The 60068-nt window shown below is 40.3% G+C and overlaps 2 protein-coding genes across 4 annotated transcripts in view; one reads left to right on the top strand and one right to left on the bottom strand.

Annotated features, from left to right (window-relative positions):
- Nucleotides 1-5159: 5159 nt before the first annotated feature.
- On the bottom strand, nt 5160-36078 carry LOC119724473 (centromere protein O-like). 3 transcript variants are annotated; one of them, XM_038195532.1, is made up of 7 exons: nt 35839-36078; nt 19749-19876; nt 18885-19054; nt 17337-17475; nt 6791-7053; nt 5862-6033; nt 5160-5391 (listed from the first exon to the last, which is right to left on the bottom strand). In XM_038195532.1, the coding sequence occupies exons 2-7, from the start codon at nt 19783-19785 to the stop codon at nt 5288-5290; spliced, it is 885 nt and encodes a 294-aa protein (XP_038051460.1). In that variant the 5' UTR covers nt 19786-19876; nt 35839-36078; the 3' UTR covers nt 5160-5287. The 3 variants fall into 3 exon arrangements, with proteins under 3 accessions (XP_038051460.1, XP_038051461.1, XP_038051462.1); XM_038195533.1 differs by having other exon boundaries at nt 35852-36078; XM_038195534.1 differs by lacking the exon at nt 35839-36078 and adding an exon at nt 25078-25099.
- Nucleotides 36079-46927: 10849 nt separating this feature from the next.
- The window catches only part of LOC119724472 (putative peptidyl-tRNA hydrolase PTRHD1), a 15526-nt gene continuing 2385 nt past the window's right edge, over nt 46928-60068 (top strand). The window contains exons 1-3 of the mRNA XM_038195531.1: nt 46928-47056; nt 50239-50340; nt 59178-59391. Of these exons, the coding sequence (XP_038051459.1) occupies nt 46973-47056; nt 50239-50340; nt 59178-59348 (357 nt within the window). The 5' untranslated portion in view covers nt 46928-46972 and the 3' untranslated portion in view covers nt 59349-59391. The remainder of the gene's footprint in view (nt 47057-50238; nt 50341-59177; nt 59392-60068) is intronic.

Here is a 60068-nt window from a genome sequence, read left to right as displayed (position 1 = left end):
CCCTAACCGGTTTGAAATGTGCTTGTTTAATACCGGCCAAGCACTCATTCAATCCTATTCACATTTTTCAGTGAAAAATGTCAAAAATTATAAATTTCCAACAAATTTTTTTCATGTTTTGTGAAACACCTCTCTAGCTATGTTTATGGTATGTGCCTCACCCGAGTAGTACTAAAAATCTCGTACTGCGCGGCATGGTGTTTGCACCACAAACACCATGCCGCGCAGTACAAGATTTTTAGTTTTGACAACCAGGCCTCTTTACCGGTTTTAAATGTACTCGTTTAATACCAGTCAAGCAGCGTTTTGTGTAATGCAGCGGCTGGTGCTCGTGTAATGTGAAAGTAGGACTATAAAATACAGACCCAGCAGCCAGATTGGTCACACGAACCAAAAGTAGTGACCATTTTTTACCAATCTTCCGTGACCTGCTCTGGCTTCCGCTTAAACTGAATAGTGTCATCTTCAATTGACATCACAGCAACAGCGCCCTCAGTTGTCCAGAAAAGCATGGACATTTTTTAATATTTAAAGAAATTCACTTTTCAATACAATTATCAAAAATACTGCAAGTGAGACTCATGCAATCTCCCTGGCATGCTGGCAGTTTTTCTAAAGTCAGTGTCCTTACCAAAATGGAAAATTTCTATTGTATTTGCAGTAGTGACCTTGACCTTTGACATGTCGACCTCAAAATCAATAGGCTCGATAAGACATCCGATGACCATGTGATGTCCTTTTAAGATATTGAACCTTCATACTAATGAACCTTCGGACTAATGACCCTTGGGACTAAAGAATCTTCGGCTATCGGGCTGTAACCGAATTATTTTGGGGCTGCAAATAATTTTAAACTGTAATGTATACCTAGACCAGGGTGGGTTTTCTTTTCATTTGATGTCTCATTTACGTGTAAAAGTGAAAAACTATTGTATTGCTAGAAAAAATATTAAATTAAAACATGTAGGTATTGTTCGTCACTGTACCAAACACTTTGCTTTTATATCCAGTGAGCAGTTCTATTTTGTTTTACCCATTATGTACACTTTATGGGGATACAACTCAAAAATAGCACGAATAGTACCGGTACACCTTTAACCAGGCAAGTCACGAGAAAACGTCACTAATGGGGAGAAAGTACTTGTACAGTGTTTAAATGCTGCAAGGAAAATGTCTGCCCATGGAGCTATAAATAGCTCCATGGTCTGCAAAAGGACTGTAGTGCAGGTATCCATAATTTATTTCCATTTGAGACAAAATAAGACGAAAATAATTATTTTAGTCAGGGTTAAGTCACCAACCACAAGTTCTTGCCAAAAATGTTAGATCGCCCTCTAGTGGCAGGTTGAAACATGTTTAAAATGAATTTTCAGATGATTATTGTGGCAAAGTTTATGACAATAAATAGATACGAGCCCGACAACTCTGTGTTGTAACTCAACAAACGCGAATCTCTTGTAATTATTAATATTGTGCAGACCTAAGTTAAGGTAATTAGGAGAGTGACTGGTCATGTGCGAGGGTTCAACCAATAAAAAGGTCAAAGGGACCAGATTCCATAGGAGTCCAAATTCCTTGTGACACCCTGGACACAGGGGAAAAGTGTTTAAAACCGGTTGGTGTTTTATTAAACATTTTTATTTAAAATAATCTGTGACCCTTAAATGCTCTGCAGTTTACTTTGTGAATTTTTCATTTCCCACCAATCTTGCCCCTGCTGTATGTACACAACTGTGTCATATACTGAATTTACTACAGTATCATCATACTCCATTTCCTACTTATCCTTTAGTGTATAAGTGCCAGTCCAGGCAGGCATCGATCTGTTGTGTGGTGAGACCAATCACATACATAATGGTATTGATAAGTGCTTGAGAAAAAAATGCAAATGTTTGAAGGACCATGCAATGCAACGGAAATGCACCTTTGTTTCCCATTTAACCTTATTTTAAATTTTCGGTTTGCCATTTTCATGGGTATTTTGGTGCCTTTTGGGGTTTACTTTAAATTTATGCGAATGCAATTTCCATATTCATGATCAAAAGTGTGATGTTATTTCAGGCAAAACCCTCAATGTTACAGCTATTTCAGCACTGAAAGTTGCCAGAATTTTAGATATTTTGCCAATGTAAAATAATATATTCTTTGGTGATTTGTTGTATCAGTACATGGCAGCAACCAAACGAGCAAACTTTTCCCACTGTTTTCAATGAGCAATTTTTGGGGTTCATAATTTGAACAGAAAACCCCTAAACCATGTAAACTGAATAGTCTCATCTTGAATTGACATCACAGCAACAGCACCCTCAGTTGGCCACAGAGAAAAGCATGGAATTTGTTTAATATTTAAGTGCATTTTTCAATGAAATTATTTAAAAAAGGAATAGTTTTCATACATTTAAGATAAGATATTTGCACACAATGTGTTCCTCAGAAAAATTTATTTTATGCCCCAGTTCTCTTCATTCATATGTATGCAACCTAGGACTACCAAGCTTGCGAGTGTTAGCTGGCCTGTGTTAAGGCTCTATTTCTTTTCCATGCATGTGCAATATTGTGTCCTACAGGGTGAATACAGCGAGTAATACAACAATTGTGCAAACTGCCAATGTAAATCTTAATAGTTATACAGATTGTGCTCTTCAACAAATTCAATTTCCTCAGAGAATGTATGTTCGTTAATTTAAGACCCCCCCCCCCCCCCCCCCCCCCCCCGGCCCATTATTTTGAGTTGCTTTTGCGCCTACACTGCACAAAAGATATTATGCCTTAATTATTTTGGGGCTGCAAATAATTTTAAACTGTAATGTATAACTAAATACCTCGACCTGGGTGGTTTTCTTTTCATTTGATGTCTCATTTAACAGTGAATAACTATTGTATGCTAGACAACTTGAAAATGAAATAAAAACATACATGTACTGTACGTCGCTGTACCAAACGCAGTTTTATTTTGTTTTACCCATTATGTACACTTATTTATGGGGATACAACTCAAAAATAACACATAGTACCGGTACACCTTTACCAGGCAAGCAAGTCATGAGAAAATGTCACTAATGGGGAGAAACGACTTGTACAGTGTTTAAATGCTGCAAGGAAAATGTCTGCCCCAGTGCAGGTATCCATAATTTATTTCCATATGAGACAAAATAAGACGATAGGAATTATTTTAGTCAGGGTTAAGTCACTAACCAGAAGTTCTTGCCAAAAGTTTCTCCACCATATGGTATGTGTACATATAGGTTACTCACTGGCTGGGTAAAAATCGACTGTTTCAAGTGTAATAGTAAAACTAGCCTCTTTTTGTGATCCATGGACCATTCTATAAAAAAGGTTGCTTTACGCGCATAGTCTGTTTGGCTGTGCACAGCAAGATAGCAAAAATAGTAAATACATACCATGCATGTGACTCTCTCTCGGCCAATCAAGATACAGAATCTGTGCGTGTGGGTTTTAATAATCCTGATTCTCGTATCTCTGTCTGAAAGCCTTTATTTTACAGAGTCTTTCAAGAAACTATCAAGAGACAAAATCCTCACAGCATTCATGAACTGCAGATACTTTCATGCATTTTGTATGTTCTCATGTTACATGTGCTTAACAATTCAGTATTCTGGAATTCTGGTGGAGGGTTAAACTCAACATATCCATTTTGTTCTTACTTTTTGTGTGAACCAAATACATGTATTTTGGGGGTAACAGGTATCAAATGTTTGCATATTATACCATGTACATAATTACGGCCTAAAGGGATTTTTGGTGTCGTAATAAAATGTCTTACTACAGATTTTGTTCCCATTCCCTTTTTCCATTGATATGACCAAGCATGATAATAAATTACATAACATGTTGTATGAAGAGCCACATAATTTTAAGTTAACATTTCCTGCAACAGAATGAGTTTTAGGAACAAAAGCAAAATCATTTTCATTGCCATGATGCTGCCTGATCAGCGCATGCAATCCCTGCATTCAATCACTTCCCCCGTGCCAAATTGTGCAAGCTCGACTACATTCAATTTACTCGAGCCTGGCCGAAGTGACCGACCAGCTGAGCCGGTTACGTATAGGTAAGTATTCCACAATACAATGGGTAACATGGCAGCTAAGTCTAACGCAGCGGCGGTGGATTCAAAAGTGTGTCAGCTTCACTTCACACTAGTGTTAGACAACGGGAGGCAAGTAAGTTTATTTTAAACATACCCGGAACTTCTTGTTCACTTTGGAAGAGCACATATAGTATGGCTCACTTTCGACGGATCAAATCCATAATTTGCAAAGTGGATTTAATTGCCACATGACCTCTTGACCAGGGCCGGTTGCTATGACTCGCCCTCGAGTAACTGTAGATGGTTCGTTTATTGCTACGGATTGCACATGTGCATCTATACCCAAGATGAAAGGTACGGGTAAGCACGAGGGAAGTAATCGAACACACTCATTGTACAATTATATTTGTATATTATGTCCTAAACAGACAGCCAGTTCAAAATTGTATAGAATTCAATCAAACTTGTTACTCCTACCCTTCCTTATCACACACAGAAATAAATCACCCCCCCCCCCCCAGTCCAAATCACCTTGGGGTAAAGGTTAATGAAAATACTTTTGTTAGTTTTTTAACCTGATGTATACTCAGTGATGACAAGCTCCACCAACTTATTTTGTGCCAGAATGGTGAATTGCCTACAATCCAGCTATATGCTCTTTATCATCCAAGGTTTACCAGTAACAATTCCACACTCTGCTTTCTTTCATTGATACACACATCAACAATAACAGAAGATAATTAGTGATATCAGATAGCGATGATTCATTACATTTTAAAACGAACCAGTCCGCTCATGCGGTGTGTGCCATCCATGGGGCTCTTGAAAGTGATCAATACTGCCCTCTCCGGTCTGTTCGCACACAGAACCCAGAAACAGAAAGCTGTCATTGGCTCAAAATTCATGCTAAAACATGCAAATGGTTCTCACTGAAAGGTGGATTATATAAAAACAGTGAAGTATGCGATCAAGCTAAATGAGTCGTTTGTTATCCCTGATCAATTTTTTTTTTTACAGATTTCAAAAGAGCACAATCTCAGCATTACTGCTGTGAAAACCGCATGCTGATACCATCTTTAGTTCAAAAATTATGGAAGTCGGAACACCAAGAGATGTGATAAAGTGATGTGATGAAGTGGCCCTATTTTGGCCTGGATCTCCAAATAAAAGTTCCTGACAAACGACTCATTTAGCTTGATCACGTCCATCACACTTGATCAGATCAGTTAGGAACCCTTAAACGTTGCCTGTTGCTGATGATATTGCCTTGGATAGCTCTCTGTGCTTCAATGAAGATTGTAGCTTCTTCAAAAGAGATGGATCACTGTTTATGCTGTCATCTGCAATCAACACATCAATATGCATTTATTGCTACTAATTTGTAGATCAATCACAGTCATATAGAGGGCATTGCAATTCGTAAAGTTGTTTCTGGATAACACTAAACTTACAAACTATGTACAATGTCAGAAAATACAGGTAAGTTTAGACGTGTATGCCACAGAAAGCAATTGCATAAACACCAGCCTCGTAAGTTACCACACTCAAGTGAACACAGAAAAAGAACCAATGGATGCATAAGTGCATGTAGCATCCATTTTGTGTCCAACCTGACAATCTTGTCCTGTTTGGGCTTGAGGATGTCGATAGCAATGTCCTCCTCCATAACTTATGGCAAATTTCATTTGACATGACTTCAATTTTCACATTACCAAGTATGATTACGATTATTCCCAAAATAGTACATAAGCAATATCTAGTACCGAGTACGAGTAAAAGAATGAATTTATTTCATTGAATATAAACTTACTGTCATTATCAGCAAGAAGAACTTTTGTTGGACGTGTAGCATGTAAGTTTCCGTAATATAGATCTACTGTCAGCGGACTGCAACTTCCATTACTGGACAGAAAGGTTATCTGTACATAGTCCAATGACTGACTATGACGAATGTCTCCAGCAATGCTAGAGGAATGGTCCAGCTGTTTTTTGGGGAAAAAGTGCCTATGTGTAAATATGAATGACTGCGCCATCTTGTATGAATATCCAGACGTCACTGCTGAATAAGATTTGAAAAGTCTATACTCTACGTCACATGAATTTGGATAAGAACAGCTGAACCAAGACTAGAACAAAAGAACTCTGGATTACCATTCCACTGCTTTACCAATTGGATTATCCAACTGTTAAAGGCAATAAACAACATTTGCTTTTGCTGTAATTTTCAGCAACGGACAGATTTAAAGTGTGTATTTTATAGCAAATATTGTTACACTGACCTGTTCAAAGTTTTGTTCATGGATGCTTAAAAAAACCACGAAAAAAATGTTGTTCTTGTAGTCTGGTTCCCTCACTCTACTTTTGACGAAATGGAGCAAGTCATGGACATCACAGAATTGTAAGGTCAGAGAACCAGACTCGGTGGCGGATCCATGGGGGTGCAGAAGGGACCCCCCCCCCCCCATGACAGAAAAATTGTAAAAAAGGCCATTTTTCACTTGAGAGAGACCTTAGCCCTGGAATCACTAATATACCCATTTCAAACAATTTAGGCTTTTACCACTACTTGATACTAACCACAACCAGTCCAAATTGTTGATGACCAGGCAGTATAATGAAGAAATTATGCTTTTGTATGACTTGTAAATGACTAGTTCACAGTGACTGAACTTTCATGCATCTAACATGACTGTGATTTAAGATGTCTGTTATGATACTGTGAATACATGTATGCCGTACCTTCAGCTGTGCAACTTGCTGCCTTCTGGACACATATGCATTCAATAAATCACCAATCTCATCCACAAAGTAGGTCAGCTCTTCATTCAAATGTTCATCAACAATGTTTGTCAGTTGTAGAAAGTGTGGTAATGTGTGTCGATACACCTGCAGTTGACCTTTAAATTCCAGCTCCATATAGTATGGTTCATAGTACTCGCCCTGGTAGAATGTGTCCCACCGTAGCCGCACATATCTATCACTTACACTTGTCACAGTTGCACCTGTCACATAAAACATACAAAAGGTATACACATAAATTGTTATTCTAGGGTCGTTGTTATGTACACAAATTCTTTAAGGGTTTATAATGGCCAACCATTTCATCTATAACACATCCAGGTTTAGGTACACATCAAGTTACAACCAAATCGGACCTATAGTTCTGTAGATATAGGCCATAGATAAATGCACCTTTAATGTGATGTCACATGACATGTGATGACGTCACTTCAATTTGCATCTATAACACATCCCGGTCAAAATACATACCAAGTTTCAACCCAATCGGAACCCAAAATATGCACCTTTAATGTGATGTCACGTGACACGTGAAGTGACGTCATGATGACGTTAACATTTGTTGCACATCTGGAGGTGCTGATTTATGTGTGAGCCTAGTATAAAGGCAATCAGATTGATTAAAGTGCCCAAAATGCCATGCACAATGAAAATGTGTACAAATGCTATGGCAGGAGTCTGAAATAGAAGAAAAAAGGGGAAAAAATCTTAATGAAAACAAAGGCTGTTTCAGCAAGAACAGCCAAATATGTACAAAGGATATTTCATCACTAGTGAACATGAGCATAGAGTTCAATGATTCAATGAAAATGAGCAACAACATCTGTATGTCCCACACTGACACAAATGATCCTCCTTCCTGATCAGCATATCGCTTTACAAGTTGCTGAGTCCCCACACTCACAGTATAGATTGTGGTTGAATACACAGCACTGCACAGAAATCTCACAAAATTTGTTATGGCAACAAACTGGGCCCCATGGCATAAGTTTAATCCCACTTGACAAACATTTTCATGCGATCTGATTTGAAATTTGACCTACTAGATGTATGTGAAATATTCTTAGATGAGATAAATATAGTTTTTTGCTGAAATTTATGCGATGATGCCATGAGCATGCATCCAAAAAGTTTGAGAAAATTCATGATAATATGCAAGACAGGTGTGTATTACAAAAATACCTAGTAGGGGGCCGCTTCAAGAACAAAAGCTATCAGTCTGGGCCAGTACCTCAAAAATTCAAAAATTTGCTGAACAAAAGTAGGAAAATCCCTGCGCAAGGCTCAACGTGTCCGGACTTGCCACGCGAGTGACCTTGAAAAATTTGCTCAACAAAGAAGGGAAATCCCCTTTTACGCTCGACGCAGTTAGTCACGCGGCTCGCTATTGTTGTTTTGTGACCTCAAAAAAAATGAAACAAAACAATATTTTCTAGATATATAATAAATGGAGAGCTGTACCAGCAGACCGTTGGCTAGAGGATATCACAGATGGCACAAAGGAACGTTAAAGGATAACGTCGAACGATATAATATTCCATTCAATCGAAATGTGAATCTTTCTAGTAAAGTCTACATCGAGGTTATAAAAGATTACGAGAGTCAATTTAAAAACTTGGCGAAAAATAAAATCACCTAACTGAACTGAGACTTAAACTTTTTAACAAAGATTTAGTCAAGTTTTTTTATACTCACACGGAACAGATAGTAAATAAAATCAAGTCGGAATTGAAAGAGTTGAAGGGTTTACAATTCGAGATAGCACCCAAAGTAAGATACTTTAAAATCAATCCGGACGAAATTCTCGAAACGCTATAGAAGCTAAACATTGCAGCAAGCAGAGAGTAGTTTTAAATCACAGTCAAGTAAAACAGAGATTAATACAAGAAATCGACGAGATATTTAAAAAGGATGAAAAATATAGGGATCGGGTTGGGTTTTACTTGACAAGATACTCGCGCTTTACGTCAATACTAATCAATACAACCACTCAGAGGTAGTTCTTACATCGAGTTACCCATGAAAATCAAAATGAAACACTTGATTGTCAACGTTAAACACACAGACGATGAGTGAGTGAGGTGAAGCTTGAGAGCGGCCTTGGGGTTGTACACAGACAAAGTCAAAAAGCAAATCGAAAACAATCACAAGATTGATCAACAAACATAGACTGAGGATCTCTACACTACAGACGACGGGTTAAACTTTAAAGGCGTAGACTTTCCCACACCGGTTGATCAGATACCCAGGATAGAAAGACAAAATAATTTATAGATAAACGTATACAGTTACACGGACGATGATAACATATTTCCATTATATGTGTCTAAAAACGAAGGTACCCCGGTAGACTTGCGTTTTCCCAAGGCGCTAATTTTCACTACTGTTGGATGAAACACTTTTCGAGATTATTTGCCAGCAACATGAAAGACCAACACAAGAAATATTTTTGTCATCAATGTCTATGTCATTTTACCACTCAAGCTAATTTAGACAGTCACGTCGTCGATTGTAAGGGTGTAGATGCACATCCGTCTAAGATTATATTTCCTACCAGTAAACAAAAATACTAAAACAGTCAGCCCGTACTCAATGAAAATGATGAGCCAGTATTGAACACACCGATACTAGAATTTAAAACTACAGGAAAAACAATAGGCACCATTTGTCATTTACGACGATCTTGAATCTATGCTAGAAATAACAATCCCCTTGCCCGAGTGTGCAACACACACTCGCAAGACTCACGTTCAAAGAGCTAGTGGCTATTTGTTGGTCGTCGTCAGATGCGACGGCGAACATGTGTATCAAGAGACTTACAGGGGTGAGGACTCTACAGTCAAGTTTGTACGCGAACTGTTAGAATTAGAACAAGACATCAAAAAAGTATTTAAATCTCCAGTACCCATGATATTTACCAAGCGAGACAAAATTGATTACGATAACTCGGACACGTGTTGGATTTGCGAAAAATGAATTTATGCCAAGTTTTTAACCGACTGTCAGTGCGATAAACCCGAGAAACCCAAGACGAAAAAAAAAGAAAAAACAAATACTAGTATCAAAACAAAACGGGATACCGCGAGTCTAAATGCGTCAACTGCGAAAAGAAAACAAACAAATTTAAAAAGGTAAGAGACCACTGTCACATCACGGGTAAATTCAGAGGAGCGGCGCATGCCTACTGCAGTCTAAAAGACCTGTCGTCATACACAATTTACAAAGTTATGACGCTCACTTAATCATGCAGGGTATTTCAGTTCACAAAAACGAAAAAGAGGTAGGAGACATCGATCGCTAAAAATTCAGAACAGTATGTGTCGTTATTGATCGGTCAACTGCGATACATACTCATTTAAATTCATGGCGTCATCGCTGGAAAAATAAGTCAATGCGTGTCCAAAAGAATCTTTTAAAACCATAGAAGTGAACTCTTTTGACAAATTTAACGAGACCGAGTTACCAGCCTGCAAACCTAGTAAAGCGTACACGTACGATCTGGTCAATTCGTTGATCTTTGTAGTTCCCGCGCTCTTAAACGAACTTGTGCGGGGTATAAAATCTAACCAAGCTGTTTTGACGACGTCATCTTGTTCAACGTCAATAACCATCCAAGGCACGTAACGGTTTGTCATCGTTGGGTAATGCTCTATCGTATTAGCCACAAAGCCGCAGTTATAAAAGATGTATTGGGTACCCAAACCGTTAGACCCCGGGTCTCTCGTCTGTTTAAAAGATTTATTTTGATTGATACCAAACAATTGACAGGTGTCGACAAATGCTCTGCGATTATAGTTGTTGTCTAGAGCGTTAAATGCGTCGTCCCCCAGTATAGGCACGGCCATGTCATACAAGATCTTGCTGACCTACAATACAGATGAAAACATATTTGTTACTCGCGTTTAAAAGATCGAGTCCAACGCCGCAACGCGTAGTGGTGCAGTATGTCGCAAAATGTAACTGATTTTGATAAAACGACATGGGATTTGATTTCCAACGATCTACCTGTTCATCGGTTACAGCGTAACCACGCTGTCGTTACAGCCTCTGGCTGCAGCTTCGCTGTCATTAAATAGTAACAGAGAAACAAAGATGTACAGACTCAAAAAGATCAAAGAGATCCAATCTCAAATCTTAACCCTAACCCCCAAAGGGCTGTTTGGGGGTCAAGTACCAAATACCACAGAATACTACATGTGCTGTGCACACTTGTATGGAAAGAAATGCATACTACAGGTTACTCCTCAGTAGTATTTTGTAGCATTGGGGGCGGTTAGTTAAAAGAGAGAGATGATCTTGAGCTCACCTACAAAATATTAAAGAGATTGATCACCACGATTATATCGGCAGCGGTCAGTATATCCCCGCTATCTTGGGGATCATCACTGCTCCCGTTGGATTCGTGTTGGACGGAACTTTTATAGCGCTATTGGTGTTGGCGTTTCGCTTAGATATGCGTCCAAGCGATGGTCCACAAAGTCAAAAAAGCAAGACCAGATCAAAATATTGGCAGACGCCAAGCTCAATACGATACTAAAAAAAATACGTGTCTCAGGGCATCAACGATGGCGACATCCCTCACCAAGAGTTTCAATTGATTACGACAGAGCTAAAAAAATTCGAAGACCTCAAAGAAAACATCAGGTCAAAGACTACCAAAAAACTGCAACAAATAAAAAACGACAGAGACTTTGAAAAAGAAGTTGTAAGGATTTCATTGATCCACCCCTATTTTGAAATGGTGCAGACCGGGATGTGTTATAGGTAAAAATTGAGGTGACATCATCGTGCGATTTTATATGCATTTTTAAAGTTTTGGACCTTTAAGCCATATCTCAGGAACGCAACATCCAAAATTCAAAATTCTTTTTGTATTTGGTTTGTTAGGTAATAGGTATATGCACAATTTTTTTTTAAATGTGTGACATCATCATGACGTCATCAAAATGCGATTTTTGAAAACACATATAAGGGAAAGTCCGATTGTCATGAAACTTAGTGGATAGCTAGATAATGGTACTAGTATGAAAAAATTCGAAAGGACGTCACCATGACGTCATCGGTTGATTTTTTTTTTGATTTTTTTTAAAAAATATTTACAATGTCATTCCGCTTCCAAAATTTAACACTTTCTTTCACCTGATTGACTTCAAACTTGGTACAAACCAAGGCTACAATGCAAAAATGTGCATTGACAAGTGTTGTCAAGACGACGTCTTCGTAGGGCATGTGACGCCATCATAAAGGGTCACTTTCAAAGTCTCATATTGAGAAAACTATCAGTCCCAATGGGTCAAAATTCCGTATGAACGTAGTCCGATACGTCTGATTTAATATGGACTTTTTTCTTTTTGACGAAAATATATCTCAAAGACGCTACATGCTAAATTAAAAAATTCTTGTACTGTATACTTTGAAACGTTGTACATGCATAGTCAGGGTTGCTTTTTGATTTAAAAAAATAATAATGCGGAAAAGCCCTGTGTTCTGTTGCAAAGAGACATAGATCTCTAGTTTAAGTACTAAATGTTTGATTTTTTTAAACAAAACAAAGATTATTTTGCCTCCTACATTTTCCACCATAAAATCCACATCTGCAGCCGATTTCACATAACAGTGCATAGCTTTCGCCATGCGTAACACTCACACAACAAATTTGTTGTGCAACTACGTACGCAATAAACTTACGATCGATTTAACAAAACTTGGCGTAGCTGCGCAATGTTTTAAATAATTTGAACATCTTGGACGAGGATAATAACAGCATTTACGATGGCTGTTTGTGTGTGAATTTGTTCGTTCACCAAACAGTCGTTGGATCTCCTCAGCCCGCCATTTTTAATATTATTTGGTCTGACTGTCTTCGGAATCGTGCGGCAACTCTAAAACTCTGTCACTAGTGAAATAGAAATTCATTTAAAGCTACAGTCCATGATTTGTAATTTGAGCATTTTGTTTGTTTGAAGCAACAAAAGAGTTCAAAATCTAATGAAGGATACTGAGCAACTAACCTGATGAAGTTTCAGCTAAGCTTCAGCTGTACATTCCGAGAAAAACAGCATTCTAAGATCTCAATTTCAAATCAAAAGTTACTGAATCATGTTTTGAATTGTTTTGAATTGCAGCTATACGCGACGTCGCGCACTGATCCGACGAATTATAACAACCGCGCGCGCGTGTGCGTCGTTCCAATACTTGTGCGCGCTGCGCTGAATAACAAAACGAACTACTAATTTAAATTTTCCTACGGTGCTTCTTAAGAATCACCGTTGGAAAGGCCTTCTTACGTTGATTACTTCAAAATGACAGTTTCCCAGAAAGAATAATTTCACAGGGAGTTTAGTTCCCTTACTATCTTTCAACCAAGTTTGTTTTTCAACAATAATTACGCCAGTTACTTTTCGGATGGCTGCAAATGATGGACTCTAGCTTTAACTTATGCCACCTAAAATGATTGTGCAAGTTAGGCCATAATTTACTGTGCAAGTCGCAGACTTGCGCACTATCAGACTTTCGTGAAATGTGTCATCAGTCAAATGTTGCGCTGCGTGAAATGTTGCGCAGCTTACGCAATAAATTGTGGCACGGGCAGAGTTGCGCCACTGCATAAAGTCTCATGAAATCGGCTGCTGGAGCGATGTGTTATCTACACTTTTCGCAGTAGTACACACCCTCAACGTCGTCGAGTATTATAAGGTGCTCGCATTTATTAAATTCATCCGTTGCTGGTGGCGTCTGAATTTTATCTGGTAGTTTACCAAATATCTCAATGTACTGCTTCGTAAAAAAATCCATCATTTTATATAGTAACTAAAATAACTAGAGATTCGCGTTTGTTGTTACAAACGCAGAGTGGTCGGGTAGACAACTTTTTTATTAAACACTGTCCAGTTAAGTTATGAATATGTTTATATAAGAACAAAGGATCATGAAATTAAATCCTTTCCAGGGCAATCAATTATTTTGTTTAAAAAATGCATCTTTAACAGTGTGATAAATTATAATAATAATAATAATAATAACAGGTTCTTATATAGCGCTTTTAACTAAGAACAAAGCACTTTACATTATTATTACCCCTAATCATTGGGCCAATTAAACATTCCATATACCATCTCAGCTCCCTGGGGAGTATACAGCTCGATGCTGCCTGTTAGGCGCAAGGAAGCTAATTCAATCACAATAACCATCACTGCCCTCATAGGTACCCATTTACTCCTGGGTGGAGAGGAGCAATGAGTGACAAAGTGCCTTGCTCAAGGGCACACGCACCATGACCCCGCCAGGACTCGAACCCATGACCTGCAGCTTTACCCACAGACCACGAATCAGTGCCCAATAACCACGAGGCCACAGCACTCCACTCAAATTGCAGTAAACGTTCTATATACACATACAAGTTAATTTCTGGCTTGATAATGTCATTAGTCAAAAGTGGGAAGAGAATACTGATTTAGTTCAGAGTGGATGTTCATTGTGAAGTTAAATAACGTATGAAAATTTGGAAAATATAAGTGTACGTATTCATAACATCGAACTTCCGGTTTGATGACGTCACAGTATTTGGAAGCAAAAAGTGAACATTGTAATGGTATCATTATTTGGGCTAAGATATACGACATGGATCAAACGAAAGAATAAAATTTAAATATAATCATTGGCAAATTCTCATGGAAGTAACTTCCGGTCTGATGACGTCATGAATTTGAAACCTTGCTAAGTTATCTGTGGTTAATCAAAGGATATCAAGGGTCGATTTGGCAAAATTTGAACCTATGGTTTTAAAAATAAAGAAAAAGGGTGCCCTAGGGGGTGCCCTTTTGGATGATGATGTCATCACCCTTTTTTTTTGTGTCTGACATTCCTCACTAAACACTTTCATAATATATGTATTAATATGCAGTAATATGCTTCTACTTTTGAGTTACATTCAGTTACATTTTGTCTCGTGCGTGTCAAATCACGTGACCCTTCCTTCCAGTCGAAACCGGAAATGCCTAACTTGCTTTAACGATGCAAGTCTCTGCCTATGTTGAACTTTACAAAACAATTATCGGTGACGTCATGAAATGTTCGAGCACCCTCTAGCGGTAGGTTCAAAATGTCAATAACTTACTTTCAGTTGATGTGTGTGGCATAATTTGCGGTAATCGCTTCAAAATTAATATATGTGATGACCTTAATGCAGACAAGACCTGTGTGCGAAAACAAATTGATTACATCATCACACCGGAAGTTGGAATAAAAAGACTTCTTTACCTTTGAAAATATCTGGAAAATCAACCCTGAGAGATTTAATCTTGATTTGTGCTTTAAATGGCAATTGAATAGTAGGTCTAAAACTTCCCCATATGTTTTGTTACATAAGTAAACTTGGAGATGCCCTGCAGCCCCCTTGAAATTTGAAGTTGACCACACCTACGCATTAAAATGTTCATTGAATGCCAAGTACATTGTACCGTATTGTATTGTATTGCGTGTGTACAGTAAATGGGGATCATTGCGTGCAAAAGGGGTTTCCCCACTAAACAGCGTGCTCACCTCTTGCGTGTCTGGTTTTACGACTGTTTTATGTTAACTATTGAGCCACATGTAATGGCTGTTTGATGTACCAATGTATTCTTAAGTGTTTACCAGTGTTTTGTACGAGTTTATATGACAACTTCTTAATGCAAGCACATTTTTGACTTTTGATGATGTCATATGAGACTCAAAAGTTGGGCACTTTTTTGTAAAAACATGCACATGGGGGCAAAGAGTGTATGGCGAGCAATATTTTGTATTACGCTAATGGTGTGCAACCTTTACTTTTAGAAATATGAGCTATTTAATGGGTTTTTGTAAAGACTGTACTTGATAAGTAAACACTACAGCAGCATAGGTGTGCATATATGTTGAGACCACCTGATTAATCTTTGAAGATCAATATAAAGTCAACTGTGAGAGATCTGATTTTGCTTTTTATGGGCATCAACTTGACTTTGACAATTCTCTGTCATTCTAGACTGTCAGTGTTTTTAGCAAACTTTTGTTAAATTTCTTGCCATCAACACAAACATGATAGCCCAACACTGTGTGGTTGTTCCCACAACCTCTAGTTTTATTCTATTATTTACACTTGATTAAAGACTAACAATAGCGAGCCGCGTCGAGCGTAAAAGGGGATTTCCCTTCTTTTGTTGAGCAAATTTTCAAGGTCACTAGCGGCAGCGAGACCGTAGCGCGGCAAGGCCGGACACGTCGCAGGGGTGGATCCAGGATTTTCCCAAAGGGGGGGGGGGGGCGTGAAATTTGTTCAAACCCGTATGTACAGGAAGTTTTGTTGTGACACATTAACTCGGCGTGGGGTTTGAGGCCCGTCTAAGGGCCCCAAAAAATGTTGAACTTTAGAAGCTCTCTGGTGCATTTTAGAGCAAATCTGGGGAGTCTCTGCAGCAGATTTTTCCTCAAAATTCAGAGGAGTTTTATAATATTGTTTAAACCAAATATTGAATAATCATTTCACAAACATTACAACTTCCTAAACTGAAAAAGTAAGTTTCAAGTTGAGAAATAAGTCGGAAGAACAAAAAAAATCTGAATCCTATCACATTCCTATTGCACCACGAAAGTTATCGAGACAGTCCATCAAAACTTTTTGATAAAAATTTGCCTTACCTAATATTATAATATATGAAAATATATTTAAGGTGGGTTATTCTTTTAAAAAATGGAAAATTTAAGTCGTCCATGCCACTATGCTTAAACAATGACAATGTTAGTTAACGTCAGCCGCCGGCCAGCACTGGCCGCACACAGCGCACTTTCGGAGTGCATATATCAGCACTGTGTATTGCGTAGCGGACCCAGAAATGAACCCATGTGCTGTGGCCGAAAAGTTTGCAGAAACACGCTTTGGTGTATCACGTACGAGCGGAACAATCTCGTTATAAATATTTAGTTTAATGGAAAATACAAATGTACATACTCAGAAAATTCTGGAAATTAATTTGAAGAAATTCTCTTTCTCCATCGATGTTCGTTTGGTATTTTCTATGATCCAAATTCAACGCAACACATGTAACCCGTATTCACTGGTTCCGGTCCTACATCATAGCTTTGATTCTGTTGGGAACGCGTAGGGAACCAGTGAATGGGGATGGCACTGCACTGCATTGCCGCATGCCGCACGGAACATCGTACAGCGGCATGGCTTCGATGTCATGAATGTGCATTTTGATGGCACATGCGTCAGAAATACAGGCTTTTCCCGTCAAGATTTAGCATGTCCAGGTGAAATTAAGAATATCGTGTGTAACGTTTTTTTTTTCTGAAGAAAAAAGGAGGGGGCGTGCGCCCCCATGCCCACCTCCCCCTGGATCCGCCCCTGCATCGAGTCCCGCGCAGGGGATTTCCCTTCTTTTGTTGAACACATTTTTGGAATTTTTGAGGTACTGGCCCAGACTGATAGCCTTTGTTCTTGAAGCGGTAGTCTCCCCCTACTTACCTGATAATCTGTAAGCTTGAAGGAATTCCAAAGTCTTGAGTCTTTTGGCGAATGCTATTGAGCTGGTAATGGCAGCATGTTGGGCCTCAGAAGTGACTTCAATATCTGCATCTTCATCTCTCAAGAGGTTACTTAGTACCTACAATCATGTGCAAACCATCAACTGTATATGTTTAACACTGTAATTCTGCCTTATAACCGCCACAACGCTTGAAACTCAAAAACAGGGTTCAACAGAATACATGTACCTGGTTAAGGCCGTTTACAGCCCATTCATGAAACAGTGTGTAGCTTCGTGTGTAGCTTTGATTTCAAGGATACTTTTTTGAAATTTTAAAGACTTGGATGATAAGGGTTCATTGATTACGGTCACAAAACAGTCCTTGAATTATATTTACATGCAGTTCAGCCTGCCATAGTTGGCTGTTTCGGCAACCAGCCTTTGTTTTCGTTAAAGTTTTTGTTTTTTTCTATTTTTCTTCTTTTTCAGCCATTCCCCATAGCATTTGTACATGTCTTCATCGTGGAAGGCACTTTCGGCACTAATCCGATTTACTTTATACTCGGCACACACTTAGACCAGCATCTAAACATGTGCGCCAAACATTGATGTCATCGTGACGTCATCAAGTGACCTGTGACGTCACAATATAAGTGCATATTTTGAAGGCCTATATCTCCATAACTACAGGTCCGATTGGGTTGAAACTTGGTATGTACCTAAACCAGGATGTGTTATAGATGAACATTTAAGTGACGTCACAATGACTTGATCACGTGACAGGTGACGTCATATTAAATGTGCATATTTAAAAGGCCAATATCTACAGAACTACGTACAGGTCTGATTGGGTTGAAACTTGGTATGTACCTAAACTGGGATGTGTTATAGATAAACATTGAAGTGACGTCACGATGACGTCATCACGTGACATGTGACGTCATATTAAAATTGCACATTTTGAAGGGCAATATCTACAGAACTACAAGTGTGATTGAGTTTAAACTAAGAACGTACCTAGACCGGAATGTGTTATAGATGTAAATTGATGTGACGTCATCATGACGTCATCATGTGACATGTGAGGTCATAATTCAAAGCCCTTTGAGAATGTAATCACATATTATATGCCACCATTTATTATAAACAGAACTCCTTCCTTGATGGAACGTTTAATTGAAACTTTACTTGCCACATGTCACAAAAAGCTACCGAAACAGCCCTATGTTTGTCCACAAACATACTTGACACAAATCTAGTTTAGTTTTGTTTCTTTGAAATCTGGTAGTAACTCTCTAAATTCGCTCACAGGTAAAAGAACATTTCATTTATAGTCTGAAAACATGTGTGAATTTCTTAAAATCATGCTTAGTCAAACTGGCCAGTATATGTACACAATAACTAGTGCCACCTAAAACAAATTCATAAGTTGTGACATTTTGGCCGTCATGTGTTTGTCTCACAGCAAACAATTTGTGCAAGCAAAGTTAGAATAGTTTCATTCAAATGTTTGATACAAAAGGTTGAAGATGAACATGTATTTGTACCTTAGAGGGACCATGTTGTAGTTTATATGTGAGTCTGTCCTGCTGTTGTACTAGTTGCTGCAGCGATTTCTGTAAGGTTGATAGTTGATGTTGTTGCTTTGCCATACTTTCCTTCTCATCAGCTGCATTATGTGTCATGTCCTCAAGTTTCTGTAGACTGTGGAGTGTACCTGCATGAACCCATAAAATATTTAAACATCTGATTTCTTATCACTAAAAACACTGTACCTTATTAAATAGTTGTTACAAAATGTACTTCTAAAATTGTTGTTTGCTTTTACAATTAGTGTGCGATCAGTAACTTTCAGTACTGGACCCGTTCGTTCGTTTTTCGATTCCCAAGTAAACCTCATTAAAAGGTTGTAGAGTAGCAATCAAACTAACACATACACTGTAAGTACCCCACTTTGAATGAGTAGATATCTGAGAGTTTGCACAGACAACTTGTGTAAACAAAGTACAATCAATTCAAAAAGACCTTGGACACGAGTCCGAGTCATTTTGAAAGTCCTTGGTTATTTTCAGTATACAATACTCGGATTCTTCTTTTTTATCAAAAGCATGAATACTCGGGCCGTGCTGGTTTGTTACCACTACCTGTATTTATTTATTTACTTATTTATTTATTTATTTATTTGTTCCATTTTGTTACCCATAGTATCCCCAAACAGTTAAATACTGGTTTCCATTGGGGCCCTGCATGCAAAACAAATTATGAAATACATGTATCTCTACTACACAAAATATAGGGTTTTCTTCCACAGATAAAGTCCATCTCAAAAGAACAATTCAGTCTCTTTCACAATTGATACTCAGTGGCCTGAGTACTAGCAGGCCCCGATCATAGAGGGTACTGCTACTCACCATGTGTCAATCGTTTAAAACCTTTTCCACCATCCATTTCGGCAAAAATTGAAGACTTGATGCACAACAGGAAGTTATCTTTTGATATCAGGTTCCGAGTATTGGCGTCTTCAAGGCTTTGTAACAATCTGTAAAACATCAATTCAAACATGACAAAACCAACTTTTAATTCACACCTTCTGATGCAGCCTTATCTCTTCTATCCTTTTACAGAGCTAATCCCCTACTGTTATAAACAATAAGAAACAACCCCGGCTATCCACAATTCCACACATCTTGTTGAGCATGTATAATGAATGTGCCTCACTTCTCTTAAGTTACACGAAGACACTATGGGTTTGTATCAATTTCATAATAAAATGAGTCATGCGTACTTCATGCAATACACATGTGAACCAGTACTAGGCCTCTGCCAAATGTATGATCGAATATTCAACAATAGCATTTTTCCAATTCAATTCTTCACAAATGTGACCAGTCTCGAGAAGATGAAGAGAAATGCCTGTGATGTCATTTTAATCGTGTAAGTTTCCATCTTTTCTTTAAAAACTTTCAAGTATTAGCTACTAAGTCAGCTATTAAGTATATAAAAGAAATCTTAGTACGTTCGTAAGATCATTGCATGCAAATCCTGATGTGCGGATCATTTAATTCCCCCTCTGATGCACACAATAAGGTGTTTCATATGCGCCATCTTGCCGACGGGGCAATTTTACATGCGTTGCTGTGTATGCATCGTCAATGGAAAACTTTAGTGCTTCCAAGTCATCATGCGTTCATTCCAAAATGCGCCCGCGTCTAGCACGCATGTTCTTTTTGCCCCGTGAACAAGATGGCGCATATTACCGTGAAACACCTTATTTCAACCAGAGAAGCACATGCTCTTCCCATGCCTTTCCTGACTGGCATTGCAACTTCCGACTGCCACACGATGGAGTATGACAATGAAAAGTCGAGTACTTTGCGTCTCGATTACAAGTACCATGAATTCGAGTCCGAGTACTTTGATATTCGAGGGCGAGTACGAGTAATCTCAAGAAGTACTCGAGTAAATGGTCGAGCCAAATGTAGAGTTGACCTGCTGAGGTAACCTCACGATTAGCGCACGCGAAACACACACACACACACACCCAGACTTGTTTCACATACCTAGTGTGGACTTTCCTTTCTTTTCGTGTAGTTAAGGAACACCAGTGGAAAAACTCATTTTTCTCAAACTGTGAAAACTCTTACAACCCAATTTTTTTTCAATGATTCCCTTTAGTGTTTCTCTTCATTCTGCTACAGATAAACCTAACCCAAAAATGCCTCTAAACCTGTTTTCCAGAAATGGGGAAACACTGTGTGGACGTGGGCAAGTCCACACTTCGTCGCTGCTACCTACATTATGTGGACGTCTTTTGTTCGGAAGTCCACACTGCGTATGTAAGACAAGCTCACCCACTTGTGTAAATGCCGGCAATCATGGACGCCCCATTGTCCCTAATCCTCTTTCCTTTTTTTGTACTCTAACTTTTTAGCGACGGCTCTCATTGGTTTTGTACACGATTTGAGATCGTGGACATTCGGTCAATCGTGGACGTATTGTTTGCGCCCCAATTCTTTTGTCCTACGTCCACGATTGCCGGTGTTTACACATGCATGCACACACACATGAAGTGTATTCGTCGGATTGGAAATGAGAGGCTGGTGAGTAAAAACTCAGATTTTTCCAAAAAAATTGTCCCATGATCCAAACACTAATGGTTCTGGATTTTTAGAGAGTTATGGATCAACCAGGGCAACTTTTTGGGTTGATTTGTGTTTCAGAAAGTGGAATTCCTGACACAGGTATTTCGTCAATCAAACTGAATTTCAAATTGCCATAGCGCATTGACCATCCGAAAAGAACGAGATAGCCACATTCTGTGGCAACATTTAACCATTTGGAAAGAATTCCATACATGGCCTCCACTCAGACCTCCTGCACAATGTCTATGGGCCATGACAGCACGAAGTATTATCACAGAATTTTTGCACTCCTAAAATAGTGTTTCTTCATCATATTAACAACTTTTGGTACTTTTTGAGGTCATATTAAGGATTATGAGTGGAAGCCGTGTATGGAATTCTTTCTGTCAGTCATTGCAAAAATGATGATAAGACATGAATCTGGGACTGAGAAACATTTCCAATTTTCTTGACTCTCCATAGACTTTGTACACAACCGCTGAAGTAGCATCAGGTTGCAACATTCTGTCCATAAAGAGGCCTTAATTAAAACAGTTTAATACTGAACAGAGTCTTGGACTCCCTCCGTAAAGGAGCATGCTACGACACTAGCCCCTGACTAGTGTGGCAACGTACATGTACGTATTGCTGCGCTACGACACTATAGACCTTTCTACGCGTGGTTGGCAAACTGCACATTTTTGCCAACCACAGGTTGCAAAACTATGGAAGGCCCAACACTGGAAAAATGAAGAAGAGTTATTACAGATAACCAAAATATTATTTGATTGTTGGAAATACTTGACATTGGCAACAAAGCTTCAACATAATTCCTGCACATGCCTTTTTAGTACGTATTGAGGACGTTATGAGGACCTTTTTTTGGAAAAAAATGTTGCCAAACATGGCTTCAATTTATGCGCTTGTGGCAGCCCATATAAAATGGCGCCAATGTTTACAAACAATAGAAAGGTCTATTGCCTATTGACCTATTGCGGTAGAATCACGTTACACTTACACTTACACTTAGTTTGATGGGCAATTATCAGGCTTAAGCCTTTAAGACCCCAAATCCTTTTTCCTTCCAATACTTATCCAGCTGCGTCTTGAACTGGTTTGTGTTCTTAGCTTCTATGACGCTTGCAGGGAGACTATTCCACTCTGTGATCACTCTGACTGAGAAAAAATATTTTCTACAGTTCAGCCCCTTTTTGAGAGCTGGCTTATACAGCTTGTTACTGTGTCCTCTACCTCTGTCAGTGTGTGGATTGGTTGATAAGAGTTTGGACTTCTCTATACCTTCCAATCCTTTCATGATCTTGAAGGTCTCTATCAGTTCCCCTCTTGTTCTCCTAAGCTCTAGACTGTATGCCTTTATTTCTTGCAATCTTTCTGGGTAGCTCAGATGTTTGACGCCTGGGATGAGGTTTGTGGCTCTTCGTTGTACTTTTTCTAGCATGGCGATATCTTTCTTAAGGTATGGACACCAGGCTTGAACGAAATATTCCAGATGGTGACGGATGTAAGTATTGTAGAGCATTGTGAAGCATTTCTTGTCGTAGTGCTTGAAGGTGCGCTTTATGATTCTGAGTTTAGTCATGGCCTTATTTGCTGCTGCTGCACATTGTCTACTAGTCTTGCCATCTTCAGTGATTATTACTCCCAGATCTTTTTCCTCTAATGTGGGATTACCTTCTCCACCAAGATTGTATTCAGTTTCCTGATGGGTGTTTCCCATGTGCATCCTTTTACACTTAGTGGCATTGAAGCGGAGTAGCCATGTCTCGGACCACTTTTGGAGCGAGTCAAGGTCTTGCTACATTTTCAGTTGGTCGTCATCTCCCCTCATCTGTTTATACACTTTGGTATCATCCGCAAACATCTTGACTTTTGACTCCACATTCTCCGGCAGGTCATTGATATAGATGACGAACAATATGGGACCGAGACTGAGCCCTGGGGCACTCCACTGATGACATCTGTCCAGTCTGACTCTGCGTCTCCTACTTAACTTGCTGCTTTCTACCAATGAGGAAGTCACTATCCCATAAGCGTGTAGTTTTCCTATTACTCTTATGTGTGGAACTGAATCAAATGCTTTTGCATAGTCCAGGTACTAGCATCCTTGTTACATCTTCAAGAGTCTCCAGCAGGTTGGTGAGACACGATCTCTCTTTCATGAAACCATGCTGTTCCTTTGATAGTAGATCATGGGTCTCCAGATGCTCCGACATCTTCTTCCTTATGATGGATTCCAGAACCTTGCATAGCACTAACGTTAGACTCACAGGTCTGTAGTTGCCTGGTGACTTTTTAGCTCCCTTCTTTTGGTAGGCATTCTTCATCTAAGGTCTGCTAGCAGACTTATCTGATCATTTCCCGATATTCACCTCTTTCACACTCAAATCCTGGAAACACTTTTGTTAGAGATTACTCACATGAAAATCTATTGAATTTAAATCTACAACTTAATTCCAGCGATGTAGCTAATTGTGAACTTGGTAAGGTCTCTACATGGATTGAAGCAAATAAATTAACTGTCAATATAAGGAAAACAAATTTTATGATATCTGGCAAAAAGAAATACCGAATAACCCCTGACATATTTATTGACAACATTAAAATCAGCCAGACTGACTCAGTCAAGTTTTTGGGACTTCATATCGATAATAATCTCTCTTGGAAAACACATATTAACCATATTTGTTCTATTATATCTAAGAACATTGGCATTATTTGCAAATTGAGAGCTTTTTTCCATTTGACTTTTTAATGACTTTATATAATACATTAGTTTTACCTTACTTAACGTATGGCATACTTGCATGGGGTCATTGCGGTACTGGTCTGATGAATAGGATACTTAGACTTCGAAAAAAGGTTTTGAGAATAATCAACTCCACAACTTTCTAGGAGCACAGTGATCCTCTTTTTCATAAATTTAAAATGTTAAAAGTAAATGATATTTATTGTTTTCAACTTGGTACCTTCATGCATCAACTTAATAATTCTAAACTACCCAATTCTATCTGTTCAATGTTCATAAAAAATGAAATATTCATCACTATTTTACAAGGCAATGTACTGAATTCCACTGGTTTTTTTCACGAACTAAACTTGCTATAATGACAGTAAAGAATGAGGGTCCCAAATTATGGCATTCACTGGATACGTCTTTAAAAATATTTGCAGTCAATCATTATTTTAACATAAATATAATGCTCACTTGCTGAATAATTATTTATAATTACTTATAAATTAATAATGTATAACGGGTTTACTACTCGTCAGGTTACTCGTCTTCATGTTCCCTTGTAGTAAATTGTCTGGTGTATCTGTATGTGGTTTGTGTATGTGTGCAATGTAATTGTTATAACTCACATCAAATGAACAAATTAACTTAATTAATTACTAATGTGGGGTCACTACTCGTAAAGCTTTGCTTTTTAGAGACCCCCATCCACATTATTATGATCTTATGATTTTCTTGGCATATTGTTCTGTATTGTTATTAGACCCGTGAACGTGGCGTTGTATACAACGCCACGCTCTTGTGTCATTTCGAACCTAGCAAAATCGATTCGCCATCCATATTTTCGTATGCAGGTTGAGTACTTACCTAGAAATCTTTATTTGCCTTCACGCGTGTTCAGGATGTGTCATTTCGAAGAAATTTGTTGCAAATGAAGACCCATACGAACGTGTAGAAATTAGATTTTAACGTTAACTGGACAAGTACCCAGGGTCACTTGCGTGCCAAATTATTGGAGCCTTCCAACCTACCCGTCTGTTTCATGTGACGCATATGATCACGGGCGGCGTCAGACTGGCCAATCATGAGACCACGTGATAAACGCTGCTAATAATTTGGAATCGCCTTATGATCAGGACATAAGGAGTGCCCGGAGCGTCAGTGCGATACCAACCTCGTCCCCAGTGCTTACTTTATTTCCAACCTTGTTTTGCCCCCCGCCCTGCAAACAGGACGTTGGGCAGGGCTGCACGTACGTCAGTGAAATATGACACCAGTGTCAACTTGGTCTGAGCGTGCGCACATAAATTATGATAATGGCCACCCGAAATCCCGCGGGAGAACGCTGTACGCACGCGTTTGTGACGTCACTACGCAAAAACGCGCACGAACTTTCCACGCGTAAAAACGAACCTCAAAGTTCTGCTTTATCATTCCAAAAATGTTTTTTTCCAGCAAATTTGCCTTGGCTGACCTAGTAGTCCATTAATTATTGTAATTTTTCCATTTTATGAGAACTGAGCTAATATTTTTTGCACTCAACCAGAAGTTGATCTCGTTCGCGTATTTCACGCTTTTCATGAGAAGCTTGCGTGTAATTGTATAGGGAACTTACCTGCGTGCTAAAGCATAGGCAGATTCACGAGTGTTTAAGCAGTTCCGTGAATTTTTTTATTGTTGCACCTGGTAGACTGTTAAATTACAAGATAATCCATTATTTATGAAAAGTAGCAATGGTATTCAGTAGACCTATTCCTCATTTAAATTATTATAATTATTTCATTGAATTTTCTCTTTCCATCCCTTTCTTTTTGAAAGCCCTAGTTTCAATTTCAGTTTTAAACACCGACCAGTTTTAGTGTTTTGCTTTTTGTTCTTTCAACAAAATAATTTGTAAAAAAAAACACTTTTATTCGAAAATCACTAGAATGAAAAATTAAATCCTTGCTGCAATCCTAATTTCGAATCCAATATAACAGCCGATGTTACTAGACCCAAGCATTTTTGTCTTATAACCATACTGCAATTTTTGTTCACTACATGTATACTGCAATATCAATTTAATCAGGAGATATTTTGTCTAAATAAACAATTAAAGTCTCTAGTTTCGCATTGGCTTGATGATACATGTACTTGGTTGTCAGCAGAAGCCATGTAATTCTATTCTAAGACTTAGTCGGTAAACTTACTTTTGATTTCTTCTGACTACTTCTGAGTACATTTGTTAATGGTTACATTTCTGTTTAATGCATGTCTAGTCTCCATTATTAAAATAATTAAAAATCTTTAAAGTATATTAAATAAAAGGATTTTTTTAATTCAGTTCAAGTCTGGCCATAGTTTTATTCTTCACAGAGTTCTTCATCATGTCTCGTAATGTAGATTCCAAGGTCTGCATCGTCATCAGAAGGAACGACAATCAAAACATCTCCATTTACAGCTGCAAAAAAAATGGAAAAGGAAATAAAGCAAGATTAAAAAATGCAAAACGCAACATTAAAAAGTCTAAAAAATATATGACACAAAAATACATTGGAAGAAGGAATAGCCAAGTCATAATCACAAAATTTAATTTGAAATAGAACCAGTTTTCATATTTAATGCACATAACCAAATCCCTGTTTACCCGCATATTACACCCAAAACTCGACTCCAAAGCGGTGCCTGTCACAAGCGATGTTTGTGGTGGGGTTTCGAGCTCGAACTCCCGGCACGGGTGGCCGGCGATGACCGCGTGATGCCGCCGAATGGTGTCAGATTTCTTCCCACGAGCATGACGAGTGCGGGCATGCAATGCCTGCCATGTCCTTTATAACGTGGTGTGAATGGAGATCGGAGGTTTCTTGACTTCGACGAGACATAAGCAGTACAGAATCTTCGTTTTTGCTGCAAGATTCAGCATTTTGGAACTCGTTTAGCAGCTTCCCAGTGTGCATTTCTTGATGCTCAACGCGTGTCACATGCGTTTTCAAGCCGAAATGTCGCCAAAAATGTGATATTCAAGGACGAAAATTCACGAAAAAAAAAATATTAGCTCGGTTCCCACATAGAAAACAATGAAGATTACACCCTCGTTCACTACTTTTCAGAAGTTAAAATTCCGTAAAAAAAACACTTTTAGAAATATGCCCTTTTTTGATGAGATATCAAGAAAAAAGTTAAATTTTCATGCAAAATCATCCCAAAATTCAAACTTGGATAAAATTAGTTTACAAAATGATATTTTCAAAATTTAAAAAGTATTTATCATTTTGATGAAGCCTCCTTACCAACCGGGGTGCTTAGAAACCGTCAGAGGCGATGTCATCGCTGATATGGGGTGGTTTAATTGGTGAGTTTTCGCGCTGATAAATAAATGAATATTCATGAACCGATAATTAGGAGCACGTACGCGCGCGTACGCCCGCCATTTTTAAAAAAATACGCGCACGCGCAAACCGTTTTGCGCGGAATAAGATACGTGGCTGATGAATGTATATGCTCTGATTGGATAGATTGCGTGACCTGTGACCTGCAAGTCATCACCTGCAAGTCATCACGGCCACGACCCTGCAAGGTTTTGAACGGCCGTTAAGACAACCTCCGCCCCAGTGCTTACTTTATTTCCACCCTTGTTTCCAATAGTAAGCCCTGGACAGGAAACTTCCTTTCTGCATCCCGATTCGATAACGCAATTGGCTAGAAATGGATTTATATCTTGTACTTGGTGTTGTTATTCACAACGTGCAGTACGTGTTTTCGCGATTATTTGTCCTGGCTTTCTCAAAAATATTAATTTCCTTTCCAATGTTAATATTAATTTGAAATGTCATACTGCATGTTGTCTCGTTAAGATCGTAACAATTTATTTAAAATAAAATCATGTTTTCATAACTCAATGGGTCAACTCGTACCCGAGTTAACTCGTATCCGAGTCAACTCGTACCCCAAAATTTACACCCCAGTCAAGTCGTACCCGAGTCAGGTCGTACCTGAGTTGAGTCATACCCCAGTCAACTCGTACCCGAGTTAACTCGTACCCGAGTCAACTCGTACCCACAAATTTACACCCCAGTCAAGTCGTACCCGAGTCAGGTCGTACCTGAGTCGAGTCATACCCCAGTCAACTCGTACCCGAGTCAAGTCGTACCCGAGTCAACTCGTACCCGCAGCTCAAAATAGTTGCCTATTTTCGAAAAGAAAATCAGTGAAACGAACGGAAGATGAGGGATTTTGCCGGTTGTCCGTGCAGGGTGACATTGTTTTTGCCGGGCCTGTGTGCGCAGATTTTGTGGATTTTGCCGTCACGTAGTTAGTGTCGGAACCTTCGCCATTTTTCAATGGCATTAGGCCTTGGTGTACTTGTAGTTGTACATGTTTAATACGGGGCTAATTTTCAGACTTCAAATATATGTTCTACCCAAACTATGCATGCTTTTATCACTTTATTTTATTGTTATATTTTACAGATGATCCTGTGGTTTTCCGATGAACCATTTTCTGCTGCTCGAAACGATCGATTGGATGGTCTGCAGTTCATGATAAATCGAATTGGATGTCAAGTTTTGAAGACGAAACTTCTTGCAAAAAAAATTAACCCGATTAGCTCAGTTTTGTTTATGATAAAACTTTCTCTAGCACTTGAATTACAATTTGCTAATGTCAAACAATCTTTCACACCCAAGGATCAACCAAAAAATTGGTCCCCCGGAGCATCTCTGAATGGAATTGAGCCACCATTTTCTTTTATCGTTTCTGTTACCAAACTAATATTCTAGTTGAACTTATCGCAGAAACCTTATTGAGCTGCAAAAGATTTTTTAACAACATTTACTGAACTAATAAATGACCAACATATTAAAAAAATCATGATAAATTTAGTAATAACGTCTGTGTGACTCTTTTAAGTTTCCTGTAATATATTTTCTCTTCAGTTTTGATGTACTTTCAGGGCCCCCAATCTTCCCAAAGAGATTTGTGCCATGTGCAGTTATTATTCAATAAATGGTGTCAAAATTCATTTTTTAATAGCAACTTTCTTAAAAAAAAAAAATCTTGACTACTTAATTCGTAAAAAGAAAACCATGCCCTTAAAACACGTACGGCCGGAACAAAAAAAAAGAAGATGTAGCGGTTCACACAGTCACTCCGCAATCTCAGTGATCCAAGGTCTCTGAAAAAAAAAAAAATTACATCATTACTAAGAGAAAATACTACATTATCATACATTTTAAAATAACACATCTGATGATCTGGATGAAAAGTGAAAATGTATCGTTATAGGGCTCTGTCGACTCGCGAGTACAACGCGGATGCCGTTTTTGAAAATGTTCTCAGCGCGGTACCCGTCGCGATGGAGCCCTTGCCGATGAACGGTACATTTTCCCTTTTAATCCAGATTGTGAGCAATACTTGATACCACCGCCTTTAACTAAACCTTGAACTTATTTGTATTTCTGGCGAATACAGGTCAACTCGTACGCAAGCCAACTCGTACGCGACCAACTTGTACGCAGGACAACTCGTACACGGACAAACTCGTACGCGGGCCAACTCGTACGCGTGATAACTCGTACGCGGACTAACTTGTACGTGAGCCAATTCGCACGCATGTTAGACTAGCAGCTGTGGCACAAGGAATTTTACGGGCATGTAGGAAATTAGGGTCGGTCAGTTGTCCGGCACATTCTTTTTTTCTGAAGTTAAGGGGATAATTTAATGTTACTGAGTGGTCCCAATTAGTTTTTTTTTAAATCAGCTTTTTTTGCCCATAACAAGAAAGTTATGATTTGTTTTCCCGGACCACTCACACACTGTCGATGTCCGATCCTTGCTCACCCCATACGCTACTGAGAATTTAAATCGTATAATGTCCGCTGCATTTGTAGACTTCCAACAATACATTGCTATACTGGCCCCGTGCTATGTGTAAATCAAATCGTTGTATGTCTTGACAAAATTCTCCACACTAGCTGCGTGGTTGGAAGCGCATGCCGCGGCATTGCACTACACATCGGTCGCAATTAAAATGGATCATGTTTTTTCGTATCATTGAAACTTTTGAACTTGTACATCGTGGCATTTAATTTAAATTGTTGAAAATACATATGGCTACAATCACAGTCATTCAATCATACAATTGTACAGTGATAAATCATTAACTTTGGCGTGTGTTTTGGGGTAAACTTTCGGCAATCGTAAACATCGTTCATTTTAAATCTGCTAATTTCGGTCCGCGTACGAGTTAGCTGGCGTACGAGTTGGTTCGCGTACGAGTTGGCTCGCGTACGAGTTGTCTTGCATACGAGTTGGCTGGCGTACGAGTTGGCTGGCATACGAGTTGTCTCGCATACGAGTTGACCAATCCACGTATGAGTTGTCTCGCGTACGAGTTGGTTCGCGTACGAGTTGTCCTGTTTCCTTTCTGGCAACGTAACTACTATTTCTGTCGCCATTGTAGAAGGTAAAATTGGAAGTTTTTGTTAACCATCCATCCATGCTCCCCAAAAAGGAGGGGAGTGCGAGTTGACCTGGGTACGAGTTGACTCGAGTACCAGTTGACTACGGTATTAGTTAACTTGGGTACGAGTTAACTCGGGTAGGAGTTGACTCGGGTAGGAGTTGACTCGGGTAGGAGTTGACTCGGGTAGGAGTTGACTCGGGTAGGAGTTGACTCGGGTAGGAGTTGACTCGGGTAGGAGTTGACTCGGGGTAGGAGTTGACTCGGGTAGGAGTTGACTCGGGTAGGAGTTGACTCGGGTAGGAGTTGACTCGGGTAGGAGTTGACTCGGGTAGGAGTTGACTCGGGTAGGAGTTGACTCGGGGTAGGAGTTGACTCGGGTAGGAGTTGACTCGGGTAGGAGTTGACTCGGGTAGGAGTTGACTCGGGTAGGAGTTGACTCGGGTAGGAGTTGACTCGGGTAGGAGTTGACTCGGGTAGGAGTTGACTCAAGTACGAGTTGACTCGAGTACGAGTTGACTACGGTATTAGTTAACTCGGGTATGAGTTAACTCCGGTAGGAGTTGACTCGGGTAGGAGTTGACTCGGGTAGGAGTTGACTCGGGTAGGAGTTGACTCGGGAAGGAGTTGACTCGAGTACGAGTTGACTCGAGTACGAGTTGACTCGAGTACGAGTTGACTCGAGTACGAGTGGACTCGAGTACGAGTTGACTCGAGTAAGATTTGACTCGAGTAAGAGTTGACTCGAGTACGAGTTGACTCGAGTACGAGTTGACTCGAGTACGAGTTGACTCGAGTACGAGTTGACTCGAGTACGAGTTGACTCGAGTACGAGTTGACTCGAGTACGAGTTGACTCGAGTACGAGTTGACCCAAAAATCGATTTGTAGAGGGCTACCCGCCTACATAGTTAGGCCTACTCGGCGTTAGTCCCATAAATGTGACTGAAATACTGGACTACCGCCGTATTATAAGTCACAAAGCAACGTACGGCCTGTGCGCGGAGCATCCCATTGCTAGATTTCATTTACATACCTCATACATTCAGCGGAGCAACTATAGAATGCAGGGCCACGCCGGAGCAAGGGGTTTTTTTTCTGCTTGGAGGCCTGGATCAAGGCCGGCGATGTGAGGATAGGAGTTATAGGCTACAATATGATAATATGCAAACCTGCCAAAATTGTTAAGTACAGCGAATGCAGTTGTCTTCTCATCAATGATCGGAAGGGAGGGCGCGCTTGTAAATGTGTCGGGGCACGGAGCCACGGAGGCACGGAGTCGCAGAGACGCGGGGCACTGCCACTGGAGTCGCGGAGTCGCAGAGACGCGCGCCACCGATAGAGGGCGCAATTCTCGGCGCCACCGATAGAGGGCACAATTCTCAGCGGTATTTTTGTGAGAACGAAGCATCCACATCCATTTTTAATTTCCTCGCAAAGGAAGGGAGGAGGGCGACGCTGGAGTCATGGAGTCGCGGAGGCGCGGGGCACTGGAGTCGCGGAGTCACAGAGACGCGGTGCACTGCCACTTGAGTCGCGGAGTCGCAGAGACGCGCGCCGATAGAGGGCGCAATTCTCGGAGGTAGGTCGACTGCGGCTCCACGCCTCCACGCAGCCATATGGAGGCGCTGATGTAGAGTGTAGTGGCCCTGCATTCTATAGTTGTACCCATTCAGCAGTCATTTACGAAGCCTAATGATCGACTTGAAACAGACCACAAAAAAAAAATGTGAAAAATCTTGACGATTTCGGTGGCTTGTCTGTAAAATAAATGCCAGTTCCAACGGCTGTCGTCCATTTTGTTTTCTAATTATGTAAATGTATGCATCACGTGATGACATCGAAAAAAATCTGCGCGCGCGATGTATGTTGGTACCACAACACTTTCAGGCGCCGCAAGTGAGTTCAATTCTCGTTGTCTTGCTTTCCGCGACAACGCACCAGACGAAAAATTGAACTCACTTGCGGCGCCTAAAAGCGGTGTGGTACCCACATACATCGCGCATGCAGATTTTTTTCGATGTCATCACGTGATGCATACATTTACATAATTAGCAAACAAAATGGACAACAGCCGTTGGAACTGGCGTTTTTTTACGGACAAGCCACCGAAATCATCAAGATTTTTCACATTTTTTTTTGGTGGTCTGTTTCAAGTCGATCGTTAGGCTTCGAAAATTACTGCTAAATGTATGAGGTATGTAAATGACTCTGGGGTGGGATATTTACGGAAGTGTATTTAGGACATGACCAAAAAAAAATGTCCGGCCCTCTATTTTGCCCGGGCGGATTACTATTTCGCCCGGGTGGATTACTAATTCGCCCGGGCGGATTACTATTTCGCCCGGGTGGATTACTAATTCGCCCGGGCGAATTATTATTTCGCTCAGGCGGATTACTAATTCGCCTGGGCGAATTATTATTTCGCTCAGGCGGATTACTAATTCGCCTGGGCGAATTACTATGTCGCCCGGACGGATTACTAATTCGCCCTGGCGAATTAGCAATCTGCCCTGGCAAATTAGTAGTCTGCCCGGGCGAATTAGTAATCCGCTGGGCATGCCTGGCGGAATAGTAATCTGCCCGGGCGGAATAGTAATCCGCCCGGGCGAAATGTTAATCCGCCCGGGCGAAATGCTAATCCGCCCGGGCGAAATGCTTATCCGCCCGGGCGAAATGCTAATCCGCCCGGGCGAAATACTAATCCGCCCGGGCGAAATACTAATCCGCCCGGGCGAAATAGTAATCCGCCCGGGCGAAATAGTAATCCGCCCGGGCGAAATAGTAATCCGCCCGGGGGAAATAGTAATTTGCCCGGGCGAAATAGTAATCCGCCCGGGCGAAGTAGTGGGCCTAAAAAATATTTTCGGTCATGTCCTAAATACGCTTCTGTAGATATTAGAGGTGAAAATGAACAATTTTGGAGAGGCCATTTTTTTAGGGTCTCTTGCTACCACATTCTAACGAACAGGTTTTGCCTCCAGTGCTTACATGTGAATGAATATATTCATTATGAGCATGTCAGCTGGAGTTACTCAAGCTAGGAGTGACCAACTCGGAGTCAGACTAAGCAAGGACAAGGTTAGCCCCATAAATTGGCCTATTTACTGGACTGCCTCCGTAAACATAGGCCACACATCCCCATTAGCCCAGGTTGGACGAAATCTTCATTGCATTACAACTAACGTCCAGGATGAGAATTCTCTACATAAGACCACCCAAAATTTTGACCAGATTTTTGTTACGTTTTACCTCGTTACAGAAGCTAATTTCACGCCTACATTTTCTATGTGTCCTTACCTATTGGGCCGCTGGGTTCAGGAATTCCATATGTGATGCTGACCGACATTAATCAGGAAAATAAACTCTAAAGCAGCGTTAAAGGGAATGTACATCATTGGCTTATGCTTTAATTTTCAGAAATGAACTATTTGAGGGGTTAGTATAACAGATCAAATTATTGTTACACTGACATGTTTGAAGTTTTGTTTTCGAAAATGCTGGAAAAACCAAGAAAAACACAAATGTTCAAGTAGTCTGGTTGCCTGACTCCACTGAAAATGAAATGGATCAATTTACAGATGCCGGAAAATTGTACGCTAAGGGAACCAGTCTAGCTGACCTGCACCTATTCATGAACATAAAACCAATTAGCAAACAAAATTGGACTGAAAAAATGGTAAATTTGGAGCAGTAGTGAAAAATAGTTAGGTTTTTCCTACGGTGGTCGGCCGACCACCGTTGGAAATGTAAACAAAAATACAATTTTCTTGAAAATGACTTCACACCAGGTGCCATAATTTTACAGGATGCTTTAGACTGTCATTTACCAACATCCTGTAAGGTACAAAATGTATTTCGTAAAAACTTGGTAATATTATTTTTCGATGTTTGCAAATGTTGTATAATCCCTTTAAACTAGTACGTGTTTGTAGTCTCTTTTCATCAGTTTATTCCCAGAGTCGTACGTCATGTACAATGTACGTACAAAAGCGCGCACGCACGCTAGCGCCCTCATTTGTTTAGTTTTGGTTGGAACCATGACGTCACTCCAGCCAAACGATGTCACAAAAACGCTCAGCCAATGACCAAAGCCGAAACGTGTTTCTGGTAACTGGCGCGCAAACACGCTCGGTCATTGGATTAGCGACCGCGCCTTCAAGTTAGTGCGCGTGCGTATGAGTGTGGTTACTAAGCAAATCGCGCGTGCGCACTGCATATTCATGCTGCATAGTCTGGCCCCCGGACCAGACGTGATATGAGCGTCGAGAATAATTGTCCGGTCTAGGGAACCAGACTACACGCAACACACAGACGTACAACATGTACGACTCGGCGGTGAGAAACTGATGAAAAGAGTCTACAAACACGTACAAGTTTAACGTTGCTTTCAAGTTTATTTTCCAGATTAAGGTCGGTCAGCATCGCATATGGAATTTCTGAACCCAGCGGCCCAATAGATAAGGCTCCATAGAATACTACAACGTAAAAAATAGCTTCTCCAACAAGGTAAAAATATTGAAAATACTGGTCATAAATTTTTTCGCCCGGTTTTGAGCACTTTATACCCTGGACTCCCTCCGTTACGTAGGGAGGAAAGGGGGTCCACCTGGGCTAACATCCCCATGTACAAAAATGTGTCGCACTTTGCCAAATTTTGATTTTCACATTTAAGCTTAGTTTGCAGGGTTTTTTGCTTTAGAAATTAGAAGCATACTCACCCTCTTTATAGGCTAATCAGAAAGAAGTGCTGCCTTTTTCAGATGTCTAATTTTTCGTGAAATTTCCAGATTCATTTGCACACGTTTGCGTATCAAAATTTCAACATGAAATTTCACTAAAAATTAGCCATCTGAAAAAGGCAGCACTTTCTGATTAGCCTATAATTTATATATAAAGAGGGTGAGTATGCTTCTAAAGCAAAAAAAAAAAACCTGCAAACTAAGCCTAAATGTGAAAATCAAAATTTGGCAAAGTGCGACACGTTTTTGTACATGTGGATGTGTACTCCTAGAACTATGAGGCTCCTCGTGAGCCTCATAGTACTCATAGTTCTAGGAGTAGTGGATGTGTGGCCTATGTTTACGGAGTCGGAGGCAGTCTAGTAAATACTAAATAGGCCACATTTAATGATTTATGAGGCTAGGACAAGGTGGAACAAACATACAACTTGAACTTTTTACAACTTACAAGCACAGCTTACCGGAGAAAATCAAGTGAGGCCTAGATTTCGCACTAAAAGTTGGTGCATGATAACTTAGGAATGTTGCTGTATCTGTGTATCGATCTTTGCCGATATAATGAAACGTGTATCGATATAAATAATCAAAACCGCGAGAGAAAGGAGTCGCCGCGTTTATTTCGAACACAATTAGTGAAGTGCGCACTCAAGAGTTACAGGTGCGACTTGCTTAAAGATCGGACATTCCGCTGAAACAGGAAGTATTGACGGGGAAGGGCGCTCCTAGCGTCAGGTAGGTTTGCTCCATGCAACGCGCGTGATAACTTGTGCGAAGCCGCTCTAATTCTACCTCCATGGTAAAATCATGCAGTTTATTCTAATAGCACCACCACTGATCTCTATATAAAGACTGGATAGCGGATATGCATACAACATTCACACAGCAGACTTTGCATATTGACCAATTCGCCCCCGGTCTCACGAAGATGGCCGCGTATAATACGAACGTTCTACGCGTAAATACGCGCGCATTGTATCAACAGTTGACGCGCATTTTGGTCACGTACACATATTATGATGTTCTAAAAGGAACACATTTCCGTAGTGATTATTATTTCAAAAACGCCGAAAAAGTGATTTGCGGCATTATAAAAGTAACCACTACGTTAGAAAAATTGTAGTAAACCTTGGTCAGTTGGTCAGTGCTGGTAGCCAAAATATAAGTCAAGTGAGCCGCGACGTTACAAAAGAAATCAAGCTGTCTATAAAGACGGCAACTTGTCCTTTGTAGATCACCAGCCGGTCTCACCAATATGGCGTCAAATTCGTACATTGTGCAGCTCTTTATTAGCTATCCAGTCTTTATATAGAGATCAGTGAGCACCACTCATGTGCTTCACCAAATGCCTAAAAAGTGCAGTATCACATTTCATATTTATATTAACAAATTGGAAATGATATGAATATTATCGAGAAGGCGTGGACGAATCGGATCGCGAAAACATAGCTTGAGCAACTACAGCTCTAATGCCTATCTACTCATGCCAAGAACTGTCCGGTGCCAAATAGTGTGCGTTATATAACTGACATACAGATCCTAGTCATTTGATTGGTGGAACTCACATCACGTGACATTCGTTATTGCTCCCATTCACGCCGCAGCTCAAAAAGTACTATCCGCCCATGGGGAATGGAAAATACTATTCAACAGTTAGGATCATGACGCGGTATTTGTGTGCAAATGCATGCTGGTGAGCGCGTTCAGCGTTGCGCGTAGCGCGTGTTGTTCCAAAGAGCCAGCGCTACAGCGTTGGGTTCAAACATTTTCGTGAAGGGGTGGTTTGGAAGAGAGAAATACATTTTCCTCCAGTTTTGTATTGAAAAAAAAAAGTTCAAATATATTAAATGACAAGGATCTATATGTCAGTTATATAAAACAAATATTGAGTGGCTTTTAATTGTGAAATGGGAGGAATATTATCGCTCGGTAAAATCTGGACTTTTCCAGTTCACTCGGCTTCGCCTCGTGAAATGGAAAAGTCCAGATTTTACCTTGCGATAATATTCCTCCCATTCCACGCTGTGCCACTCAATATTTGTATACTATTCAACAGTTAGGATCATGACGCGGTATTTGTGTGCAAATGCATGGTGTTGTGCGCGTTCAGCGTTGCGCGTAGCGCGTATTGTTCCAAAGAGCCAGTGCTACAGCATTGGGTTCAAATAATAATAATACTAATATAGTGCTTATATAGCGCTTTATACCAAAGGTCTTAAAGCGCTTCACAATTTTTACCCCTGTTCGTCAGGCCATGAGACCAGTTTTTTCAGCAGCTCAAGATCAGCGCAATCTGGCCTCTACCTTCACAGGTACCCATTTATACTCCTGGATGGAGAGAGGCAATTGTAGTACAGTGTCTTGCCCAAGAACACAAGCACCATGTTCCCCGTCCGGGTTCGAACCCACGTACCGCGGCAAGTGAGCCGAACACCGTAACCATTGGACCACAGCGCTCCACAAACATTTTCATGAAGGGGTAGTTTGGAAGAGAGAAATACATTTTCCTCCAGTTTTGTATTGAAATAAAAGTTCAAATTTATCAAATGACAAGGATCTATATGTCATTTATATAAAACAAAATATTGAGTGCGAGTGGCTTTAAATTTTGAAATGGGAGGAATATTATCGCTCGGTAAAATCTGGACTTTTCCAGTTCACTCGGCTTCGCCTCGTGAAATGGAAAAGTCCAGATTTTACCTTGCGATAATATTCCTCCCATTCCACGCTGTGCCACTCAATATTTGTATACTAATTAGCATAATGCCATCTGATTGGTCATGCGTCTATGACGTCACATTGTTTACGGAAGCTTGCCAAATAGTGTCCGCGCTTAGCGTGCATCCCATGCGTGCCAGTTGCTGCCGAGCTGTCAAGACCGTATGGATAAGATCTCTTTTCACCTGAATTTGCTTTTTACAATCTGTTTTAACGTTTTCCTTATTATCTCTGATTATTAAGGATTGGTATAATAATTTGACTAACTTAATTTAACTCATGTAATACATGTATTTGTGCAAAATCTTTGTGTGTTTTTTCGTGTCATCGAGTACCTGTTTGAAAACACGAGCACTACGTACGTCATATACGTACTTTAGGCCTAACGTTATAGTGCGTCACAACGTTATATTAATGTGTTTGAACATATTATTGAAGAGAATACGTGCTAAAAGCTGGGAGTCTAAAGTAAAAACATTCCTGTGAAATACTGGCTGTCCCTTAATGCCTGCTCTCCGATTCCTCCTGCCAAATGCTGTCCGATTCCCCCTGCCAAATACTGTCTTATTTTTCCTGCCAAACACTGTCCGATTCCCCCTGCCAAACACTCTCCGGCGATTTTCCTGCCCGAACTGTCCGATTCCCCCTGCCATATACTATCCGATTCCCCCTGCTAAATACTGTCCTATTTTTCCTGCCAAATACATGTATTGTCCGATTCCCCCTGCCAAATACTGTCCGATTTTCCTGCCAAATACTGTCCAATTCCTCATGCCAAATACTGTCCGATTTTCCCGTCAAATTTGTCCGATTTTTACTGCCAAATAATGTCTGAATAGTCCGATTCCCCAGCGTAATATTGTCCGATTTTCCAGCCCGTACGTAGTAAGGGTCCCCTATGCGCCCCATGCTCGAGTGCGCCCGGACACTATTTGGCACGTATTACGTGCCAAATAGCGTCTGGCGCCCACTGCGCGCGCTCAGCGGACACTATTTGGCATCGGACGGTTTTTGGCACGACACCGGGTCGTAAGAATCCCGACATCCCGGACTGTATACTCCCAGAGCATTACAAAAACGGTCCATTTTCCCTCTACTATCCCGACCCAGATTTCATAATTCATACCTCATACGATGCAGCAGACATTCATGAAGCCAATAATCGACTTCACACAGAACAACGAAGACTAAAATATGAAATTTTCGATGATTTTGGTGGCGATTCTTCAGAAACCATGAGAAAACGTCGCGCGACACTATTCTGCCGTCTGCCGTTGACCCCCCAAAAAACCACATTGGCCAACAAAAACATCAGATTTACCTCAAAACGGCCTCCAAATTACTAGATACGCCACCTGAGGTACAAGGGGAGATCGATGATTAAAATCGAGGTACTAAAGTTTGCTTACGATTCGGATGAAAAGTGAAATTTCCCGTTCAATTCCGAGAGCTCCCCTCGCGTAAGAGCAAATAACTGTAGTTCAGATGAAAAATAAGTTCATACACTCAAATAATTTCTTGAAATACTTTTATAAGTAAAGTTAAAACCCGCGTCCGGGTAGTAGCCATGCACGCACTAAAAGGCTGATGATTGGTTGGAATTTTGCTACCCTTTTGGGTAGCCAAAATCGAAATTATAAAGAAACACATAAGAATTTCTCGACAAGTTAGAAAAGGCCCTCGTGGCTTCGCCTCTCGCGTGTGTGGTCTCCATCTCCAGTCGCTTCCCAATTTCGCCGCTTTGAATGCGGGCAAGTTAAGCCACGATGGCCTTGGTGAAAGGCTAGAGTTACTCAAGCTGGCGAAACGAGTACTGCACGCTGTGCATAACAACACCAAGTACACGATATAAATCCATTTCTAGCCAATTGCGGTATAGAATCAGGATGCAGAAAGGAAGTTTTCTTTCCAGGTCTTACTATTGGAAACAAGGGTGGAAATAAAGTAAGCACTGGGGCCGAGGTTGCACCTTCGCTCATACCCCCCGCCCTGCAAACAGGACGCTGCAGCGCTCGGATACTGTGATGAGCTTCACAAAATCTTGTGAAGGAAGTGGCCTATGACCTATGTATAAAAGCATCTGGCTGCAGCTAGCTGTTCAAGACCGCAGTTAGACAATGTGCCCAAATACTATCCGAAAACTTCCCATAGAAATGCGCACATTCCACACCGGATGTGATTTCTATTTCATTGCGGACCATGTGGACAAAATTTTGAGCGTCGCATAATGCAATCCGACCGTTCGTGATTTAAACGGAACCTGAAAAGAGTGACGGGAATTGTAAATTTACAACACAGATAAGTTTTACAGAATTTCCCACGTCTTTTATTACGCTTTTCAACGAGAAAAAAAAACATCTCTAAACTGGAATAAAAGAGAAATGAATCAGTCTTAACGGCCGTTTCAAACCTTGCAGAGTCATGACCTTGATGACGCGCATGTCACTGGTCACGCAAAATCCAACCAATCAGAGCGTGAATTCATCAGAGTATCCAAGCGTCCTGTTTGCAGGGCGGGGGGTACGAGCGAATTTAAAGCCTTGCAGGGTCGTGGCCGTGATGACTTGCAGGTGATGACTTGCAGGTCACAGGTCACGCAAAATCTACGAACGGTCGGATTCATTATGTGACGATCAAAATTGTGTCCACATGGTCCGCAATGAAACAGAAATTACATCCGGTATGGAATGTGCGCAATTTTATGGGAAGTTTTCGGATAGCATTTGCGCACATAGTCTAACTGCGGTCTTGAACAGCTGCAGGCAGATGCTTTATCATGGGCCACTTCCTTCACAAGATTCTGTGAAGCTCATCAGAGTATCCCAGCGTCCTGGGCCAAGTTCAGGCAAGGACCATTAGTCGACTAGTGGTTGATTTGTGACGTACCTTACGCCTGCGCACTATAGCAACGTGCGAACGTCTCTAGTCAAACGCTGGTCAAAATGTCATCGCAAAACTTCTGGATCCTGGCTCTCTGCTAGCGTTATGAATGCGCGCGGCTATTGGTTACCATCGAAGCAACCAACCCCAGTAGGCTGGTTCCAAATAGTCGACTAGTGTAGTCAACCACCTTCGACTAGACAGAGTTCGATCAAACGTTATAGTCCTTGCGCGAACTTGGCCCTGTTTGCAGGGTGGGGGTACGAGCATGGGTACGAGCGAACATACATGGTTGTTTAGCGCCCTCTGCGATACTTTTGTGATACATGCGCAGGTATATCATTCTTACTTTCCCCACAACTTATCGAGTACTGCGGTAGCTCAGTCGAAACAGGGTCGTGGGTTTGTGGGTTCGAGTTTTGGTTAGGTACTCGATATTTGTTTTTCTTTTCTAACCTGAGGTTTCAGAGGATTTTTTTTTAAAAGGGAATAAATTCCAAATTTCATAACGTTCGAAATAATTTTGTTTCTTTCTAATTTGTATTTTCTTTTCATGTTTTTAGATAAGTAAAGTCCAAAACGCCATAGCGTACACCCATATGCGGATGTCGTTTGGGAGAAAAAAAAATCGCGGGTGGGGGGGGGGGGGGAGTACGAGCGAATTGGCTTCGCCGCTTTGTCTACCGGTAATGCCGGCAAGTTAAGCCACGCTCTTGATCGATGCGGGAACCAGCGAAAATGCCTGGATGAGGGCGCGCCGGACAATATCAAAAGTAATATTGTCCACAATAAGAGCACACCCTCCATGTTTAAATTTACTGACAATATTGCTGTCATCTGGGTACGTTTTACAAAAGCTTACATAACTCTGATATTGATAAGCATTGCTAAATCTCAACATGTTACCTTCACTGAGTGACAGGTCTACTTTTATTCCCGTTTTATTAATTCATTCGTTATTTAATTATTCCTTTATTCGTCTGTTCATTTCTTCATTTTGTCATCTTTTTAAAGTTGTTTTTCTCCTTCATCAATGAAAATCCCGCTCGCATTTTACATCCGATATAACGTGTGGCGCCCCAACTATGGTATCGGTCCCAACTATAGTTGGGCCTGTCCCAACTATAGTTGGGGCGATCCCAACTTTATTTCCATAGTTTGGCTGGCCCAACTATAGTTGGGAGTCATCAAGGGGGCCCAACTATAGTTTGGAGTCATCACGGGGGCCATCTATAGTTGGGCCACTCCAATCTTTTTATTTTGCGGTGTCCCAACTGTAGTTTACATTGATGTACAACTATAAAATGTTCCCTACAGCTCTGATACACGTCTGACTGTACTGGGGACCACTGAAATTTGCTATTGACGGGGCTAATCTATAGTTGGGCCACCCCAGTCTTTTTATTTTGCGGTCCCAACTATAGTGTACGTTGTTGTACGATAAAACATTCCCTACAACTCTTATACACATCTGACTTGACTTCGGACCAATGAAATTATCTATGGGTGGGGTCCATCTATAGTTGGGCCACTGCAATATTTTTATTTTGCGGTCCCAAGTCCCAACTATAGTTTACATTGATGTACGACTATAAAACATTCCCTACAGCTCTGTCATTTCTGTTACATGTCCAACTTTATTTGGGACCTTTGACATTAGCTATGGGTGGGGCAAGAGCGGATCCAGAACACAATTTTTTTGGGGGCCCAAACAAATTTTGGTCCCCAAAAAAGTGGGTCAAAAAATTACGGCGTGGGGTTCGGGGCCCGCTTAAGGGCCCCGAATTTTTTTTTGGATTCTAGATGCTCTGTGGTGCGATCTGAGGCAATTTCTGACCACTTTAACCAATGTTGTTTGAGGAAAAGATGGTGGTGTACTCATTGCCTGCCTTTATTGCGATGTCACATAACAAAAAAAATTGGTTTCGTTTTTTTTTTTTTGGGGGGGGGGAGGGGGCATAGCCCCCTTTGGCCCCCTTTGGCCCCCCCCCCCCTGGATCCGCCTTTGGGGTGGGGCCCATCTATAGTTGGCCGGCAACGCCAATCTTGAATTTTGCAAAATGTTGCTGGACTAAAAACAAACCAGCTGGACAACTAATCCAATTTAGGCAGTGCCACGTGGCATGCCGGCCCTGTATGCAACACACATGCACGACGAATACATGGTGCCAGCACGCACCATGGAACTCCAGTATACAAATGTACAAATATTGAATGCTTCGAGTGGTGTAGTAAAACTAGCCTCCCGAGGTGATCCATGGACCATTCTATTTTCCCGAGGCGAAGCCGAGGGAAAATAGAATGGTCCATGGATCACCGAGGGAGGCTAGTTTTACTTCACCACGAGATAAAGCATTCAATATTTGTTTTATAACACTTCACCCACAGATTCTGCTTGATTTTAATATTTAAAATTATTTAAATCGAACACAGTTGAAATAAACTTCAATTTCAATACAAAATTGGTGGAAAATGTATTTCTCTCTTAAAAACTAACCCTTCACAAAATGTTTGAACCCAAGTCTGCGGCGCGCTCTCTTTGGAATAATACGCGCTACGCGCAACGCGCACACCAGCATGTATTTGCACACAAATACCGCGGCGTGGAAATAGTACTTTGGTTGCTAATGGTATAGTACTTTGGTTGCTATGCGCATAGTACTTTTGGCCGTGCACAGAAAGACAGCAAAATTAGAAAGTAACATGTGACTCGCTCTCGGCCAATCAAGACACAGAATCTGTGGGTGAGGTGTTATAATCTTAACTATAGTTGGGCCGACCGCGTATTTTTTTTTCCTAGGAGGGTTAGGGGCAATGTCATGAATAATTCAGTTTTTCCTTTGAATCATTGCAAGACTTAGGTTCTCGTTCTATTTTCCCCTTAATTTAAAATTATCTCAGTGATAAATTTGGAGAAGAAAAATAGCTGATGAAAATGAGCAGCGACGACGTGGAATCGAACCAGGGATCTTTGTATCCATAGCTCATCTCGCTATCCACTAGGCTACTGTGTGGTAGCTCGACGACAACCGTTCTTTAAAATGCTTTAATGTATTGTAACGGGAATCCGGGGCTCGAAATACCCAGGGGTACAACGAATCCCTAAAAACCCGCCGCGATTAATAACCAGGAGAAATCGGTGATGTATGGCTGAGCTAGTGCTTGACCGGGACCAGCGTTGAGGGCGCCGTCACAACCTCAGGACGTCAACCTGACCCAAGTGGAGTTCGTCTGGTAGCGTAGCTTTCTTCAAGGCTCGATGACTTTATGGATAGGGGAAGGGTAAGGGGAGGGGTTGGACTATAACTTGGCGCGCAAACGCAATAGAAAAGGGAAGGCTGGGGCGGAGGAGGCAATATAATTTGTGTCTGTCCTATAGGCCTAAAGTCTGGCTCTTAAGTCTTTCCCTATAAAGTCTGACCCTAAAGTCTTGCCTAAGAGTCTGGCCTAAAGTCTCGCCCTAAACCTTTATTCTGAGGCAGATTACTTAAAAAGACAATAACTGACATAAATCAGTCAGGCAGCAGAGACAAGTGGCTATAATTCACAACCAAACTTCTTGTTTGTTTTAATCAATCACCATCAAATAATAATAATTAAACACTTCATCAGATTGGGTCACTTTAGTTTGCATACGCAAATTTTAAGTGCTGCCGCTTAAACACAGTGCGCAAATTGGACTGATAGCAAGTCTAATTAAGCATGCTTGGTGCGCGGATATGTACACACAGTACATGGCGTATTATGCATGGGCTGTCGTTGGCCGTTGTACGTTGCTTCCTTTTCAGTGTGGACATCGGTATTATTCTTCTTCGTGCTTCGTCTCTTCTTATCTTCTTCCTCTGGCTACTTCTTCAATTCCTCTTGTTTCTTCATCTTCTTGCTTGTTCCCTCTTGCTTGTTCCTTTTTCCTCTTCTTCTTCCGTTTCCTGACATCCGTTTGGTTCTTCCCACAGGGCTTGTTCTGGAGGCGAACAGAGCGCGCTCGATTGCTGTTCCAGCTCGCCTTTTATGCACTTTTGGCAGGGCTGAATAATCTGGGTGGCAGTGAGCGCGCGCGTTCCAATAGGCTAAAAGTGCGCGTAGCGCGTATCGCGTATGCAAAACGAGTCACCAACCCTGATGATGAAATCTCTGCATTAGTCTAGTTAAGTACATCATTAACCTGTGTACAATATACAAATAACGAATGTTTGTGAGTGCGATGGTAAGAATAATTTCATGAGGTGACAGGTTGAATGTTCTATTCCACGAGGCGAAGCCGAGTGGAATAGAACATTCAATCTGTCACCGAATGAAATTATTCTTTCCATCGCACGAACGTAAAACATTCGTTATTTGTTTTATACAACACCAGAATAAATTCTCGTCTTTTGATTGGTAAATTATAAACTACAATTTATTTTGATTTTAAAGATGTTGAACTACCCCTTCACGAAAATGTTTGAACCCAACGCTGTAGCGCTGGCTCTTTGGAACAATACGCGCTACGCTGAACGCGCACACCAGCATGCATTTTGCACGCAAATACCGCGTCATGGAACAAGCGCAAAGTGAAACGGTATAACGCATGGGTATAATGCATGGTCGCACCGTGCATTATACCGAATAATAATATGTCACGTGATCTACAATTCACCAATCAGATGACGGGGATTTATTCAGGTGTCGTATAAAAGTCAATAACACACAAACAATGGGTGCATTCAATAACACTGTGCACATACGTCAAATGCCTTGAACGTTATAAAACTTGCATAAGTACCTGGAAGAAACAACAGTGTAACGCAAAGTTAATGGCTTCTTCACATCATTGTGGAATTATTCTATAAATACTACGAATATTTGGTAAGTCTAGTAGGTGAATAAAGTTGGATTTGAGGGCTGAAAATGGCCTAAAATCAACAAGTTTCATCTCCATTCTGTAGTACGAGATTCATGTTAAGGAAACCAGACTATTCTCTAGTACGGAAATATTATTTAAAGGAAAAGCTGATGTTTGTCACAGTATTGTAACTAGTTGAGTAACTAACAACAATGCTGTTGATGTCATTGTCCGTTCTCATGGATAAACATGAATTATTCATGACATTGCCCCTAACCCTCCTATAGGAATAAAAATTACGCGGGCCGACCCAACTGCCGCACTATAGTTGGGACAGTGACAGTTCCAACCATAGTTGGGACTGATGCGATAGTTGGGGCGTAACACTGCTACTACGTAGTACGGAAGCTTGAATTGCCTTCTGCGATACCGCGTTACCGTGATAATTTATCACAGAAATCCGGAATTCAAAGATAAATCCTTCCTCGATACCGCGTTACTGTGATAATTTATCGCAGAAATCCGGAATTCAAAGATACGTATTCCTCGATACCGCTTTACTGTGATAATTTATCACAGAAATCCAGAATTCAAAGATACGTATTCCTCGATACCGCGTTACTGTGATAATTTATCACAGAAATCCTGAATTCAAAGATACGTATTCCTCGATACCGCGTTACCGTGATAATTTATCTCAGAAATACTGAATTCAGAGATAATTCCTTCCTTGATACCGCGTTACTGCGATACCTTATCACAGAAATCCGGAATTCAAAGATAATTCTTAAGTTCCGCGGTACCGCGTTACTGCGATAATTTATCACAGAAATCCGGAATTCAAAGATAATTCCTTCCTTGATACCGCGTTACCGCGATAATCATCACAGAAATCCGGAATTCAAAGACAAATCTACGCGGTATCGCGGAAGGATTTATCTTTGAATTCCTGATTTCTGCGATAAATTATCGCGGTAACGCGGTATCGCGGAAGCTTGGCAATTCAAGCTTCCGTAACGTAGCCTCAAACGCGTTTACCTACCTAATGCTTGGGGCGCCCTTTCCCACAGCCCAATTTAATGACGTCATCATGTTTCACAGGTCACTGGTGCAGTGTCTTCCCACACCCGGACCCATAATACGATCTTTCCTTACGTAATAAATGACGGGATTTGTGCAGTACGTCGTTGTCCGAGGCGATCTTTTACACATTTTGAAGTGGCCCACTGGTGCCGTAATTGCACAGGTACGGGTAGGCATGTGTGGGTAATCCTTACCTTTACTTAGGACACCTCTATTTTTTACGAGTTCAGTTCAAAACTTCTTTTGCAGATGACTGTCCAGTACTAGTAGCTCTACTGAGTGGAGCGTTGAATTACGGGTTTGTATGGAGGGGTACCTGTAATTCACAAATGATGGTTGGACATGTACCAGTCTAGTCGTTAGCCTCATTTTTTAATCACTTGACTTCCCTCTCATGTGCAAAACATTGAAGAAAAGTCTCCTTAAAAATCGAGATGAGTCTTCCAACTTGGTTGGTGAAATACTGAGGACCTTTTCTTTGCCCAATGAACATTTTGGAGAAATTTGCTGGCTAAGACTTGACTAAGTAAGAAGAGTGAGTAAAGTTGGTTTAATTTAGTTTTGCATGTTTCACAACAGTCCAAGTCCCTTGCTGCGCTGTATCCTTTGCCACACAGCATGCAAACCAACCTACTGAGGAGAGCGAGTCATTTTTTGCCGCACAAAACTGCACTTACATGTATGGTTATATTCTATGATGTCTCAGCTTTTGCCCTCTGGGTTGATTAGGTTATACTTGTAACAAATTTTTCGAGAAAGTTAGCTGGTTAGGCACCTTTCTGGAGTCTATATGCACACGTAAAACATTTGTTGATGGCAGCCATTTTGAATGTAAGAAGCGATGACCCCTAAGCTGCGACATCATGTTTATGCAAATCGATCTTGTCGTTCAGGCACGCAAGTTGCAATGCGACGGCTGTTTCTGATCTCTCAACCGATTGTAGGGCGCATCCATACAGTCTGGGCGAATCTATGGAAAAGAAACAGCCGTTGCACTGCAACTTGCGCGAAATACCCCTGTAGCTGTATAATGGAATGTCCAGCTCACGAGTAAGACGTAAACAACTCCTTTTATGGAGATTGGCACGTGCGTCGCACATACTGCGCGATGTCACGCAGGAGCAACTGTGACGATTGCATTGTGAATTTAGGACCATGAAATACTGACTCACTTCTAGTATTGTGCATGCCTGTGTGAGGATTGTAAACGTTCAACCAATAAAATGATAAAAGGCACTGGATTTCATAGGAGTCCAAATTTCATGTGACACTGGAAGAGTGTTTAAGACCAGCCAGCCATGTCTTTATCATCCGTTCAAGACGCCACTTGACAGGCTCTCGACCAATGGGAATGGGTAAACTGTCTTAGGTATTTATAAATGAATAATAAACATTAAATATCGGAGCCCCTTTTTAAAGTGGATTAGTTTGGAGCCCCTTTTTAAAGTGGATTAGTTTGAAATATATTGAAGGTGACACACTTGACTGAAGCCATTCTGCTTCAGAAACATTATTAACAATCACATACGGTATGTTCAAATTTCTACCCATTGTCTAGAGTAATTTGGATACAAGTTTTCGTTTTTGAACTTCCGACCGCTGGCACATCGCTGGTCATGGCAGCCATGTTTTAGCATGGCCTTATGGGATACTTACCCAAGTAACCGGCTCAGCGGGTTGGTTACTTGGGCCAGGCTGGAGTAAGTGCGAGAAGTCATGTGAGAGTTCAATTGAACGCAGTCATGCTTGCATGAGTATTCGACACGCTCACTGTAGTCTTCATTTCCTGTGCTTGGATACAGTTTGTTACCAACCTGCTGTTGATAAAGGGTCACATCTAGTTTTCCATCAAAGTAAGCACTACTGACATTCTCCCAGTTGGATTTCTCTGTTTGTTGCTTGTACTGCCATCTGATACTACATGTAGCTTGAAGTCAGTGAATGTTGTAGTAGCAGCAGTGGCTCCAGCCTCCAGCTCTTACTTAGTCTGTAGTGATCACAAACAAGTACTGATGCATATATATGAAGGTGACTTCAAGTCGCAGAACCATTTAACATGAATTACCGAAACATCAAATTTTCTTATCCTACATTACTCGGTTGAGTTCAGGTGGTGGGCTATATATTTATTTCAAAATCTCAGATATGCCGATACTGAAACTATAATACCAAATGTGAGGTAAACCATAACAAGCAAATTTTGAAAGCTATGAACTCACCAGGTACATGTAAGCAAAGTTTGGCTCCAGTTGAGAATGGCTGTTATTATTGCCACAACTTTGGATTATTACCTGTAATATGGCAAAAAAGTAACGCAATATTAAAATAAAAATTTGCAGAAATGGTGAAAATGGCTTTAAAATCTATTGCCTTACTACAATGCTCAACAGTTGATCATGTGACCACTTTTGTTCAACAGTGAATACTGTACTTGATATGTCTTGGCAAAAACATTTATGTTTTTTTACTAGTAAATTTTTTTTTGATGATTTGTGAAAACCGAGTTTTTCAATCACTTGCCGCAGCAACCAGCAGCATCATCATTTCTGAAGTTATCTTCACTTTTTGATATCTGAATCATGAAGAAATACTATTTTGAGAGTCAAATTTGTGTTATAATCATGAATTTGCTGTCTTGAGTTTCTTTCCCCTTAAAATGTTGATATCAACACATTACATTACATTGTGCAAGCCTGGTTATCAGAAAAATGGAATTGCCAAAAGTGACCATTTTGTAAATGGCGGCCAAGATGACCTTACAGAAATGCAAGCATATAGTTTTGGGGTCAGTAGATCCAAAAGTTTCCAAAATAGTTTTGCTAATCCCCCACAAATTTCAACGAAAATTGAATTTAAATACTATACAGGGTGAGTAAAAAAATGTCCCTTTGGATAATTCCTTGTCTCCCACAAAAATGGGAAAGGTTAACGCAGGAGGACAGTGAAGATGTCAACCTTATCTGTAATTAATTTAAAAAAATTAAAGGGAGATAAGATCTGGAGATCTTGGCACCCCTTGTTCAGGTTCTTGTTTGCGCCATTAGATATCGTTAAATACCCCCTTAAAAATATTAGGAAGCATTGTGTTGGTAGTGTTTTTGGGTAGTCACAAAGAAGAGAGGCCTGTATCCTTTGCATGCATGGATGGGTGAATATCAGTGAATCTTTTACTGACTGTGGTCAATACCCAGACCGAATGTTGGCTGAAGAGAAAAGCTGGAATCTGTCCCGTTTTTGTGGGCTACAAAAACTTTTTGTAATCACCCTGTACATGTATAAAATACCTAGCAAATACCAGTATGCAACACGATTAAAAACTCTCTGAATTGATGTTTTCTTTCTCAGGCTTGCCATGCATGTACGGCTGTTTTGCACCGATTTCGAGAAGATGAAAATGTCCACTTATACACATCTAACTTGGATAACATGCACAAGGTAGTCTTAGAGGTAAGCTGCAATGTATGCAACGTTTACTGTTTCATGTGTATCTAAAAAAAATTAAGTCGGCCTGACTTTGCGATCTTAACCAGATCTTAGTCCGGTCAATTTAGAACAAAACAGGGCCTGACCTAGAACAAATTGCAATACAATATTATAATGCTATCACATTAAGGAAATATCACAGTTAACATACTAAAAATCTAATTTCATCAAAGGAGTGGAAATGTGTTTTTATTCACTTTTTTCGCTACTAATTTTTCATCATACTGTTTAAAGTTACAAAATGTACCGTATACTTCTGGGAAATGTGTGACGTTCAGGTACATTGAAAGCTCATGTACAGAACTACATTTGTTTTCTCATCAACCTCATAGACATTTTTGCTGTGTGATCAAAGTGTTTAGAGATGTTTGGTTTCATATTTTCGTGTACTAACAAAATGTACTGTGAGCATCACAACCTGAGCCCAGTATTTCCCGAGTACTTCTTAACCAAATCCAACACATCATTTTCAGGCGCTCAATCAAACTTTAAATATAGATTTTTCGCTTTACTTTTAAAACGGTCCATGCAAGCACTGTCCAATTGTTTTCCATCTGTATGATCAAAAGGATTTAGAGACATCCCTTTTTGCAAATAATCGTATCTTGTCTGTGGACTTCAAGCGCACTTTCGGCGGAAAATCTTCCACTCTATCCACAGTGCCCTGTATAAAATTATGACGTGAAACAGTCGTCAGCTGCACTCACATGTGGTTAAGAATCCTAAGCATTAGCTTGTATACATGTACACCACACGAATTGTTCGAGGACAAAATGTCCCAAAGCTTAATCTTTAAAAATGTATAACACACCCCACCACTACATAGAAACAATGTTTTTTGTGTATTTATTTGAAGTTATTTGACGCTTGAATGGTTTCTATTGCAATTTGTTCTACATGTAGGTCTTTTGGTGGTATGATTAATATTTGATAAACTTCTACCACGCACTTACCAAGGTTTCTTAATGATAAACTTGGCCTGCTTCTGCCGAGGCTTTAGAAGAAATAAAAAGTTGCCTGCTACTGCCGAGGCTTAATAATTTAATAAAAGCTTTGCTCGCAACTGCCGAGGCTAAACAAAATAAATAGAAGACTTCCTAGAAACTGCCGAGGCTTCTAGTCTAGTAGAAAATTATACAGATTTATATACCATGCATGGCTGGCCAAACTTCACACAATGTGGGCGCTGCACAAAAAAACCTTGAAACCTTTATCCGTTTCACAGATTATCCATCCCAATCAAACCTTGGTCCACGATACGTGAACTATACCTCACCAGCAATACAGCCCAGGTGTTAATCGCTTTCACCATATTCCCACCACTCCGCTTTGACTTCAGACACTTCTTTACTCTTCTGATGTACTCTTTGCTTAGCCTTTCCTTAGTCTCTTTATGCATCATACGTTTTGCCTCCAAACATGCCAAAACACCGAGATATCAGTACCCCTCATTCCATCGGCAGAAGAATGCCATCTAAATGCACTTTTTCCCCCTCTCATTGTCAAAACTGCACATTTCTCTACACCTAACCTCATCCCTATGTCTTTTACCACTGTGTATACACCTGAACCGTCTGCACCAGAGGCTCCCAGAGAATCAACCTCTATTCTTGGCAAACAACTTCCATGAAAGGTCATCCATGAAGAACAGAGCCTGTGATTGCAGTCGTCTTTCTTCATCACATAATCGCGCTGACCCTTCACTGATCCATTGACAATGGCATCAGCACCAGAACAATCAAGAGTGGTGAAAGAGAGTTCTCCTAAAAAATCCCGCATCTGATATTAACCTTGCTCAGACTCTCGTTGTTTGCATTCAAATGCACCCTCCAAATCTTCATACCATTGCCCAATAAACCACAACCCTACTAAAGGGGCCCTGTGATGAATTTTTCCCAGAAACATATTTTGTGCAACTTTCTAAATCCTCTTAAATTATAAAAACTACTTGATACCTCTTTTTGGTTAAATTTATTAAAAAGTGCACTTCTTTAAAGGGAATAAACATCATTTGCTTTTGCTGTAATTTTCAGAAATGGATGGATGGGGGGGTTGGAAATATATAGCAAATATAGTTACACCGTGACTTTTTTGAGGTTTTGGGTTCGAAAATGCTATAAAAACCAAGAAAAACAATCATTTTCCTGTAGTCTGGTTCCCTGACTCCATATAAGAAGAAACAGAGCAGTTTACATACACTGGGGAATTGTAAGGTCAGGGAACCAGTCTAGCTGGCTTGTACCCGTTCATAGGTGTGTAATCGATTGCAAACAAGTGCGATGGTCAATTGGGGCCAGTATTTGAAAAAAAGCCAGTTTTTTCCAACGCTGGTCGGCCGACCAGCGTTGGAAATTGATACAAAAATACCACTTTTCTTGAAAATGACAGTATACCAGGTGCCATGATTTTACAGGATGCTTTACACTGTCATTCACTTACATTCCAGCAAGGTATTTCAAAATGATTTGGTAGTTTTATTTTTTGATGTTTGCAAATGTTGTATTTTCCCTGTAAACATTTAAAAGTTTTCAATGCTTTCATTGGCAACTGAGGGCACTGTTGCTGTGATGGCATTTCAGGGAAGAATTGTTCAATTTAGGGTTTTTTTTGTTTAAATTGTAACCCAGACTTTGCTCATTGAAAACATGTACTTACACGGGGTCCGCTCATAAGTCCGACGCCTTATAGGTCCGACGCCTCATAGGTCCGACAGGATCGCATCCCCTATCCAAATAAAGGCTCATAAGTCTGACGCCTCATAGGTCAGACGCCTCATAGGTCAGACGCCTCATAGATCCGACAGAATTGCATCCCCTATCCAAATAAAGGCTCATAAGTCCGACGCCTCATAGGTCCGACAGAATCGCATCCCCTATCCAAATAAAGGCCCATAAGTCTGACGCCTCATAGGTCCGACGCCTCATAAGTCCGACGCCTCATAGGTCCGACGCCTCATAGGTCCGACAGAATCACATCCCCTATCCAAATAAAGGCTCATAAGTCTGACGCCTCATAGCTCCGACGCTTCGTAAGTCCGACAAATTAAACGCCTCGTTTTTCCGTTGTTGGACTTATGAGGCGTCGGACTTACGTATGAGGCGTCGAACCTATGAGGCGGAATAAATAAATTGTATGCCTCATAAGTCCGACGCCTCATAGGCGTCAGACTTATGATACGGCCCCACTTACACAACAGCGAATCACCAAATAAAAGAAAATTTATGATAGCAAAATATCCAAAATTCTTGGAAATTTTTGTGCCCAAATAGCTGTAACATTAAGGTTTCTGCTCGGAAGGACATTACAGTTTTGCTCATGAAAATGGAAATTTTCATTAGCATAAAAACAAAAAAGGCACAAAATTACCCTTCAAAATGGCAAAAACGAAAATTGAAAATAAGGTAAAATGGGGATCAAAAATATCTTCGCCAAAATATCTTCGTTATAGTTTTGTCCAACATGAAATGATCATTACAGTTTTGCTCATGAAAATGGAAATTTTGTGGACAAACACAGAGCTGTTTCTACTGTTTTAGCAACCACTGCCATGTAGGAGTTTCATCAAAGTCGAATGTACATACATAATACGTGTGTATTCTAAAAAATATTGGGCTGTGTAGAAGTGAATTTGGTGTTATAAATTAGGAAAATTTAAATGACGTCATATGACTAATGATGACGTCATCACGACGTAACTTGTTAAGAAACAACACAAGCTAAGGGTCTTGGTCTGTGCTGTTATGATCCCCAAACAAAAGAATAAACCCAACCCCGAAATGTACTCCCCAGAAAAGTAACCAAAACAAAGTAGACATGGATATTAAAGCACAGGCAAACCAGTTAACACCTTAATTAGCTGTTTCGGTGTACACACCGAAACAGCTCTTGTTTTCGTTAAGATTTTTTTTTTTCTTTTTTTTTCTTTTTTTTCTCCTTTTTCAGCCTTTTTTTCCATAGGTTTAACACACGTTTATTCTACCAGTCCACTTTGGCACTTTTTTAAAACCGATTAATTTCAGATGGTCCTAGAAGAAATTTGTGATCGTGACGTCATCAGGTGTCAGGTTACGTCACATTAAAGATGCATTTCTTCCCATATGTTTTGTACACGTTTTAAAACACTCCAGTTTGGCATCTTCGAAAATCCGATCAACTTTAAACTTAATTCGTATTTAGACCACCACCCACAAATGGTCCTAGACAAAATTCGTGATCGTGACGTCATCAGGTGTCAGGTTACGTCACATCAAAGATACATTTTTCCCCATAGGGTTTGTACACGTTTTAAAATGCTCCATTTTCGGCACTTTCGTAAATCCGATTGACGTTACACTTGGTACACACTTAGACCATCACCCACAGATGGTCCTTGAAGAAATTCGTGATCATGACGTCATCAGGTGTTAGGTTACGTCACATTAAAGATGCATTTTTCCCCATATGTTTTGTACACGTTTTAAAACACTCCAGTTTGGCATCTTCGTAAATTCGATGTACTTTAGACTTGGAAAACACTCAGACCATCACCCATAGATGGTCCTAGAAGAAATTTGTGATCAAGACGTCATCAGGTGTTGGGTAACGTCACATTAAAGATGTATTTTTCCCCATAGGGTTTGTACACGTTTTAAAACATTCTACCTTGGCACTTTCGTAAATCTGATCGACGTTAGACTTTGTACTCACTTAGACTACAACCCACAGATGGTCCTAGAAGAAATTCGTGATCGTGACATCATCAGGTGTAAGGTTACTTCGCATTAAAGATGCATTTTTCCCCGTAGGTTTTGTACACGTTTTTCTTCAATTCATAATTTGACACTAAATGTCTGATTGACTTTTCTCTTGGCAGATGACATTTGAAGTGACTTCATCAAGTGTTCATCACGTTCACAGAGTATTTCAAATATCCGAAACAGCTTGTGTTTGTCCACAAACACATTTCTAGTTAACAATTGATATTATTACTTCAACAAAATCTATACAAAACACTTAACACAAAAATTCAGTTTAAGAAAATAACAATATACCATGATAGATTACCAGAATGTGAGTAACGGGGCGAGCAGTGTGTCTAACAAAAAGTCCATAGTTCTTGTCTTGATGGGTTTCTATGATGACTCCGGTGATGAGCAGCAGGAGAAGGGGGGAAAGTGGTGTCTCTAACGGGTCCTCCCGTTAAGCAGCTAGTACGGTCAGTACGCCGTACTCGTGAGTTCACACACGTCGGATCAGTACCCCCATGAAGTGACGTCAGGGTCCGGTAACTAAGACCCAAGTCTCTTGTCCGACGAAGTCGCCAAACCCAAACCAGGCAGCACCCTAGCGGTGCAAACTCCAAACTTGCTTGAAGCTCCAATCTGCTGTCCAGTCGACGAGCGACATCCAGGAGGCTCCCGGTCTTGGTCTACAGGCGCGTGCCCGGGGAAAACTCCCCAGCTGCCGGCAGTGGGCACAGTCGTGAAACTCAAGGTCCTCTCCGTCCGATGGCATGGGATGAAAGGCACACCCCAAAGTTTGACGATCCACTTTATACAGGGCAAACATTCCAGGCACACCCGATGCATGCCGTAAATTATGACTTCTCGCTGTCCCAGTTTGACAATTGATCATTCTAATTTGCAAAGCTTAAACTGCTCGCCCCAATTGGGTTAATCTGCTCGCCCCTTGCATAGTTTTAAATGACTAAAGGGTCCAAAAATTGAATAATTCATATAAAAAATCACATGATGACGTCATCGTTACGTCATTGCAATTTCTGTCTATAACACGTCCCGGAATACCTGCATATCGAGTTTGGACCCAATCAAACTTCCAGTTCTGTAAATATAGGGATTAAAATATGCACTTTTAGGATGACGTCACGTGACACATGATGACATCATTTATGACGTCATGATTCGGCCTGAATCAGATGGCGGTTTAAAGTTTAAAGTCGATCAGAGCGTATGTTATGTATTTTTTGTATTGGGCAATTCCACGGTAACGGAAGGACGTTTTCACTCATTAAACAAAATTTCAAATGTGTGTATCACAGACACTGTTCATAGTTACAGCAAACAAATGTCACATTTGTACTGCTATAATGCTGCTTTCATTTTCCACACTTTTGGGGGGCATGAATGCCTCCCGTTTATGAATTATGAATATTAATGAGGTCGGTAACGGAAGGACGGTAAAACGGACAAGGGTTTTCCAACTTACTCTCGTTTTGCAAAAACTCTGTGAATTTTATGGGGCAATTATATTTTAAAGGTAGGAAATGGAATCCCTGAAGCTTTATCTATACTATACCACCTTTCATTTGACTTTAAGTGTTTCGGTTATATAATTACAACGTTTTAAGCAGATTATAATTTGGTAACGGAAGGACGGTAACGGAAGGACAAAAGGTTTACTCAATTATAGCATGAACAAAATGTGAATTTACACTAATTATACAAGTGAAACAAATTGCTTAAATGTGTAACTGAATGTGAAATCAACAATATGCAGACCTGGCATAAATAATTATACCCAAGAAACTATTGAGATAAAGATAGAAGCCTGCTAATTAATGATAACAAAAGAAAAACGAAAACAACCCAAAACACATAATTCACGAACACAGGACTACTACAGAAATAGACTTCAAACCCATCATCTCAATCCTTAAAAGTTTAAATACACAGTATTTGAACACTTGAGTATATTGGTTACATGTTCACCAACAACTTTTAATAATAATACCGGCAGGTTCAAAGGTTTACCTAAAGGGTGGGGGGGGGTGACCAGCCTACATGTACATTTAAGGTAAAAACATCTACCGGTAGAACTGATGGCTTCAGTTTGGTGTTGCTTTTAATTGAACTCTAAAATCAATGTTTGAAATCAAATTACAATGATTTAGAGTAGTAACAATTAATTTATAAACATCCAAACTGAAGTTGTTAACTTGGGCATAATTTGTCAAAGACTGCACCGCACATGTCTTACACATGTAAATTGAATGAAAGTGCCCCAAAGTACCGGTACTTTCTGCCATCTCATTTTGACTTAATTTGCTTCTGGAATGGCTTCACAGAATTTGTATCTTTCTCTATTGTCCATGAATGCTGATGGCAGCAACTTTATGATTTGATTTTCTGCAACAACTCCATACATGTACAAGTACTGGTACATAGGCATATATGTACATGTACATTGTACATGTTGTACATGCCTGTGCCTTCCTTTGTAATAAACACCTTGCCCTGCTTATCCCGCTTTTGTGAAGGTGGGTCACATGAATGTCCTTTCAATGCTCATTATACATGCATGTATTTGCAGTGATTTTCATTTTTCAAACATGAGCGTAAATGTCGTAACATTTGATAAAAATATGATTTGTCCTTCCGTTACCGTCCTTCCGTTACCAATTTGGTAACGGAAGGACGTGATTTAATTAATTGTAATTAAAAAACGAGAAGTACAGCAGTGTCAGTTATAATGTCATATTGAAGGCCTACCTAAACTTGCTTTGCACAATAACTTTCAATGCATTCATACTGCAAGTTTTAAAAATAAATTAAAAATATGTATTTTTTCGGTAACGGAAGGACATTTTCGAAGGCTGAAATATTAGAAATCACTGAAGCGAAACAAATTACGCAAAATGTTAAAAACAAGTTTTAGTCGGTTTTTCAAGACCAATACTTTCTCATGACAGAAACTGATGGCATTAGTACATATTTTTGTGTGTCTATTGGTAGAATACTTTCATATCACTATTAATCACATTTTTAGGATTAAAACAGGATAATTACATAATCCTAGTTTTTGGTACCGAAATGTATAAAAAATAAAATTCCGACTTCAAATCTTGAAAATATAGACTTTTAGCTTTCATTTGATGCCAAATTTGTTTAAGTCACATGTATTTGAATTTTTTGGTGTCATGTCCACTTTGGTGTGGAATAGCCCTATTTCAAACAAAATATAAAAATTCTAAAAATTAATAAAAAAATCAGATGATGATGTCATGATGACGTCACTTCAGATTTTGAATACTATTATCAATACCTACCTACCCACCAAGTTTCATAATGATCAGACATATCCTTTTATGTGCATCAAAAAATCACACTTTACAAAATTTTGTGCATCTATCTATGACCTAGCAAACCTTTTAATTTACCATGTTCCGTTTATGAAATATGAGTAAAAAGTCAAAAAATTGAATAATTTATATAAAATCACATGATGACGTCATCGTGACGTCACTGCAATTTTTGTCTATAACATGTCCCGGAATACCTGCATACCTAGTTTGAACCCGATCGGACTTCCAGTTCTGTGGGTATAGGGCCTTAAAATATGCACTCTTTCGGATGACGTCACGTGACACATGATTTGATTTGGCCTGAATCTTTAAATGGTGGTCTAAGTCCCAAAGTCCTGTGTAGAATGAAAACACGTGTTATCCTGTGGAGGGGAAAAAAAAGAAAAAAACAAAAACAAGAGCTGTTTCGGTGTGTACACCGAAACAGCTAAAAATTGTCTGGTTGTTGGGCCAAAGGTGAAAATAACTAAAACCACATTGAAACGCTATCAGCCGATCAAGAGATATGTTAACAAAGAGGCTATGCGTGAAGGGCCCTCCCCCCTCCCATTTTACCAACATATACACTTGTGCATGAAGTACACTGCACTGAAGATTACTAATGTATGTTGATCACCTCACATTTTGTGAACTACCACACCACACATTACACTGTATTTATCTACAACTTCATGATTATATAACACCACATTTTCACAAACTGTGTATCTTTCTTTTTCAGGCACAGAATGAAGACAATTTAAGGACTCTTTCTGCAGAACTGACTTCAGCTCGCATTGACCATACGTTATGGATCGAGCAGCCTGAGAATTGTGCTACATGTATTGCAGTTAAGCCTTATCCTAAAGAACACATTCAGAAACACTTCAAGAAGTTCAAACTTTTCAAGTAATATTGAAATGGGATGAAGAGGCATTCAATGAACAGTGATGAAGGTAAATATACTATTAGTAATACTAAATTGCCAACCTGTAATTGTCAAGAAGTGTTTCCATAGGCATTGGTGCCAAGCTAGCCTTGGTCAAGGCGCTAGTTGTTACTCTTTCTGGCCGTAGCGGGGTAAACGATATCCTCGCTAGCGCTATGCATGCGGTGCATTAAAAATACAGCGCGAACAGCGACCTCACGCGGCCACCATTTCTATGCAAATCAGTTGGACCCAATCTAGCACCTTGGTTCAATCGTCGGCAAAAGCTTATGTTTTTCTTTATTTTGCGCTGGATTTCTAGCGCACGACCTCGTATGCGAATACAGATAAGTGTAGGTGGGGCTAATATGTGGAGTGTCCAATCACACCTTGGTAAATCCGGACGTCATCAAATTATTTGCAGCTATTCGCCTTTTGCGGACGTGACAGGAACCACAGTTTTTGTGCATTGGTGTCGTGTGCAGAGACACACAACATGTACGTGTATGGATTATGTACGGTGCCACGTTTCACTATGCAAGTTTCCACGCAACGATCGACCAATAAGAAAATGACATTTAAGGTCAGGTAAGGCAATTAACATAATGAGCACCACCCCCAAACCTCACAGGGACGATTGAACCAAGGCGCTAGATTGGGTCCAACTGATTTGCATAAAAATAGTGGCCGCGTGAGGTCCCTGTT

The sequence above is a fragment of the Patiria miniata genome, unplaced genomic scaffold (assembly GCF_015706575.1).
Source record: "Patiria miniata isolate m_02_andy unplaced genomic scaffold, ASM1570657v1 HiC_scaffold_18, whole genome shotgun sequence".
NCBI lineage: Eukaryota > Metazoa > Echinodermata > Asteroidea > Valvatida > Asterinidae > Patiria > Patiria miniata.
This window is presented reverse-complemented; position numbering and strand designations above follow the sequence as displayed.

Excerpts from the sequence above, each read along its gene's own strand:
- LOC119724473 (XM_038195532.1), bottom strand. The coding sequence starts at position 19,785 with ATGGATGGTGGAAAAGGTTTTAAACGATTGACACATG. Across the intron at positions 19,055-19,748 it reads TTTTAAACGATTGACACATG|GTACACTCCACAGTCTACAG; the intron begins GTGAGTAGCAGT and ends GGGTTCATGCAG. Across the intron at positions 5,392-5,861 it reads TCTTCTTGCTGATAATGACA|ATGACAGCATAAACAGTGAT; the intron begins GTAAGTTTATAT and ends TGTTGATTGCAG.